This window comes from Rhamphochromis sp. 'chilingali' (assembly GCF_963969265.1).
Source record: "Rhamphochromis sp. 'chilingali' genome assembly, chromosome: 1".
NCBI classification, from domain to species: domain Eukaryota; kingdom Metazoa; phylum Chordata; class Actinopteri; order Cichliformes; family Cichlidae; genus Rhamphochromis; species Rhamphochromis sp. 'chilingali'.
The window spans coordinates 40,196,297-40,268,385 of NC_137929.1; the positions used below are offsets into that span (position 1 = coordinate 40,196,297).

The 72,089-nt window shown below is 39.5% G+C and overlaps 7 protein-coding genes across 7 annotated transcripts; 6 read left to right on the forward strand and 1 right to left on the reverse strand.

Annotated features, from left to right (window-relative positions):
* Positions 1-5,961: 5,961 nt before the first annotated feature.
* Positions 5,962-9,497, forward strand: LOC308408111 (GTPase IMAP family member 8-like; the record flags this gene model as incomplete). The annotated part of the gene is made up of 2 exons (XM_080900207.1): positions 5,962-6,751; positions 8,800-9,497. Exons 1-2 carry the CDS (start codon positions 6,073-6,075, stop codon positions 9,495-9,497), a joined length of 1,377 nt encoding a protein of 458 aa, XP_080756333.1. The 5' UTR covers positions 5,962-6,072.
* Positions 9,498-21,493: 11,996 nt separating this feature from the next.
* Positions 21,494-22,986, forward strand: LOC308408118 (GTPase IMAP family member 7-like; the record flags this gene model as incomplete). The annotated part of the gene is made up of 2 exons (XM_080900223.1): positions 21,494-21,500; positions 22,031-22,986. 2 exons carry the CDS (start codon positions 21,494-21,496, stop codon positions 22,984-22,986), a joined length of 963 nt encoding a protein of 320 aa, XP_080756349.1.
* A 3,268-nt stretch (positions 22,987-26,254) lies between these two features.
* On the forward strand, positions 26,255-28,801 carry LOC308408125 (GTPase IMAP family member 7-like; the record flags this gene model as incomplete). The annotated part of the gene is made up of 2 exons (XM_080900233.1): positions 26,255-26,267; positions 27,723-28,801. The coding sequence occupies 2 exons, from the start codon at positions 26,255-26,257 to the stop codon at positions 28,799-28,801; spliced, it is 1,092 nt and encodes a 363-aa protein (XP_080756359.1).
* A 7,195-nt stretch (positions 28,802-35,996) lies between these two features.
* Positions 35,997-39,129, reverse strand: LOC308393437 (uncharacterized protein). The gene is made up of 4 exons (XM_080877202.1): positions 38,992-39,129; positions 38,139-38,295; positions 37,901-37,977; positions 35,997-37,091 (listed from the first exon to the last, which is right to left on the reverse strand). The coding sequence occupies exons 1-4, from the start codon at positions 39,022-39,024 to the stop codon at positions 36,795-36,797; spliced, it is 564 nt and encodes a 187-aa protein (XP_080733328.1). The 5' UTR covers positions 39,025-39,129; the 3' UTR covers positions 35,997-36,794.
* Positions 39,027-48,250, forward strand: LOC308408132 (GTPase IMAP family member 7-like; the record flags this gene model as incomplete). The annotated part of the gene is made up of 3 exons (XM_080900250.1): positions 39,027-39,102; positions 41,545-41,939; positions 47,696-48,250. 3 exons carry the CDS (start codon positions 39,027-39,029, stop codon positions 48,248-48,250), a joined length of 1,026 nt encoding a protein of 341 aa, XP_080756376.1.
* Positions 48,251-50,005: 1,755 nt separating this feature from the next.
* Positions 50,006-52,560, forward strand: LOC308408136 (GTPase IMAP family member 7-like; the record flags this gene model as incomplete). Its single annotated transcript, XM_080900261.1, has 2 exons — positions 50,006-50,090; positions 51,293-52,560. The coding sequence occupies exons 1-2, from the start codon at positions 50,084-50,086 to the stop codon at positions 52,558-52,560; spliced, it is 1,275 nt and encodes a 424-aa protein (XP_080756387.1). The 5' UTR covers positions 50,006-50,083.
* Positions 52,561-57,685: 5,125 nt separating this feature from the next.
* LOC308408147 (GTPase IMAP family member 7-like) lies at positions 57,686-59,379 on the forward strand (the record flags this gene model as incomplete). The annotated part of the gene is made up of 2 exons (XM_080900270.1): positions 57,686-57,692; positions 58,430-59,379. 2 exons carry the CDS (start codon positions 57,686-57,688, stop codon positions 59,377-59,379), a joined length of 957 nt encoding a protein of 318 aa, XP_080756396.1.
* Between the last annotated feature and the right edge of the window lie 12,710 nt (positions 59,380-72,089).

Genomic DNA, 72,089 nt, shown 5'->3' on the forward strand with positions numbered 1-72,089 from the left:
ACACGATTTACAACCTGAATAGTTGATAAAGCCCAATTCTACTTTTTCTGCATAATCCATCATAGAAAATGTAATCAAATGGAAAGGTCCCTTTTTAAAACGTGTTTTATTAGTTTTAAGCTTTTAACTTTATGCATCAAGCAAAAATTTAATTATATGCAACATTCTCTGACTGGAAGAAATTTGTTTAACATTTAAACCTATTTTCTACACATTCCAGCACATAAAATAAAATATTTTTTGTGTTTACACTCACTCTTTCAAATAGATGCAAGTAAAACACAGCAGAAAATAAATAAAGTCAAAGACTAGCGGTCCTTTTGCTCTATTTTCACCCGTAAAGCAGGAGTGTTGTAGGCGGAGGTTTGCCCTGGTGCAGGTGTGCCGCGGCGGTCAGTGGAAGAATCCGCGAGTTTCTCTGTGAATTTCCGTGGTACGGAAATACGTGGTAGCGCACTCGGTGCTTGCTTGGAAGTTTAGGGGGTTTTTTCGCTGTAAAAAGAAGTTTTCTTCTCACGCACAACAGACGCTAATGTTTTTGTCACTTTTTATGGAATCAAACTCAAAGTAAGGTCAGTACTTCCACGCTTTAAACGCTGCATGCTCATAATCTCTCCGCACTCCATTTATTATCCATTGTTGATCTGCACACAGCTGTTGTCATGAACATCGTACTCGCTTACTCGCTTACTCGCGTACTCGTGGGAAACAAATTTCCCACGTGTGGGACTAATAAAGGTTATCTTATCTTATCTTATCTTACGTCACTGTCATGAGAATTTCTCACAAAAAAATCACGGGTTTTAGTAAAGCGGTAACGCAGCGTTCCTACAGGAAAGTAACGGCAACCTAATTACCGTTTTTGCAATAGTAATCCCTTAGGTAATCGGATTACATCTCTGGTAATCAGTATTTGTTTGTGTGTTTGTTAGCAGTTTAGCATCCAGAGATTTTAAGATCTTGTGTTCTAATTTTGTGTGAAGGTTGATACCAATAACAGCTCACGTTGATTTAATTTAGGTGAAAATCACATCAAAGTCAAACCAAATGTGATAATGAGCAAAGATTTTATGTTACCCACAATTTTTTAATGGTCATCTTTAAACTTCATAAGAATATACTAGGCCTTGGGGGACATGAGTACCTAAGTTGAATAAGCATTTGACCTTGGCTTCATGTTTGAAGATCAAACTCACCTTGGAAAAAAAAAACAAAGTTTTTGCTTTTTCCCTTTCGCAGGAGTTCCAATCTCCAAGTGTTCTTATTTATTATAAGTTATTTGCCTTTTTTTAATCTGCTGCCAGTCACTCATCCAAAATACATCTTTATCTGAGATTTCCTGTTTAAATAAAGATACATGTGTAATATGTTAAACTGCTTCAGAGAAGCTGCCACATTTAAGTCCTCAGAAGTGAATTTCATATATGCTTTATATGTTTTGTATAAATACAACCCAAATGATTAGAACTAAAACCATCATACTTTGGACACTAGATGGCACCACCATCAAGCTCTCTTGTCAAAAATGCACTGCCTACATAAAAGAATCTGTTGCTGGAAGGATTTTTTTTCTGTGAAAGAGACAAAATGCAAATTTATTAAACTGATTGCCTATTTTATCACTTAAAAAGAAAAAAATGATACTAGCTGAATTTAAGTTTCAGATTTAATATGAATTTTATTTTAATTGTCAAACATATCAGCCATATTTCCTTAATGATAATCATTAATCGCCAAATGTTTCTACCATTACAGCAGAAAAATGTGTACATTTTAGTACAACTAGCATCGTTCCATTTGTTTGGTTTGTCCATTCATGCACAGTTTTCTAAGCCAATCTTGTCCATATTGCATCAGTATTATTGAACTTGACCCCTGACACAGAGCAGTGCCATCTCCTGTTTTCTTGTCCAGAGATGCTGTACAGTCCAGTCCAGGCATTGTGAGGTTTTTCCACATACCTGTATGCCAAACAGCTGTATGTACAACACTAAGATGTTTTTCACAAAATAATGTCCTATTTAATTTCACATGTATCAATCTGCTGCCTTACTAGTATTGTTATGGCTGTGTGCTGGCAGGCAGGAAGAGAGGACCCAAAATTAGTGATGGGACGTTCTGTATCGAGGCTTCGGAGCGTGTGTCGAGTAATGGAGGGGGCGTTTCCGCGAAGCGCGTATCGAGGCTTGCTTCATTTATGGGAGGAGCTGAAAATGATGACGTCCGAAGCCTCGCTGCCCGGCTGTACCACGTGACTGGTTCATGAAGTGGTTCGAACTTTGCCGCGAGATATGACAGCGATATAAACCCCTCAGACTTCATTCAAAATGTGGGTGTTTGATGGAGAGTTGCGGTTAGTGAGAGTTTGGAGACAGTTTGGAGGTTTATGAGAGTGAGGAGAGAAAGTCAGGAGAGAATGGAGCCAGCTAAGAAGAGGAGGATGTCCTCCCCTGTGTGGGAACATTTTGATCTTATTCCTCCCAACAAGGTATGTAAATTTCTACAGAAGATGTATTTTCATAATACTGATGGTGCAATACAATTTATGTTGAGCTGTCTTGACTTTTGTACAAGGTGAAGTGTTTGCTGTGTGCCAGGGAGCTGGGATATAACAACAACACCTCATCCATGCTTAGGCACTACAGAGCTTTGCATGAGAATAAGGGGAACACCGATTGTGGAGCAAGACCAGGTGAGCCATCAAATGCAATGATAATATAGCATGCAGTAATGTTACTAAATGATATAACAATATTATACAACTGTTATAAGTTACGTGTGTGATATTTATATTTGTGCTTTATCTTTATTGTCTTTCCTCAGGAGAACAATCTCAAATAGATGAAGACCTGGTTAGCATGGTGATTGAGGACTCCCAGCCATTTAGCATTGTGGAGGACAAAGGATTCAAAAGATTTGTTAAATCATTAAATCCTAGCTATGTTCTCCCCACTAAAAAGGCCATAAAAGCAGTGAAAATTTAGTTTTTACAGAATAAAATGTGAACAGGCAGGACTGAGGCTCAAAGCCTCAGTGTGTAGCTGTCCATACCTCAACGTTACAAAAGCACAACTACTGTCCACACCCCAACCACACCTCACCTCACAGTAAATGATCATTTCCATTTTAAGCATTTCCAAATAATCATTTTCCATACTGCCAGTATAAATATACACAGTATACTGCCATCACTACAATATACATGTTTTACACACTCCTTTTGTTGTTGACATTTACAGGCTGTGTGCAAAATGCCACACTCTTCAAATTCATGCCAGCTATTATTTTTACGTCCAGTAGGTGTCCTGCTAGAGCAAATGAAGCTTCATGAAGCTTCGCGTTGGGGTGAACCAATTGGATGAAAAGCTTCAGTGCTTCATGGGGCTTCATCTGCCCATCACTACCCAAAATGCAGGACTCACAGAGGCAAAGGTAACTCAAAAATACTCAGCTTTACTGCTGAAAAGCAACTGAACAAAAAACTAACTAAACTGAGAGTACACAAGAAAATAAACAGGCAGTCTGCCAAACAGAAAGTGAGGGTGAGCAGACGTTAACGACACAACAGAGAGCAAAGGAAACACAGGGCTTATATACACAGGGGAGTAATCAGGGAATGGGCAACAGGAGGGAGACACAGCTGGGAGAGATTAGGGCTAACGAGACAGGAGGGAAGTAAAATTTAACACACAGACATCAGACATGAACCTTCAAAGTAAAACAGGAAACGAGAAACAATTTACAAAGACGCAGATACAAAATAGAACCAGAACATGAATCACAATACAGAAATATACCAAAATATAAGAAACTGAAAAAGCTGGGTCAAAATGACCCAGAACCGTGACAGGTACTCACTAAAGTGTGTTTAGTGTGTTTTATTTATTCAGCCAAACAGCGTTTTTCTATGCCACAGCCGTTTTCTATCTAACATGCACACTCCGATGAACATATCGGAGAGCAACTTGGCATGTTTCACGTGCCGTCTGCAGCAGCCACAGATTGAAACACCAACTTTCCGATTACCTGCTCTGCTTCCTGAACTACAGCCGCCAATAACTAACCTATGATTAATGTTATTTGTCCACAACTGAAACTCAGCACTGTGACTGCTTCAGTCATTGTACTTGTATAATTGCCAAATAGTTTGACCTTACTCAGAAACAAGTTACTCCACCCTAAAACGTGGTATTAGCATTCGGCTGTCATCTTTTCACTGTGACCCATATTCTATGAATCAGGATTCATAGGTAGCCAGTAAAACATGTCATAACTTTTTTTTTCAATTAAAAAACAAAAACACCACGTCCAAAGGGACAGAATCAGCTTTTTGGTATTTACCTGGATGATTAAGCATGCATCAAGATCATTTTTAATCATTTTTCTGTTGCATATTGATGCCAGGCTTATCTTCTAGTTATCCCTTGTTCTGTGTAAAAATAGGTGTCTGAAATAACCATATTTTAACACTCAGAAATGCTGTAAAATGGATAAACAGTGCTGGTATTGACATGTTCTAGATTGAGATATTATGACAAAGTTTTTAAAAATACAGGATCATAATAACAGTTATCAGCTGGTTTCAAAAAGATTGGATTTGATGCAATGATTGCTTTTTAATAACTGAAGTTCATGCACTGCAATGCATGTGTCAGTAAACCTTTAAGAATTCACTTCTTGGCATACTTCATGCATATTTAACTTTGGAATATAACAAGGTACTCGCCAACATTTTTACAGAAATCAGTAAAAGAACAATTATCATGTTTGTCACGGTCCCCTGCCTCTCTGGCTGGCCCACGCTGGCAACAGGTTTTGTTTGTGCTTCTGTCTGTCTGTCTCCTTCTTCCTCTGTCGCCTGAGCGGAACGGGTTCCTGCCTTTGGCCTACACACCTGTGGAGGATGATGAACACCTGCACCTCATTTGCCTACAACTATTTAGAAGGAAGAAGCGCAGTATTCATCGCTGGATTGTTGTTTGACTCGGGCTAGTGAAAGCCCGGTTAGAAACTATTTGCATTGTTCGTGTGAATTTTGCGTCAGTTGTAGTTTGACTCTTCTGTGCACAGATATCCTGGACCTGTTCCTATTGCCTGTGGAGGCTCGAGAAAGAGCAAGTGGAGAGTGGTAGGCGAAGTAGCAAAGGAGAAGAGAGAAGACAGCGTTTTCTCGTCCCTGTCCCCTTGGATTCCCTGGAAACTCGACCCCTGCACGACTACATCACCTGCTTCACTATTGTACATATGTGCACAATAGTTCTTTCGCACAGTTGGCCAAGTGTAGAAACACACTGTGAGGTAAGCTCATACTTAGTTTGCTGCTGAGAAACAAGTCCAACAGGTACAGAAACAAAACAAAAGGCGTAGTCACAACGTTCACAGGATCTAAGTAATCGTGTGTCTCCGCTGATTTTGCTTTCTTCCAAAAACATGGAAGGTAAGTCACACTTATTACCATGTATTCTGTTTTAATAAATAACAGAAATGTGGGATCACAAAGGAAGAAACTTCTCTCGACCAAACCAAAATGTATTGGCTTAGTCAGTCAAGGTTATCTACTCCACTGAATACCTAAAGTAATTGTATAAATGTTACCTAATATATTGAAGGGTGTAATATTATAGCAGAAAATTACAGAGCATATGCTTTCAGCTACTTTCTACAGCTAAGTACTTACTGATTTGTAAGCCTTGGGACATTTTACTTTTACTTTAAACAAAGAAGACTGGACCATCATTTTTCAGTTAAAGCTTGTATATGTTGTCATAAAGGTTTTATTTCACTGTACTGTAAGTTTTTGATTATTTTGTTTTAGACAGTGTAATAGATAAATGACGGGCAATGAATCATTACTGTTTTATAGACTCAGCAAGAAGGATTGTGGTCCTGGGAAAAACTGGAGATGGAAAGAGTCTTACCAACATCCTGCGTGGAGAGCCTGCATTTAATATAGATCATTACGCCTCATCTGGAACAAGGGAATGCCAGTCAAAGATTATATCTATCAGTGGAAAAACCATATTATTTATTGACACTCCTGGATTTTTTGACACAGACAGATCTGAGCAGGACATGAAGTCTGAAATAGTGAGGTGTATCACAGAAAGTGCTCCTGGTCCTCATGCTTTTCTCATTGTGGTTAAAGTGGAGAAATACACAGAGCATGAAAAGGGTGTGATAGACAAAATAAACCAGTGTTTCTCAGATGAAGCTCTTAGATTTGCCACAGTACTCTTTACTCATGGTGACCAGCTTCCTGAGGGAATGAAGATCGAAGAGTTTGTTAAACAAAACAACGATCTGAGGGATCTGATCAAGAAGTGTGGGGGCCGCTGCCACGTCATTGATAACAAATACTGGAAGAGCAACCAGGGAGATGAATACAGGACCAAGCAATACCAGCTGACAGAATTACTCAAAAAGATTAACACGATTATTAATGCAAACAGAGGAGGCTACTTCACCAATGAGATGCTGCAAGAGGTGAAGAGAGATATACAACAAGAGGAAGCCTGCATCAAACGATCTTTTCCAGATATTACAGAAGAAGAAACTGCAACAAAGGCAAAAAATGCTGTGTTTGATATGCTGTTAAAAGCTACAGGAGTTAAAACTGGAGCTCTACTGGGTTCATTCCTTGGAGGGGAGACAAAATTAGTGAAAGAAGAAATAAGTGTAGGTTCAGCAGCAGGAGCAGCTGAAGTGAAAGGAATACTTCCAGACACAGCAACAACTTGGGGTACCTTTTTTGGTAAATCAAACATTTCATTCAACCTCAAGTGTTTATCAGTGATATATACACACACACACACACACACACACACACACACACACACACACACACACACACACACACACACACACACACAATTAAATGTTTTATTTATCAAAGAAACATGCTTACAAATACATACGGTTAACAAAGTTTCTATAACAAATACACACGGTGTAAGTCAATTAAAAAAAATCATGACAGACTGACAGACTCTTTGTCTGTTAATCGAAAAATATCTCAAAGAGTGATGTTTGGGCCACAGTAACACTGATCACTGCTGGTACAAAGTGATGGTAAAACAGGTGCATAACAGCTGGTTAGAACTTGTGTTTTTCCAGAAATTCTGCAAAGACTGCAAAGCCGGTCAGGTCAAACCTTCCACTGGTGTCTCATTAGCTGATGTTCGATGTTTAGCTCTCTTATTTACTGATATGTTTCATCATTGGTGAAGGGTAGGACCACCTCTATTTTAGCTTTATTGAAATTCAGGGCATTGACATAACTTTTCCTTTTTGAATTATGATACGTTTGCATTATGTTTAGTTGCTTTAGAGAAGCTACCACATTTAATATTTCAGAAGTGAATTTCTGTAAATTTATAAATGCAGCCTGTTGATTAGAACTAAACCATTAAAGTTTGGACCCTAGATGGATGGAATGAATTACTCCACCGTTCCTGTACCTTTACAGTTTAAATTTGTTTTGCTTAGTGATACCTTGATTGCATTTTTAACAATTTTCAGCTCAGTCTATCCTGATTATCTTTATTTTCTTTTATCAGAATATGAGACAAATGTCTACTGAGTCCAGGACGAGCAGTACATTTAGTACAAGAGTCATTTTAAATTTTGCTAAAAATTAAAAGTCACTTTCACCACCTGACAGCATGTAGTATCCTGTCATGCCATTGTGATCAGAAGTTTAGAAACTATAAGTTTAAAAACTCTAAGTTTGGAATTTGACACCATGACGGTAAAAATTATTTCAGTAGTATCCAATCAAATCATGATGCCCTTAAACTGAAGGATTATTAAAAGCCATTATTAAAAGAAAAAAGAAACCTCAGCCTGTTCAGGAAACCTTCTATTCAGTGTGGAGAAAAAAAACAAAAACAAATCAAGCTATTATTGTTATCAAGATTGGGCTGTACAGGTGAACCCAAATGCAGGACAACATGACTTAAATAAAAGCAAGCTTTAATATAACAGTCCAAAATAGAGAGTCCAAATGTATTTTTAAAAAAGTCCAGAAAGAAGACGAAATAAACTAGATATGATATATATATATATATATATATATATATATATATATATATATATATATATATATATATATATATATATATATATAGAGAGAGAGAGAGAGAGAGCGATATAGATAGATAGATAGATAGATAGATAGATAGATAGATAGATAGATAGATAGATAGATAGATAGATAGATAGATAGATAGATAGATAGATAGATAACAGATATTATGAGAAACTAGAAATTAATTAGTCAAAAGATTTAACTCAGGACAGGACATGAGGGAGTTTACACAAACAGTTTGAGGAAACTGGGGAGGAGATAGGAGTATCTAAACAATGAGGGCAGACTGGGGATGAGACACAGGTGAAAACAAAAATGCCAAGTAAAAAAACTAACTCAAGGCTTGCAAAAATATTTCTTTTGTTACACAGAAGCTAACCAAAAGAAAAACACTAAGCAGAGAGGCAAAAATACTCGTGCATGGCAACTCAAATACAGGGAGAAAAATTTCAGGCAACTGTCAGGGAACCATGACTCCTGTAGACATGAAGAAAAACACACGATTTTGCGTGTATGTGTAGCAATGCTGTACTTCTAGTTTTTAGATTAGTTTTTTTTTTTTTTATCTTTATTCATACAGGAAATCCCATTGAGACCCAATGTCTCATTTGCATTGATTCTCCAAATGAGTATGACTTCTGTATGATTGATAAGATAATCCACTTATACAGAGCAAGACAAACAACTGACATTTAACCATTACTGTCTTATAGAGTCAGCAAGAAGGATTGTGGTCCTGGGAAAAACTGGAGCTGGAAAGAGAAGAATTGCCAACACCCTGTGTGGAGAGCCTGTGTTTAAAGTAGATCATAGGGCCAAATTTGAATGTCAGTCAGAGGACATGAATATCAGTGGAAGAACCATATTATTTATTGACACTCCTGGATTTTTTGACACAGACAGGTCTGAGGAGGAGATGAAGTCTGAAATATTGAGGTGTATCACAGAATGTGCTCCTGGTCCTCATGTTTTTCTCATTGTGCTTAAAGTGGAGAAATACACAGAGCATGAAAAGGGTGTGATAGACAAAATTAATCAATATTTCCCAGATGAAGCATTTAGATTTGCCACAGTACTCTTTACTCATGGTGACCAGCTTCCTGAGGGAATGAAGATCGAAGAGTTTGTTAATGAAAGTAAAGCTCTGAGCGATCTGATCAAGAAGTGTGGGGGCCGCTGCCACGTCATTGATAACAAATACTGGAAGAACAACCAGGGAGATGAATACAGGACCAACCAGTATCAGGTGGCAGAATTACTCAAAACCATTGACAAGATTATTGAGGCAAACAAAGGAGGCTGCTTCACCAATGAGATGCTGCAAGAAGTGAAGAGAGATATTCAACAAGAGGAAGGTCGCATCAAACAGTCATCTCCAGACTTAACAGAAGTCAGGTGTCTGATTCTCTAACATTTGATTGGTTGCCGTGCAAAGTAAGGCAAGACAGGTCAACAAAGGCAAAACATAGTATGCTTGATAAAGCGTTTAAAGCTGTGGAAGTTACAACAGGAGCTCTGTGCGCATTTGTTAGTGGGTCAATAAAATTAATGAAAGCAGAATAAGTGTAGGTTTAGCAGTAGGAGCAGTTGCAGAAAAAGGATTAACGATAGATGCAGCAACAGTATCTGGCACAGTTTCTCCTGCATCTGCAGAGCCAGAATTTGAATAAAATCAGGAGTACCACACTTGATGAAGCTGATGCACAGTGAAGAAGCAAAGAAAGCAGACTACAATACTGCAGCACACTTTTTTAAAAATGTAAAAATGGGCTAGATTAAATATAAGATTTATGAGATCCTAGTAGGTTAACAGTCCACAAAAGTACACAATCAGCATATAATTGCTAGTTAATTTGGCACGACTACTGATACTCACCTTTGCAAATTGCCACCACAGATTCACTATTAAAATTATAGAACAGCAATAGTGAAAAGACTTTTTGTATCTATTTGTTCATCATGATTGGACTTAGTGCCCTATTTAAGAGTTTTTGTTTAATATTTATTGTAAATATGTAAATGAAGTAATGTATGCTTAATATATGTAAACATGTGATTCCCTCTCTGAATTTGTCATTAAAAGTCTTTATGTTGCAGTTTAGATTTCAATCTTTACCCATGAATAGGTCCATTACTCCAGCTTGTAAAATCTCTGGGTATGACAATAATAGATCTATAACTTTCAAATAACCCTTGGTTCTGCTTTGCAATGTTGTTTTTTTTGTTTTTTTACAAAAAATGTTGAATAAAAAATAGCAAACTTTTTCACATGCCAACATGTAACCAAAGGTCCTCATTTTATTCATAATTTTCATTTTTTAGCTGGATGGCCTCATGTTAATGATGAGCAGTAATTAACATTTTCAGTTAGTTACATTTTGATTCCTTAATTCAATTGAACCCGTTAAACCTCCTTAGCAATTTCAGCCAAACATGTTTAAGAGACCGTGGCATGTTACACAGTAACTTTCATTTTTACTTAATTTGGCTTCCACTGACTTCACTTCAGCTGAACCTGCTGATGAGGTTTAACAAGTTCAGTCAAAACAACCACAGTCATTTGCAAACCAGAACAGTAAGGGAAACTGCTGAAATGAGTGGATGATTTTAAGTTGTTCTTTTCTTTAAAAAAAGAAAAAACTGATTTGATCTTAAATTAATTTTATTATAAACCATCGTTAATGCTTTAAAGTGTTGCTCATGTTGCCAGATTGCTATCAAAGTTTCATTTATTAAGAAATGGAATGAGCGAGACAAAATGCAAAAACTAAAATGAAATATGAAGACTTTTGTATTCCGTAAATATAACTTTGAATAAATTATATGTAGTTCACAGAACAAGAGAATATATTAAGTCAGCAGTGTAAGGTTTCGGTGTGATGGCTTATATACAGTGGCAGTTTTTCATATGGGCAACATGGGCCATTGCCCAGGGCAGCATCGTGGTGCGGGTGGCATCATGGGCATGGGCATCGGCAAAAAAAGTTGCTTGCACCCATGCTGCCCCGACATCATGCCAGCGCATTTTGGGGATTTTTGCAAGGTGCGCCTGCTGCTTGCTGCTGGCCACACAGGGATAAGAGGAACGGGGTGGCAAGTGATTTTACGCTGCATGGCTGGAGCGGCAATTAATTACCAGCTTGCAAAAAAAAAAAAAATAAAAACAAACCAACAAACACAAAAAACACCAGACATTATGATATAGATTCAAAATTTGCACTGATGTGTTTTCTAAATTCTACTAAAAACATATACGTGAAAATAAGGACGAGGGCCCTCGGTGCGCCTGCTTGCTGCAGTCTCACACACAACCTGTCAAAAGGGGAGGGGGTGTGGGCTGCCTCCAAATACATTTAATTCATTATGTTTTAAATCCAAGCCCATTATGTATTAATTATGTTTTCCTGGGTTGTGCGAAATCCCCCAAAAAACCCTATTCAAACAGAGTCAGTGCTCTAAGGTGTATGTCTGTTAGTTTATGACCAACAATAAAGTACAGTAGTATAGGCCTATTTAACACTACATTCAGTTTACACAAGACAATTTTATTTCTTATATGAATGTTATTTATTTTAACCGTCATGAACAGGATGTTTATGGCTTCTGCTCCGTGGCTGCTGGCTGACCCCCACGTCTGGGGCTGTCTTCAGCTCTTTACAGGAAGGTGGCACAGTTGCCCCTCCGATGGTCCTCCTTGGGCTCTTACACTCTGGGGGCCTCTGGATGCCTGGTGCCTGGATCTCGTCCATGCCTGCTTCATGCCCTGGGCGTTGGGGCTCCCCACACCCTCTAGCAGATCATTACATGGAAAAACCTTTTGAATACAAGTGCGCTCACGCAAACAGGTGTACACACGGATGTTCGCTGACAGAAACTATATCTTTCTTGGCTGCTACCTCAAGGCATATTGTGTGCTGTCAGTCTTACGTGCTGCACAATAACATTCAATATTTAGTATTTATTGTTACTTATACTTATCTAGGTTATTGCTGTGGTGTTGTGTTTATTGAGTTACTCTGCTTTTTCTTATTTTCTTTTTTTTAACAGGTTGTTGGGTTTGTATTTTATTATTGTCATTTGTATTTAGAGACATATAATCATTTATGCTTAGAAATATATGGTTGATTGCATATTGAAAGAAAGTCTTGTCCTAGGAGGTCTGTAACAACTCTAAGTAGCCTGAAGAGGGGAGTGTGTTCACTCCTCTTCAGAGTGTTCTGGCATAGATCACACACCTCCTAGGGTCATGAGAGAGGTCGTATCTTCTCTTGCTGACATATGGTATAGCAAACACACATATATCTGTTTGAGTGTAAGAGCCTTTTGTTTAAGTGAACTGCTGGACTCCCTGGCACCAGTAGGTGCGGGGAGTCTTCACAGGGTCACATCTTGACCCCACCCCACACACACACACATACACACATACATATACCTACATGACACACAGACAATGTATTCTTTGTTTAGATGTATATCTATGTAAGACGTCATATGTTAATGAACTTTCATGCATATTCATGTAACCTCAATAAAGAGCGGTGTTACGAGGGAGCAGGCGAGAGCGACTCGGGTGAGCGACAGGAACACGCTCGTCACAGTTCTCTCCCTCGTGCACGAGTAACACAAAGAACTTTGGTGACTTGCGTCTTGCTTTTGCTGTTGTAGTAGAATTGTCTCGTTCCAGCTGTGGGTCTGTCTAGCATCACAGGTGATCCAGCTGATTTTTTTTAAGGTGTCTTCTCTCACTGTCCCTCTTCCCCTCTGTTTTTTCTTTCCCTCCCTTTTTTCTTTCTTTCGTTCTTTCTTTGTTTCTCGATGTGCTATACCCTGTCATGTCTGCCTTGTCTGTAAGAACTTAAAATAAAATAAAATAAAATAAATAATAATAATAATAACAAAGGTCAATCAAATGGACCAATATGGCAAGGTTGTGATGATCTATTTAGTAAAGTAAATCTGGTAGGCATAGTTCTTGGCCTTCAGAGAAAAATTCTGATTGCTAAATAACCAAACAGGACGGCTAATAAATAACTAAATAAATAAATAATCGACATGGGATTTATGCACGAAGTCTGTCAAGGCAGACTGAATGGACTCAGGCTCAGACTCAAGCTCTTGAGAATAAAAGTTCAAAAGTTTATTTACAATCACCAAAGTGCAAAATATATAAAATGTGCAGGGCAGGGGGTGAAGGGCTCTGAGGGAAAGAAGGGAAGGAAATCCACACACACCATGCTCCTCTTCTGCCACTCATTCTCACTCCACACCACTCAGCCAAACTTGGGAATCCATGAAAGGTTACAGGGACAGGTCCAGGGAATCTATGTACAGAGACAAGTAGTTAGAACAAGCTACAGATTTATGGGGAAAAAAGACAAGGAGACAAGAAATTTTCCGAGGCTACACAAACTCAGGTTGTACAATGATCCAGCGATGAGATGCTCTGAGTCACCAGAAAACCAGGTCAATAAGCGGAAGGCGCGGATAATCAGTCCAGGTGTGTGGGTGAGGAGCAGGAGCCCAGTGCTGAGCTTTGCTCAGGCATACAGGAGAGAAAAAAAAAACAACAACAAATATGTGGCCAAGAGTGAGCCAGTCGGAGAGACACAGGGACCATGACAGATTAATTGTTTAATAATTGTTTATGCATTAATGGCAAAGTATTACATGCACATGTGCCAGTAAACTGTCAAGAGAGAATGAATGCATCAGTTTTATCCCATTTTTCAAACTAAACTTAACTGAAAAACTGTTTTTAACTAGAAAGAGAAACAGAAACATTTTACCACTCCCTTTTTCAAACTCTACATTTTTCTGTTTTTCAAAGTACAGTGGTTTTACTGAGCTGTTCAACACTATGTCAAATTCAATGTGTCATAGTGATCAAATCATTTTTTATACATAGTTCTGACATATATGAGGCTTTTTGGTTTTCAGCCCTATTACCGTTTATAAAATAAACAAAATAGTGGATGATGACCAGCTCTAATATATAATATGTGAACAGTTATACAGCGACATGTTGTGGGTTTACATGGATTTCCAGTAAAATTAATTTTCTGAGTGTACTGCAGCCTGCAGCATGAGGTGTTGCTCATAGTTTTGTGTAGTTACAGTGTAAGTTAACAAGTTCAACCAGTGTTAAATTAAAGCACAGCCAAAGTGCAGCAAGTGAGCAAAAACATGCAGCACAAGGTCCTGGTTACAGCTGTGATTTCTATGAGTGCTTGTGTATAAATACACAAACAATACACATATGCTTTCAATTGTGTAATTTAAGTGATCTAGGGTAGCTCTGTTTTGGAAGTTCAGTTAACGCTAGAAATGTGCTTTTGAGTTTGTACGTGTTTTGTCTCTAGGGGCCACCGCATATATTTATATATAAACATATATAAATAAAACCACTTTTTTTACATTAGTAATTCCCTTTGTGCATAATTTTATATTATTGTTAATAATAAATTAATTAAAGCACAAAACAACCTGAAGAGCCGGTTCGGCACCGAAAGAGCCGGTTCTCTAAAAGGAGCCGGAAATCCCATCACTACTGGGAAGTGCCAGTGAGGCTCTCCTTCGTATCCTCAAGGTGAGAACAGCTGTTAGCAATACCAGCCACTGTAACTTGTTCTCCATTTACTTGTATTATCATTATTAATATTATTATTTTGCTTTTCATGCTTAATAAGATCGGGTCAAAGCTCAATTCAGCAGGGATTAAATTACTCCTTATTCAGGATTTCTTAATTGTTATTCACTACTAAATCTCCATTTGCACTATTTGCCTATTTTGCACCACTATGCCTTCTTACTTGAATATTGTATATTGTATATTGCATAGCTTTTTTTTTGTTATACGTAAAATTGTATTGTACTTATTTAAACTTATTTAAATTTTTACTTTTTAATTATTTTATTTGCATTTTTCTAATCACTAGGGTTTGAGAGTAACGCAATTTCTATTCTGTGTATGTCCTGTACATGTGGCAGAATTGACAAATAAAGTTGACTTGACTTGAAAAAAAAAACCTACTCCAGAGAGGCAGCGCAGAGCAAAAGCACATTGCAGTTAGGATACAAGTAGAAGCAGTAAAATCATATATTTATAAAGGCCTTCAAGAACTAGAATATGTAACAAAGTTAAAAGAAATAGTTTTAAAAATCAAATGAGAAAAAAGCACAAATATACATGATAAAAATGCTGCAAACTAGAGAAAATTCATGCTCAGAATTAATACATTTCCAAAATTTCATATTTATGTAAGTCAGATATTTTATATTTATTTCTTCTATTCCAACAGTAAATCATTTGGAGCATTCTAAACTCTTGATATTGCTTTTTGTGTCTTAAGCTGTTTGGATGCACAGCAACCCTTTCATTTAACATCTTGAAGAATTTGTCCTTTTTTTGTGCTTTTCTAGCCGGGTGAAGATGCTATGCTATACCTGGAGAAGCGGCCTCTCTCCTCCCCAGTGCTGCTTTTTGATGGGACAACCAGCATTGTTGCTGTAGGAAATATACCAGTGACCACTCTCCCCTTGGAGGATTTCTGGGAAGGAATGTTGGTGTTGATGGCATATTACTACACCTTGCACTTAACACACCCGAAATGTGTTGCAACGGTCCTCTCTGTCATACAAACCGAGGTAATCACTGATGCCATCCATGATCAAGATGCCACTAGTGCATATAAGAAAGCAATAGCTGAGTGGAAGTCATTCTTTGAAAAATAGGTGAATACCAAGCAGGATTTTATAAGGTCATTTGCAGTTTGTTTAGTTTTGTAGTACGTTTGTACAATTTGTTCCTAATTTGCCTAGCAATGTCCTGAGAAACGGCTCTACTTATAATGCTTTACAAATGAAAGTTGTTTTTTTTCTTTACTTAATGACACTTTACCTGAGGCATGTAAAGTTTTAAATCAGTAATGCCGTTATTTACAACATTGTGAGACTATGTGACTGTCACAAAAGTTTAAGGCCAAAAATGTAATTTTTTTTCTCTGTTTAGGCCTTTTAAAAGGTTGATTTAGACTTTTAGGGTTTGTGCAGCAGCCCTATATTGTTTACAAAAAGGGTTTTGTTCTCATGAGAGGAATAAATATATATTAGGAGGAGGCCCCGGGGCAGACCCAGGACACGCTGGAGAGATTATATCTCTCGGCTGGCCTGGGAACGCCTTGGTGTTCCTCCGGATAAGCTGGAGGAGGTGGCTGGGGAGAGGGAGGTCTGGGCATCTCTGCTTGGGCTGCTGCCCCCGCGACCCGGCCTCGGATAAAGCGGATGAAGATGGATGGATGGATGGATGGATGGATGGATGGATGGATGGAGATATATATATATATATAAGTTATTTTTTGCTTGGATTTAATATCGATTGGGCTATATTTTAAGATAAGCCAACCTGAATCAAGAAACAAATTAATTATACTTCAATAATACTGAGTAGTTTTTCATAGTATTAGAACTATTTTTCTCATTGCAGTGCATTCATTTGCTGCAAGTAAGAACTTCAAAACATAAAAAAGACTGTAATTTAGCATATTTAACTTAGGAGAAGTTCAATTCATCAACTCTTCCGAAGCTGCTGCTGTCACTTCTGTTCATTCAGAAATCAGCTCAGTCGTTATCGCTACCTTATCTGAAGTACTTAACAAGCTAAGCACCCCCTCTCCATCTTCTGCTCAAAGACAAGGTCACAAGCTTTTCGAGCCGCCAAGCCCTACCTCAAATCTCAAATCCAGCATTCCTGCCATTCCTTCCGAATTGTCTGAGCTCATCCACTCCACACCACGGAGCGACGTTTGCTCTCCGTGCGCTCGTCTTTGTTCTCTTCTCCTTCTCTCTCCCCAAACCGGCCGCGGCAGACGGCCGCCCCTCCCTGAGCCTGGTTCTGCCGGAGGTTTCTTCCTGTTAAAAGGGAGATTTTCCTTCCCATTGTTGCCAAAGTGCTTGCTCATAGGGGGTCATATGATTGTTGGGTTTTCCTCTAGACATCATTGCAGGGTCTCAAGGCATCTGCCACTGTGGCTTGGTGCTGTATAAATAAGTCAAATCAAGAATCAAATTATTCCGTTGACGTCTTCAACCTTCGTATCGCACACTACTGCTTCTAGGGGATGCCTTCTTTGGGGATCTGCCAGGCCCGGGAGCCATCGCCAGTCGCCTTCGAGGCCTTCCCCAATCCGCAGCTCAATTCATGTCCAAGCATTCACCTTTACCTACTAAAACGCTGTCAAACCTAAAATGAGGACGTGGGCCCAGCTAGTGAAGTTCAGCTTGTGCTTGTTTTCATTGTGCATGAGACAGCATGACCCTCTCACCAATCTCAGTCAAATGTAGTGTCTAGTCCACACTTGGACCACAGATATGACTTTTGATTGTGACACTTGGAGGGGGTGTAAAATTGACTTAGTTAATAGAGCTTATATGTGTTTTTCAGCCCTAAATATATGAAATATATTTTTAAATGTGAACAAAAAACTATTTTCCTATTCTATGTACTTACATACTCATATCAAACATACTACATTTATTTTAAAAAAGCAGCTGATTTCAAAGACACTGGATTTCATGCACTGATTGATTGTGTAATCTGCAGTTATGCATTAATGATGAAGCATTACATGTGCATGTACCAGTAAACTGTCAAGAGGGAATGAATGCATCAGTTTCTCCCATTTTTCAAACTTAACTTAATTAAAACTCCCTTCTTTGTTTAAAACTTGTTTCACTAGGATGAGAAACAGAAACATTTTACCAGTCCCTTATTCAAACTCTGAATTGTCCTGTTTTTAAAGCACTGAGAGGATTTACTGAGCAGTTCAACACTATGTCAGAATCAGAATACTTTAATAATCCCTAAAGAAATTATGTCTCAGTTCATTGTGCAGTTACATTCATCAAAGTATCTGCTTCAAACTATTTTTTTTTTCAACAATTGCTTTTATTTATAAACGATTTTGCTATTATATGTGGCTTTTGATTTTCAGTTCTGTTACCAATCATAAAATAAACAAAATAGTGGACTAAGATTAATGTGATAACCAGCTCTGATATATCAAATGTGAACAGTTATACACCATCGTGTTGTGGTTTTGCATGGATTTGCAGCAAAAAATATCTGTGAGTGTACTGCACCCTGCAGCATGAGGTGTTGCTCATTGTTTTGTGTAGTTACAGTGTCAGTTTAAAAGTCCAACCGGTGACAAACGAAAGCACAGCCAAAGTGCAGCAAGAGAGCAGGTGGAAAAACACGCAGCAAGGACATCGTGAGGTCCCGGTGACGAGTGTGATTTCTTTTTGACAACATGGACGGTTAGTCGAGTTTACTTTATATCAAATACAATGAAACGAAACGAATATGAGTCTAAAGGAAATGTTTTGTTTGGACAAACTCTGAATTATTAGCTTCTGATAAACTGAAAAAGCTGAATGAATCATTTCATTGCTACAAATATTAGAGAGGGGCAGACTTGCTATTGGGAAGGCTGGAATGTTTGCAGTTGTCCAAGGGTCTTTTTGTCTGCTGTGAACAGTCAGTGTGATATGATGTAGAAACCATGCATATGTACTCTCTCTTCCTCTGTGCAGTCTCCATGATGCACAAGAGCACATTACAAAGACCCATGCATCTCTGGGCATCCAGCCTCTCTTTCTCTCTCGATGGTAACACACATTATAACTGTATCTGTACTTCTGTGCTCAGGTGCTCTCCTCCTTTCTACACTTTTATTTTAAGTGTAATTACCTTCTTCATTAGGTAGAATTAATCTGCAAAATCAGCAAACGAGTGTTTTAGAGTGGCCAGTCTGGCAAAGATGTGATAGAAAATTAGCAAACCATCAAATTCAAGTCAGCTTAAAGAACTCAGACATGCACTGGAACCTCTGGATCTTAAAGTACTCAAACAACAGCAGAGGCAACAAAACTTAGTGCATCTCTTTAGTTTTTGGTGTTGGTGTCATTTCAACATAATGTGGCTTCTGTAGCAGCAATTTCACGTCCTGTGCAGTGAAGTTCAAAGCTAATATGTCTAAAGAACGGAGAAAACAGAGGGTGACTTTGACTTTGAAAGGCTCTCTTGTAGTGACCTTGGTTTTGAATATGAAAATGAATGTAACTACTGATCAAAGTCAGAAAAGGAAGCACTGAAAACAGGAACATGCTTTACATAACATAATGCAAAACAAGCTAAAAAGAGAACGAGAGGGGAAAAAGAAAAGGATTCATTCATCCAGTTTCTTCCGCTTATCCAAATCAGGGGTGAGGCTGGAGCCTATCCCAGCTGTCATAGGGCAACAGACGGGACAGGTCACCAAACTCTCATAGGGGTAAAAACAAATCAGCTATTTAACTACAAAGACATAATTTATTCATCAAGTTAATGATGCCAGCCGTAATTGAATCTGATTACAGTGTGTACATTTCAGTACATTTCAGTGTGATCTGTAGTGAGCGTAGGGAGCAGGTGAAAGACAGCCTGTTTAAGTGAGAGAAGAGGTGTATAGAATTATAAAATAACTGTGTGTCAATGTGACTGAACTGACTCACGTGCAGACATAGGAAAAAAGTGGAATGAATGTTTATTTAGAAGCACCAAGTGAGCTATATACAAATGTGCGAAAGTCAGGGGTTCCAGTGATCCATGAGATGGAGAGGAGAGGGACACTCCACTTCTGACATCCCACACCACACTCCCAAACACTCATGCTCAGGAATCCAGGGAGGAGAAACAAGGACGTTTCCAGGGAATCTATATACAATAAACAGATGAAGAGTTCAGAACTGGGAAATCATAGGGAAACACGAGGTTAGAGCCGGGGCTACACTAAAGTGAGTCGTACAAAAACCCAGCGAGGAGAAGCTCTTTTTCATTAGCAGTGACCAGGTCGCACAAAGATGGGGACAAAATTAGAGAGGCGTGGCTGAAATGGTTTGGACATGTGCAGAAGGATCACATCATCACATACAGGGTCTTAAATTTACAGGTCCAATCATATCTTAAAGACCACATAGTACATAGTAATGTATCAACTCAGACTGCTCAGATTAGGCTTAAAACTTTCCTTTTTGCTAAAGGATATAGTGAGGGCTGGATCAGGTGACTCTAAATTTTCCCTTAGTTACGCTACAATAGGTCTAGGGATTCCCATGATGCACTGTTTCTTCTACAGTCACCCTTTTCACTTACTGTGTGTTTATACACCTCTCTGCATTTAATCTTTAGTTATTATTAATCTCTGGATCTCTTCCACAGTATGTGGTTTTTCCTGTCTTCCTCTTCTTACCCCCACATGAACAATAACCACATGACTGCCCCCGCCACTCACACATGACCCTACGCTGTGTCACTGAATCATTTCATGTCTGGCACTGATCACCACCTGCACTCATGTATATATCCTTCTACGTAGCACTCTTAATTCTTATTCTCATGTATATATCTCATGTATATCTCATGCACATATCTTTCTTTCTACATAGCACTTTAACTCTTATTGTTTGCACTGAAGCACCGCAGCAAATTCCTAATGTTGTAAACCTCAACATCTGGCAATAAACCCATTCTGATTCTGATTCTGATTCTGATTCTGAAACTGGTCGTGCCAGATGGTTTCTTCCTGTTAAAAGGGAGTTTTTCCTTCCCACTGTTGCCAAAGCAGTTAAGCAAAGGGGGGGTCATGTGATTATTTTCGCTTCTTTCTTTACCTTACAATATAAAGTGCCTTGAGGAAAATGTTGTTTTGATTTGGAGCTTTATAAAAAAAATTGAATTGAATTGAGGGATAATAGACAAAGAATGTTGACCATGGAGTTGTTAGGCAAGAGAAAAGAGGAAGACCATAGATAAGATCTGTGGCTGTACAGTAGTGAAGGAGGACATGCAGAGAGTTGGTATAACAGAGGATGAAGCTAAGGTTAGGGCGAGATGGCATCATATGATCCGCTTAGGTGACCCCTAAAGGGAACAGGTGCTTGAAGAAGATTTCAAATACGTAACACATCCTTTTTCTGTATTTATAATTAGATAATACTTTTAATTATAGTATTCTAGAACAGTAATACCATTTTTCTAAAGTCTTGACCTTCTCTTTTGCTAATCACAAATTTACTACAAGCATATTTAACTTTGCGTTACAACAAGGTGCTGGTCAAGATTTTTACATAAGAAATTAAAGAAAAATTGTGTTTTTTTTATATTACTAAATTTTGATATGCACGATAGTTCTCTCATCCAAGTTTGTAAAAACAAAAAGAAACAAACTATGAGGTCATCATAGCTCATCACTTTAGTTTGCTGCTGAGAAGCAAGTCCAACAGGTGCAGGAACAAAACAAAAGGCGCAGTCACAACGTCCACAGGATCTGAGTAGTCATGTGTCTCTGCGCTGATTTTGCTTTCAAAAACATGGATGGTAAGTTGCAGTTATAATCATGTATTGATAATTAACAAAAACATGGGAAACAGAAAGGAAGAAACTTCTCTCCAACCAGCTGAAAGTGATTGTTTTTTCTCAGTCAAGGTTATCTACTCCACTCAATACCTAAAGTAGTTGTGTAAACATTACCTAATATATTTAAGGCTGTAAATCTGAATATTATAGCAGAATAATACGGAGTATATGCTTGCTAGACGTAATAATTCTAAATTATTTGGTTGGTTTCCACCATCTGAACAGCTAGATCTGAACTGTGCACAACAGTCAAAGAAATGAACATTCTTTCTACTGTACCACGATGCATTTTTAAGCCAATTACTGACTGGTTTGTGAATTTCATGCAGTTTTATTTACATTTAAAAGAAAGCAGACACGTCCATCATTTGCAGCTATAGCTTGTATATGTTGTCATAAATGTTTTATTTGACTTTACTGTTTATTTTTGATGCACTGTTTAGACAGAGCAATAGATAAATAACTGACACTGAATCATTACTGTTTTATAGAGACAGCAAGAAGGATTGTGGTCCTGGGAAAAACTGGAGCTGGAAAGAGCAGTTTTGCCCACACCCTGTGTGGACAGCCTGTGTTTGCAGTAAATCATACTGCCAAATCTGGAACACAGAAATGTCAGGCAAAGTTCATGTCAGTCAGTGGAAGAATGGTACTCTTTATTGACACTCCTGGATTTATTGACACAAACAGGTCTGAAGAGGAGATGAAGTCTGAAATATTGAGGTGTATCACAGAATGTGCTCCTGGTCCTCATGTGTTTCTCATTGTTCTTAAAGTGGAGAAATACACAGAGCAAGAAAAGGCTGTAATAGACAAAATTAATCAATATTTCTCAGATGAAGCACTTAGATTTACTACAATAATCTTTACTCATGGTGACCAGCTTCCTGAGGGAATGAAGATCGAAGAGTTTGTTAATGAAAGTGAAGGTCTGAGTGATCTGATCAAGAAGTGTGGCGGCTGCTGCCACGTCATTGATAACAAATACTGGAAGAACAACCAGGGAGATGAATACAGGAGCAACCAGTATCAGGTGGCAGAATTACTCAAAACCATTGACACGACTATTGAGGCAAACAAAGGAGGCTACTTCACCAATGAGATGCTGCAAGAAGTGAAGAGAGATATTCAACAAGAGGAAGGTCGCATCAAACAGTCATCTCCAGACTTAACAGAAGAGGAAACTGCAACAAAGGCAAAACAATCTGTGTTTAAAAATCTGTTGTCAGAAGCTGCAGGAGTTACAACAGGAGCTCTACTGGGTGCATTCTTTGGTGGAGCGATAAAATTAATGAAAGAAGAAAGAAGTCTAGGTTTAGCAGTAGGAGTAGTATTAGGAACAGCAGCAGGAGTAGCTGCAGCAAAAGGAATGATGGCAGATGCAGCAACAGCATCTGACACATCTGTCACAGTTCAGACTGGGTCTGCAGAGCCAGCAGCTGAGTAGCATCAAGGTTTGAAACAGGTGATAGAGCTTACATACAAACTATAGCACTAAACCACATTTTTTGAATGTATAAAAGGGTTAGAAATTAAATCTCTGATTTTTTCCATCCTCTGTTAAGCTCTCAATAAAGTACCTTTAATATCCACAGATGTACAGGATCAGCGTATATTGCTAGATAACTGGGCACAACTACTCACATTCACCTTTACAAGCTGCCATCAGAGAGTCATTATTAAATTTATAGAATGGGAAGTTTTGGAATCTATTTGTTCATCATTGATTGGATTTCTGTATTTGCACAGCATAAAGTTTCTTAAGAGTTTTTGTTGAATGCTTACTCTTAACATATAAATGAAGTAACGCATGCTTAATATAATGTGTGAATTTTCCCATTATGCTAATACAGTCTTTATGTTCCAGTTTATATTTCAAACTTTACCCATGAACATGTCCATGTTTTGTGACGGTTTCTTTGTTACAAATGTTCACTAATAAAACAGCTAATTCTATCACATGTAACCAAGTGTCTTGAATTTTTCTTGACAGATTTCATTTATTAGCTGAATAGCCTCATGTTAATGATGAGCAGTAAGTAACAGATTCAGTTACTTACATTTCAATTAAATAATTCATCTGTTATTTTCTTTTAAAAAACAGAAATCAGCTTAAGTCAACTTTACTGTAACCTCAGTTTAATACTTTTAAGTGTTGCTCACGTTGCCAGACTACTATCAAAGTTTCACATATTGAAAAATGCAACAACAAATGAGACTAAATAAATCAAAACAAAATGTAGACTGTGGTATTCTAGGAGTATCAATCGAAACTTTGAAAAAAACATATATAGTTCACAAAACAAGAGAATCTATGCAGTCAGTAGCATTAAAGAAACGTGTGAAGGCCTATATAAAAATAATTCATAAATAGTGGTCCCTCGCTATATCGCAGTTCAGCTTGCATCCTGATTGGCTGTAGACCATTGTCAATCAATCTCGTGCCGTGTCTCCTCTACAGTACACAATGTGTTGAGCTTTGATCACTAGCAGTGTGACTCTAAAGTGCTGTATTGTATGTTTGTAAGTTTTCTCCCCAACAAACACAACAATGTCGACAAAACATCACCACCTGCGGGTGGACTTCTTTTTCTACAAGGTTTGAACTTTGAGAGTGTTTAAACAAGAGAGAAAAATGTCCATGCCTGTCTGAGAAAAGTGTATAAAGTGTGTAGTGAGGGGTTTTAAAGCCTTACAATATCTGTAATAATTATAAAACATAAAGTTGGCTACTTTGCGGATTTCACTTATCACGGGTTATTTTTATAACGTAAATCCTGTGATATACAAGGGACCACTGTAAAAGAAATAAATTCCACTTTCCTGAAGAATAGAAATAAAAATATTAAAACATCCCTAAGGGCAATGAAATACAGCTTAACTTTTTCTTTCTTCTTGCATCATGATCTTTTTGTGTCATGTAGTTATTTATTACCTTTATCTCTGCATTGCAGCACTTTGGATTATTATATGTAAATGTACAGGGAGTGCAGAATTATTAGGCAAATGAGTATTTTGTCCACATCATCCTCTTCATGCATGTTGTCTTACTCCAAGCTGTATAGGCTCGAAAGCCTACTACCAATTAAGCATATTAGGTGATGTGCATCTCTGTAATGAGAAGGGGTGTGGTCTAATGACATCAACACCCTATATCAGGTGCGCATAATTATTAGGCAACGTCCTTTCCTTTGGCAAAATGGGTCAAAAGAAGGACTTGACAGGCTCAGAAAAGTCAAAAATAGTGAGATATCTTGCAGAGGGATGCAGCAGCCTCAAAATTGCAAAGCTTCTGAAGCGTGATCATCAAACAATCAAGCGTTTCATTCAAAATAGTCAACAGGGTCGCAAGAAGCGTGTGGAAAAACCAAGGCGCAAAATAACTGCCCATGAACTGAGAAAAGTCAAGCGTGCAGCTGCCAAGATGCCACTTGCCACCAGTTTGGCCATATTTCAGAGCTGCAACATCACTGGAGTGCCCAAAAGCACAAGGTGTGCAATACTCAGAGACATGGCCAAGGTAAGAAAGGCTGAAAGACGACCACCACTGAACAAGACACACAAGCTGAAACGTCAAGACTGGGCCAAGAAATATCTCAAGACTGATTTTTCTAAGGTTTTATGGACTGATGAAATGAGAGTGAGTCTTGATGGGCCAGATGGATGGGCCCGTGGCTGGATTGGTAAAGGGCAGAGAGCTCCAGTCCGACTCAGACGCCAGCAAGGTGGAGGTGGAGTACTGGTTTGGGCTGGTATCATCAAAGATGAGCTTGTGGGGCCTTTTCGGGTTGAGGATGGAGTCAAGCTCAACTCCCAGTCCTACTGCCAGTTTCTGGAAGACACCTTCTTCAAGCAGTGGTACAGGAAGAAGTCTGCATCCTTCAAGAAAAACATGATTTTCATGCAGGACAATGCTCCATCACACGCGTCCAAGTACTCCACAGCGTGGCTGGCAAGAAAGGGTATAAAAGAAGAAAAACTAATGACATGGCCACCTTGTTCACCTGATCTGAACCCCATTGAGAACCTGTGGTCCATCATCAAATGTGAGATTTACAAGGAGGGAAAACAGTACACCTCTTTGAACAGTGTCTGGGAGGCTGTGGTTGCTGCTGCACGCAATGTTGATGGTGAACAGATCAAAACACTGACAGAATCCATGGATGGCAGGCTTTTGAGTGTCCTTGCAAAGAAAGGTGGCTATATTGGTCGCTGATTTGTTTTTGTTTTGTTTTTGAATGTCAGAAATGTATATTTGTGAATGTGGAGATGTTATATTGGTTTCACTGGTAAAAATAAATAATTGAAATGGGTATATATTTGTTTTTTGTTAAGTTGCCTAATAATTATGCACAGTAATAGTCACCTGCACACACAGATATCCCCCTAAAATAGCTAAAACTAAAAACAAACTAAAAACTACTTCCACAAACATTCAGCTTTGATATTAATGAGTTTTTTGGGTTCATTGAGAACATGGTTGTTGTTCAATAATAAAATTATTCCTCAAAAATACAACTTGCCTAATAATTCTGCACTCCCTATACACTGTGCGCAGTGTGTTGTTCGCTTCTTTTGGCTAAAACCCAGATAACAACTTAGACAGGTAGCAGAAGCGAAGCACAAGTCAAGTCACAGTACAAGAACAAAAGCAAACGACTCACTGCAGAGACACATCATGAGCCAGATTGTATTTTTGACACACTTTCCTCAGCATGGAGTGGACAAGTAACTTTTAAATAGACATTACTCCAAAAATATGATTTTTTTGTCATTCAAAATCCTAAGGTGTGACCTGTTTTTTAAATCAGCTGAGTTCATTTCAAGAGCTATTTCCTTATAAAAAAAAATCTTGGTTCTCTAAGCTTTAATCTCATAAAAGCAAGATTTTTGGTTATATAGGGTTGTTTGGTGACACATGGCTTGCAAAGTAGTACTGCATTAAGGTAGTTCATGATTTTCTTTTAATATCTCAAACATGTTTTAAATTTGGTTGTGTCACAAGAAATCCTTCATGTGTAGCTGTGGTTGGCAGAAAGGAAGTGGACCCAAATGCACAACTCAAATACAAAACATAAACTTAAGGCGGCAGCTTTATTGCTGCGGAAAACTGTCCAAACATAAGCTAACAAAAAACAAAGTATAATGGAAACTAAAAACAAAAACACTGAAAAATGACAGCTCAAACACCAGGAAACAAGAAATGAGGAGCTAACGCTTGACCACTTTAACACAGACTCACACACAAGAGGAGGTACAACGCAAGAAAGGGCAACGGAAAACACAGGGTTTAAATATACAAGTCAGTAATGAGGAAATGGGAAACAGGAGCGAAACACAGCTGGGATTCATTAGACATAACGAGACAAGAGAAGGAAAACTAGACAGACTGACACAGGGCATGGGACTGTCAAAGTAAAACGAGAAATAACACGAACATCAAACCGGGTACGCATGACATTATACAAGGAACACAAGTGAGGCATTCAGACAAAACCTAAAGGCTGGGAAATCACAGCGGTCCTAAAGAATAAGTAAGGAACATGAAAACATGACAAAAGACAAAACTATGAAAACCCCACAAAATCCCAGAACACTGAATAAACAAAACTTAAACACGGAGTCACCCGACTCCAGACCATGACAGAAATAAGTATGTTTGTTGGGTATGTAATACATTACAAGTAAAAGGAATCTAGAAACAATTAGGATTTACAATAAATCTATTTCATAAAAACATACAAAATAGATTTATTGCATGAAAATGTTCATGCAAAATTTTACTGAGACTGGGCCATCCTTTATATATAATATGTCCACTATGTCCAAGACACACATTCAGAAGTTGCAGTAACATCAGAGGGAGCTTCTTTATTTCAAACCAAAATTTAAAAATGGGAAAATTGTGGGAAAGCATTAAATAATTCACATGTACATGTATATATACATATTACCCGCCCAGTTTAATAGTTTTTGATGATTAAGGACCGTTGAATGTGCTTAACATGCGTTTTGTTTACTACTGATTTCTTGTGTAATTAGACACGATGGTCCTGCTTGTCTATACTTTGCTGTGATACTGGGTTGATAGATTTTTGATCTGAAATTTGAAAATTGATCAGAGATGAAAATCAGATGTAATGAGTTAATCTGATTTTTTCATCTATTCATTTTTTCTTCCAGTGACAAAGACAAGGAGAATTGTCCTGCTGGGAAAAACTGGAACTGGGAAAAGCAGTCTGGCTAATACCATATTTGGCGAGACCAGATTGAAGATTAATCATTTTAATGACTCAAACGCATGTTTGTCTCAGAGCGAGACCAAGACTGTTGATGGAAGAAGCCTAACTTTAATCGACACTCCTGGTTTCTTTGACCCAAGCAGGTCTGAGAAGTTGGAGCACGAGATGTTGAGCTGTATTACAGAGTGTGCTCCGGGTCCTCATGCTTTTCTCATTGTGCTCAAAGCAGAGAAATTCACAGAGCACGAAAAGGCTGTCATCGCACAATTATGTGAACATTTCTCTGAAGATGTTCTTAAATACGCTGCAGTGGTTTTTACTCATGGTGACCAGCTCCCTGAAGGAACGAAGATCAAGGATTTTGTTAATGAAAGTGAAGCTCTGAGTGATCTAGTGAGGAAGTGTGGGAGTCGGTGCCACGTCATTGACAATAAATACTGGAAGAACAACCAGGAAGATGAATATAGAAGCAACAAGTTCCAGGTGGCAGAGCTGCTCAATAGCATAGAAGATATAGTGACAGAAAACAATGGAGGATACTACACTAATGAAAAGCTCCAAACACTGGAGACAGAAATACAAAAAGAGGAAAATCGGGTTAGAAAGTCATCAGAAAATCTGTCACAGGAAGAGATTAGAAAGCAGGCTAAAGTTAACATCATTAAGAGACACATGGAAAATGCACAAAAATCATGGCTTAAACCTTTTGTGGGTTTGGCTGTCATCACAGGATTATTTGCAACTGTCTCAGCTTTGTTGATCAAATCGAAGTTTGGTAAGGTATTAACAGAAGTGCCAGCTTATGTGGTAGAACAAATACCAGAGAAAATCCCAGTTCCAGTTAATCCAGTCCCTGTCCCTGTTCCATCTGTTCCATCTCTTCCTGTGTCATCTGAATCATTCCCCATTCCAGTCCCAGTATCTTCTGAAGAGGACGTTGTGGGGGGTTTTGAGGCCATTTGGAGTAGACTTCATGTTTTGTATGAGAGAATATTCAATCCCTGGAGTCCATTTGAATAAACACTGACGCACAGACAGAAAATAAAACAGCTTAATCATCATATATTGTCCTTTAAATCTTACATAAAAATAGCATTAATCTGTGTGGCTAAACCATGAGATTAAAATACTTTTATTTTGGCCGATTTTGAATTTTCATGGAAAGTATGAATGTGTTACTTTTTTTGTAATATCCTAAAAATGTTGAGTAAATAAAAGATAGTGGTCATATATTAAAACATGTATAGTAAAAAATAAATGGGTATTACTTGATTATAATCTGAAATTGCTTGATCAGAAGTTCTTCTTAGCTTTGTGATGTTTTAACGCGTTTACATGCAGCAGTACCAGCACTATTTTACCTGTTAAACCTGTATGATGTCTCCTGCAGCTCCAGAGGACCTTTACATAATCATATAAATGTAATGCACATCTATAAAACAGGTGTTTTTTTATTATGTGACTCTCCTTGTGCTTCTTTATGGGTCCATGTGTATATTGTATGATTCATTGATAACAATTCCAATCAAAAAAAAATCGTCTGTGTATAAATGGATGCACAGTTTTTCATGTGAGGTTTTCCCTCAATATGCCAAACAGCTCTATGTATTAAACTAAGTAATATGTTTGTCATGGGATCATTTCCTTATGACGGAGCTTCCCAAAGTGTGGGGCCCGCCCCCCCAGGGGGGCGCAAAGCAATTGCAAGGGGGGCGCGGTGTGAAAAGGGGAAAAAAACAAAAAACAAAAAAAAACGCTTGGACACTGCTAGCACGGGGCGCCCACACAAACGCAGTGCAGGAGATGAAGCATCGCTGAATATGTTTCCAAACCAACTTCATTCTAAGCCAAAGACTAGAAAATATGGTGAAGCAAATCTGCCCTTTCCTATCTCCCCTGCAGAATTGCTTTTCCCTGCGTCGGGAGCACATGCTGGGTTCTTCAAATCACCGACAAACAATATCCCACAGTTTTTTATGTTTTTGAACCCATTTTGCACAGAGAGGCATTTTTTGAAACATGTATTGATATCAATGTTGAATATTATTACACAGGAAAAAAAAACAACTACAGGTAAAATAATTACACCGTGATGACTGTGCCTTTCTAAATGGAGGGACATTTTTCTTGTCAAACAAAGGGGGGCCTAGCAAAAAAAGTTTGGGAACCACTGCCTTATGACAATGACAGCATTTTATTTCAATGTATCAGTTTGCTGCCTCACTTTCACTCACTAAAGCACAGCTGTTGTTGATTGGTGCATAAAAGTAATAAAACATAATTTTATGTAAACTTATTCACTTTCCATTCCATTTTCTTAGACACAGACAGACTTTGTCAATCAAGGTAACACGGTGTAGTGTACATAAGAATGAGACTTGTTCCATTGGCTCCAAGTGTGCAAAAGTATAAGCTGACTGTTAAATTCTCAAATGCTGTCGGGAGCCAATGCAGCCACAGCTGGAAAATCAAAGGAGCCTACTAGGCCAATAACAAGCTCCAAACAGTGAAGAGAAAAAATACAAAAAGAGTAAAAATCATTAAAAAGACATGAGAAAATCTGTCACGGGAAGAGATCAGTCTTCAGATTATTGTCATTGACAATAAATACTGGAAGAATCCATTTAAATAAACAAAGATCCACAGCCAGATAATAAAACAGCTTAGTCATTATATATTGTCCTTTAAAGATAAAAAAAATACTTCCATTAATCTGTGTGAAATGACAGCGTAAACCCTCACACCATTATGCTGCCTATATGTATTCATCATATTTAAAACTTGTGAAGCCACCACTAATATCCTATTAGTGAGTTGCAAATACATTTCATAGTAGTAAATGGGTTGATACACAAAACATTTCTTACACTCAGAACACTTTATACAGCTTACCTCATCCCCAAGCACTTTCTCTCAATGCAAATGCGCTTCTCTATCAACTTGGGGTCAGTGTTGTGTCCTACAATACTTTAGCATGCAGACTACAGCAGCAAGGCATTGAAACTGTCTTTCAGAGCTACCTTCTGAGCTACAGCCACAAATAACTAACTTTTAACTATTGTTATTTGACCACACCTGAGACTCAGCGCTGTGGCTGTTTCACTTTGTATTTGTACATTTGCCAAATAGTTTGATCTTACCCAGAAACAAGTTACTCCACTCGAAATGTGGTATTAACATTCAACTGTCACTGTCTTGTCATTTTGACTGTGTTATGTTTCATATTCTTGAAGCTGTGAGCAGGAGTTCTAATGCTACATGGTGATGGTCTAATAGTACTTTTTTCTTTTATAAGCACTTTTTTAGCATAAAAATCATGAAGTATTATGGATATCATGGAATAATTTAATGTTAATGTTATTTCTGTGACATAGAGTAACAATGACAACCATGTTAACTGGATGTGTTTTGAGTATTCTGGCAATTTACTGGAGAAAACTTTAAAGAATCAGGGCTGGTAAAACATGTAATAACTTTTTTATTTTTTTTTTATTTAAGACCATTCTTTAAAAATTTAAAAATAATAAATGCTGTGAAATGGATAAACAACATATATTTATGTATTTACGTGTTCTAGATGGACTTATCACACCACAGTGATCAAACAATCTCAGGTCAAATAGTAGTTTCTTTAAAACTGTAGCCTGAGGCCAGGATCACAGCGTGTCTCAGGACGCTGTTATCTTTGCTATTTCTTGCTAGACTTTCTGTTCCTCCTTGTGCTTGTTTTGATTATACATGAGACAGCATACTCCAAAAAAAAAAAAAAAACTATTTGAAAACAACATTTCACACTCCCATTCACACCTATGGGCAGGGCAATTTAGCATCATTAATCTAACCCCACTAACTGCATGTACCCAGAGAGACAGAAACACAGGAAAAACAAGGTAAGTGAATAAATAAAATACAATACCATAAACAATCTGGAAATTTTATATTGAAAATCTGAAAATGTACATAGTTGGAGTGGCTGTTAAAGTGTCTAGTTCTGTAGTGAGGCCGCGAATAATCAGACTGGGATGTGTTAGCAATAAGCCCTGTCTCAGTCACTTATGGATGTGTGTGTGTGTGTGTGTGTGTGTGTGTGTGTGTGTGTGTGTGTGGTGGTGGTGGGGGGGGGGTCCTTTGGATTGCCTGGGGATAGAAGCTCCCCTCTCAGTTCTTGCCTGGATGATGCAGAACCTTCTGCCTGATTGCAGAACTTGGAACAGTTTGTTGCCAGGATGGGATGGGTCCTTCACCCACATAGCAAGCAGGTTTGGCCCGGATCTGGTGTCAAGCCGGCACTGCTGGCTGACTTCTGGCATGATAAGATGTATGTCATCCAGATATGGGCCAGGCCTGGCATAGATGGCACTGTGTATGTGATGGCATGCCACATCTTGCTCGATTGTGGTTTGGTTTATGTGGCCCAGCCCCATATAAAGCAGACCTGGCCGGGATCCGTAATCAAGCTGGCACTTCTGACTGACTGGTGTCATGGCAGAGTATATGTCAACTAGATGTGTGACCTTGGTTTTGAATATGAAAATGAATGTAACTATTGATCAAAGTCAGAAAAGGAAGCACTGAAAACAGGAACATGCTTTACATAACATAATGCAAAACAAGCTAAAAAAGAGAGCGAGAGGGGAAAAAGAAAAGGATTCATTTATCCAGTTTCTTCCGCTTATCCAAATCAGGGGTGAGGCTGGAGCCTATCCCAGCTGTCATAGGGCAACAGACTACGTGATCTGTAGTGAGCATAGGGAGCAGGTGAAAGGCAACCTATGTAATGGAGAGAAGAGATGTATATAGTAGAATCAAAAAATAGCTGTGTGAATGATAGGGAGACAGATATAATGGTAAATTTTCAAGGACTAACGCTGGTGATAGACTTAAAGATGATAAGATTTACATTAGCAGTGACCAAGATGGAGACATAGTTAGAGAGGCATGTGCAGAGGAAGGATCACATCATCACATACAAGGTCTTGAACAATAAGGCCCCATCTCATCTTAGAGACCACACAGTACTGTATTAGCAGTACCATTAGAGCACTTCGCTCTCGCTCTGCAGGCCTACTTGTTGTTCCTAGAGTATTTAAAAGTAGAATGGGAGGGAGAGCCTTCAGTTTTCAGGCCCCTCTTCTGTGGAACCAGCTTCCAGTTTGGAATCAGGAGACAGGCACCCTCTCTACTTTTAAGATTAGACTTAAAACTTTCCTTTTTGCTAAAGCATATAGTTAGGGCTGGACCAGGTGACCCTGAATCCTCCCTTAGTTATGCTGCAATAGGTCTAGGCTGCTGGGGGCTTCCCATATTGCACTGTTTCTTTTTCACTTACCCTTTTCACTCACTATGTGTTTATACAACTCTCTGCATTTAATCCTGAGTTAGTATTAATCTCTGTCTCTTTTCCACAATGTGTCCTTGTCCCATCTTCATTCCCTCATCCTCCCCAACTGGAAGGACAAGTCACACCATAGTGATCAAACAACTTTAGGTCATGAAGCCGTCTTTTAAAATTGTAGCCTGAGGCCAGGATGAAAGCATGTCTCACAATCAGTGGTTATCTTGGCTATTTGTTGCTTCACTTCTTGTTCATGCTTGTGCTTGTTATTGTTATGCATGAGACAGCATGACCGTCTCACTAATTTCCCTCAAATGTAGCTTCTAGTTCATATTTAGCCTGCAGATCGAGATTGATTGTGACACTTGGAGTGGGTGTAAAATTGATTTAGTTAATAGAGCTTAAATGTGTTTTGAGCCCTGAAAATGTTATATTTTTTCAGAAAAAATTAATAGTGCTACATTTATTTTAAAAAAGCAGCTGATTTCAAAGACATTGGATTTCATGCATTGATTGATTGTGTAATCTGCAGTTATGCATTAATGAAGCATTACATGTGCATGTGCCAGTAAACTGTCAAGAGGGAATGAATGCATCAGTTTCTCCCATTTTTTAATTAAAACTCCCTTCTTTGTTTAAAACTTGTTTCACTAGGATGAGAAACAGAAACATTTTACCAGTCCCTTATTCAAACTCTGAATTGTCCTGTTTTTAAAGCACTGAGGGGATTTACTGAGCTGTTCAACACTATGTCAGAATCAGAATACTTTAATAATCCCTAAAGAAATTATGTCTCAGTTCATTGTGCAGTCACAGTTATCAAAGTATCTGCTTCAAACAATTTTTTCATATCTTCATATCTTTTATTTATAAATAGTTTTTATAGTATATGTGGCTTTTGATTTTCAGTTCTGTTACTACTTATAAAATAAACAAAACAATTGACGCAGGTTAATGTGATGACCAGCTCTGATACATAAAATGTGAACAGTTATATAACGACATGCTGTGGGTTTGAATCGATTTCCAATCCCACAGCAAAAAATATTTCTGAGCATGAGGTGTTGCTCATTGTTTTGTGTAGTTACAGTGTCAGTTAACAAGTCCAGTTGGTGACAAACGAAAGCACAGCCAAAGTGCAGCAAGAGAGCAGGTGGAAAAACACACAGCAAGGACATCGTGAGGTCCCGGTGACAAGTGTGATTTCTTTTTGAGAACATGGACGGTCAGTCAAGCTTACTTTATATCAAATACAATTAAAGAGTACAAATATGCATTTAAAGGAAATGTTTTATTAGCTTCTGATTAATTGAAAAACCTGAATGAATCAATTCATTGTTACAAAAATCCCTTGAGAGGGGCAGACTTGGTATTGGGGACACCTGGATGTTTTCAGTAGTCTGAGGGTCTTTTTGTCTGCTGTGAACAGTCAGTGTGATGTGATGTAGAAACCACGTATGTGTACTCTCTCTTTCTCTGTTGAGTCTCCATGATGCACAAGAGTGCATGACAAAGACCCATGTAACTTAATGCATGCAGCCTCTCTCAGCAATCTGGTGTTTTGGAATGGGCAGTCTGACAAAGATGTGATAAGAAATTACCAAACCTTCAAATTCCATATCTTTAGTATTTTGTGTTGGCGTCTTTTCAGCATAGTGTGGCTTCTGTAACAGCAATTTCAGTGCCTGTGCAGAGGAGTTCAAAGCTAATATGTCCCAAAAACGGACAAAACAGAGGGTGACTTTGACTTTGGACATTGGAGTTGTGATCCTTCATGGTGATGAAGAAAAATACAGAGCTGGCATGTAAAAGGGCATTTATTCTTCCAGGACCTGAAACTGCGTAAAGCACACTCCGACAGCCAAACCCATCTGTTCTCTGATTGGATTGTTAAATTTGTGATTAACGTGACATTGACCAATCAGCTGAAAGGAAGAAAAATCGGGTCAAAATTTGTATTTGTAAGTCCCATAGCCAGGGAAGCTGAGCGCAGAGTTTTACACGTAGTTCTTTGCTTTGTATCTGTAAGCAGACCTTAACCAAAAAATTTGTAACTCATGTAAATATTTTTTACAAACACAAATCTGTTTTACACACACACACAAATTCTCATCTGTAGATGCACAAACATAACATTTTTACATATTTTGGTTTACACGGTTACAAAACTCGGTTCACAAATAAGCTTTTGATTTACAAATACAAAATATTTATGACCACAGTTTGAGCCCATACTCATTAGTGTTTTTAGTGATGGACCTACACAAATTCAGCTGCATACACTTTGACCATATGTGACACAGACACCCTGCATATCATCTGTTCACACCATCGGTCGCAAAGTACAAACATAAAGTTTTGTCAATCAGGCAAATCCAGTTCAATTCATCCCTTGAACTGATTTAAGTGTTCTGTATACAAGAATGTTACTGGATGTGATTTTAAAATGTTGTCATACAGGTTACAGTCCCTCATCGGAGTCTCTCAGCTGCTGAAACCTGTTTCTACTACAACAATTCTGTTGAAAACAGTTTGTGCTACATTTAACATGCACTCTCAGAAATAGGGGTACCAAAGTGTACCAAAAAGGGTACAAATGCTTGTCGCTGGGGGTGTTCCTTTTTGAAGGACATTTCTGTACCCTTTAGGCTTGGTACATTTTTGTACCTTATGAAGTTGTACAATCATGTACTTTCCTAAGACATAAATGTACCTTGAAACTATAGTACAGAAATGTTCCCTTGAAAAGGGTACAATAGGGTACCCCCCCAGCGACAACCTATTTCGTACCTAAAGAGACAAAAATGTACCCCCAATAGTCCAAAATATTTGGTTATTTAACCATTTATTCTCGATAATAGAATCACATCAAAGCATTTAAACAACCACAGGAATACATCCTTGATTACATTCGTATATTGCCATAGGACATGTCAAGAAAAATACATTCATTTAAAAAAGTAAACAATCATATAAAGACATTAAACACCTGAACACAATGGAAAATGTTCTTGCAATCACATCACACAGAATACCTCAAGGACACAAACAGCCTATCGTCTACTAAATACATGTCTAGAGCTTGAAAGTCTAATTCATTTCCTGGATTGAACAGGATCCAGTCATTGTCAACTGCCACTTGGTAAGCATGGAAATGACATTCATAAGTGCAAGGAAGTAACAGTTTCCCACACAATACCCAACAAGTATCAACATTCAAAATATACTTGATTTTAAGGAATATAGGTATGGCTTCAGTGTGTACATGGCCAACTACAAAAACATCCTCAAGTTCATATTTGACACTGCTGACAGATATAGCAGACACACGCTGAAGCACTTTATCCTGAAAATGCACATCTGTAAAACTTTTGTTCATTTCCAGAGCATTCTGTAAGTCACCTGGCAGAGATGAAAATGGCACACTGACACTTGTGCTGAGTGAATGTTCAAAGTCAACAAGCAACTTATCTGAAGAAAACTCCCAGCACTGTTTCATTTGATGACGATTGTTAAGAGTTGCAGTGATGTTTACAAAGTTTTTGCATTTACTCGCTAGATTTTTGAAATATTGATGCTTGCTTTCATATCTCATACACCACAAAGGGCGAAGAGGACCATACATCAAAATCAGCCTTGGGTAGTGAATAAGGTAGTGACACTTGGGTGGGGGCATATTTAATAGAGTTGGTTAAGTACCCTGGTGACACTTACTGGCAGGGGTTTGTCTCCCTGGTCTCCTATGTTGACAATGCAGTTCTGAAGAAAGACAAGTGTTTTCTTGAAGTATGCAGGGTAGGTCATGTTGAACACGAAGAAGGTGGAGAATGCTGAGATGTAGGCCTCATCCAGCGAGCGGCACGAGCAAACATCCACTCCTTCAACTGTCACAACACAGCGAAACTGTCTTAAGAGGGCAGTTGTCCAACTCTTATCCTTCATTCGAATGGTTGGGTATGGACTCGTGGGAGTATTCTGCAGAAGAGGAAGAAAAACATTAGTATACAGTATGTTTAAGCAATATGTGCCAAGTGGATTTTCAACAGATTCCTCAAATTACCTTCTTTATTTGCTGCAAAACAAAACTGTCTATTCTGATAACCTGTAAACATGGGGCGATCGTGGCTCAAGAGTTGGGAGTTCGCCTTGTAATCGGAAGGTTGCCGGTTCGAGCCCCGGCTTGGACAGTCTTGGTTGTTGTGTCCTTGGGCAAGACACTTCACCCGTTGCCTACTGGTGGTGGTCAGAGGGCCCGGTGGCGCCAGTGTCCGGCAGCCTCGCCTCTGTCAGTGCGCCCCAGGGTGGCTGTGGCTACAATGTAGCTTGCCATCACCAGTGTGTGAATGTGTGAGTGAATGGGTGGATGACTGGATATGTAAAGCGCTTTGGGGTCCTTAGGGACTAGTAAAGCGCTATATAAATACAGGCCATTTACCATTTACATGGCCCCTACTCCAAACAAAAAGCTTCTTGACCAATGACTGTTGTGGTAGTGTTTGATAAGCTGCTAAAGTTTGACATAATATTCAAGGGCAAAAGCAATCACCCCTGACAGTGACAGTACCTGTGAAGAAGAATTTCCCTAAGGGGACAATAAAGGTCTATCTATCTATATAAACACCAGACAAAACCCAAGAGCACAGCAGCACTGTGGATTAACAGCAGTGTTTCCTCTACATTAGCTTAGCTGTGATGCTGAACCGCAGCTGAATTCAGCTCCATGCCAACAAAACACCGAGAATGAAACTTGTGGCCAAAGGCTATGCATTGCATCATGCATTTACCTCTCCAAGGATGATGAAATCTTCTATCTTCTCCTTGAAGATGGATGGCAAGAGAAGTGCCCCCTTGAAGTCAATTCCTAGGTCATATAGATGCAAATGCACTTCATTAGATTTTGATAGCATGCAAATTCCCATTAACATGCTCTTCACATGACACTATGGTACATCAATTATCTTTGGAAGAGAGAGCAAATGAATTGTCACAAAATTTACTATTTGTATGAGGTCAAATTAGCACCTGTAATGTCTTCAGCCAGTGCATTCTCTCTTGCCTCCATGTAGACCTTCTTCAGTGGCAAATCCTTGGTCATTTGAAGAACAGCAGTGAAGTTTTTGCTAAAGCGGCGACAGATGTTGTCTTGGCAGGTATGCATTAAATCAACCTCATCACACAACTGGAAATGAAAAGAGCAGAATAGACAAAAGAATGACATTTTACATTGAGGATTTAAACTTTTGACATGTTTAAAGACACAGACTGGAGATAAATGTAAAGTGCTTTAACCCTTGATCAAAAAATTCTAAAGCTAATAAACAGATTGATTAATCAGTTAGTACAGAAAATAATAATAATCAGATTTAGAGACAAAAAAAATCATTAGCTGTTTCCCCAATCATCTTAACAATTCTTGGGTTGCAGACAGTGTCCCTGCCCAGAGCTTACAGCTCTCATATTCGAAAATCCCAAATCCCACTAAGTAGGTGGAATGGTACAAATGTGTACCTTCCATTGTTTAAAATCCCTTTGAGCGGGAAACAAGTTAGATGCGATAAATTTTGCTTAGAAAACGTTTTTGTTAATAGCTATATTTACATACTAGCATGTTTTGAGAAATTATTGATTTTTTTTTACATTGTTGTACACGGTTACTGACTATTTATTGATAAAACACTGGAATACGGCGGGCAGACAGACGTTGAACATTCCACCAACAGTCTAAATAGTCCACATTTGTACCTTTCTTTGTTTAAAACTTAGCTAACTGCTAGCATTCACCCATGTTAAAGCTAGCTCTTCGGACTTTTGCTAACTCTACTATAAAATTACACGTTGTAATTTTTATAAAAACACAAAATCACACCCGACTTACCTCGAAACCTTTGCGCCTCGTCGTCTGACACATCAATGCCTTCTTCCATCAACTTTTTAAGGAGCTCCTCCATCGATAACCCCCCGAGAGTCATTTTCTGCGTCAACGCTAGTCAGCGCGGAGGCGGAGCACTCATCGCTGCTGGCTTTTCAGCCTTTGGGATTAATGCGCGTTGCGAACTTGATACATGGAAATACAACATTGTGGTATTAATGCGCAGTTGTTTAGAAACCGTTATGCTGTCTTGGCGAACTATATTTGTAACTTACAAAATGTAGTCACCGTAACATAAAAATCTGCTTGACATTTTAACTTCCAAAGAACCTCGGTTTAACTTGATGTTGCAAATTCCATAAAAACCTCCCAATTAATGAACAATTCTAGGATGTAAAAGCGAAAAAGTAAATGGCCAAACATAACAGTAATATGATTTCACGTTTTTGAAGGCTACAACCAAGATTTAAAACATTAAAAATTATAACTGGAACTTAATAAATGGAAATGGACCAGTTTTTTTTAACATCATTTGGTTGTGCCTGCATGTCATTGTGTGGTTTTTTTTAAATATAATTTAACATAACTTACACAAAGGTAGGTTACAGATATTCTTTGCATCATAGGATAATTTACATACAGAGGAGAGGACCAACAGATTTGATTATAACATGTAGCTTTTATGAGCACACTCACATCTCATATGAATTTTACAATTAACCAGGCCCATCCAGATTTTCCCATGCTGACCCATTACCACATTCTGCCACTGTCACTGCAGTACAGGTCAAAATGGTACAGATTTGTACTTTATTTCAAATTGTACCTTTAAAGGGGCATTTCTGGACTTTTAAAGACCAGTCAAAGTCAAAGTCAAAGTCAACTTTATTGTCAATTCTGCCACATGTACAGGACATACAGAGAATAGAAACTTCGTTACTCTCAATCCCTAGATAAAATAGAAAATGAACATTTAAATATAAGAGTGATTAAAAATGCAAGTAAAATATTTTAAAGTAAAAAAAATTAAATAATATAATACAATTTTACATATAACAAGAAAGCTATACAATATACAATATAAGGGTAAATGACATTGAGTATTGTACCAGTATTGTACTTTTAAGGGAACATTTTAAAAAAATGTACCTATAGGTACAAAAATGTTCTTCTCTCGTACCTCTATTTCTGAGAGTGTGCATGACCTATGTTCATTGTTTGTTTTTATTACAATTAAGAAACTGCACCTGTCCTATTAGTAAATTACCCACAGCTATATTATCTCTTATTATGAGACCTTGCTTTAACCTCCTAGGACCTGGCATCCACATATGTGGACATCATATTTTGGGTTGTCTAGACCAAAATACAAAATTTTGCTCTACAAGGGCCTGATGTACACTTACGAGGACATTATACTGGCAATGATCTATCAAAATTTAAAACGAATGTCCTCATATGTGGATCTCAGTTTTCTCAGAAAAAAAAAATCAGGTTAAAAAAAAAATCTAGTAATTCTTTGTTTTTACATTCATCAGGTCCCAATCAGCCCAGATATCAAAGAGAAATTAAAAATGCATGCCATGAAGGAGTTTGGGTCTTAGGGGGTTAAATTCTAAACAATAAAACTCTCCTAGTCACTTTAAAGTCACCCACAACCTTGTTCTGCATTACAACTCTGAACTTCTGCATAACACACCCAATTGCATCCTCAGGCAGGGGCGTAATTTCCAGGGAGGTTAGGGGGGTTATGACCCCCCCCCCCAATAATCAGACCCAACCAATAAAATTATGAATTGTCTTGCATATATAGGCTGTTGATGTTCTTTACTCATTTCTGTTATTACCCGCAAAATAGCTGCATATTTAATCATCTGGGATTTTACCCAGATTTATTTAATCTGGGTAAATAAATCCCCTAATGTTCAGCACAAAGTTACGCCGATGCCCTCAGATCTTCTTCTTCTGTCCACTTCACTACTCGTGCTTCAGTATGTTTTACAGTTGCAGTTGCCCCCAAGTCTGGAACTTTCTTCTAACAGTAATCTTCAATATTGGTCTTGGTCTCTAACTTCAAATCCCATCTTCAAACACGTCTCTTTAAACTATCAACTCTCATTGATGATTTCAAAAAACATTTCTTGTTTTGAAAGGTACCTAAAATAAAATGTAGTATTTTTGGTATTGTTATTATTATTGTGGTAGTGGTAGTAGTAGTCGTGTTAGTATTACTATTAGTAGTAGTTTGATTAATGAACAAACACATACAAAATTAATAAATTTCCCATCATCATCTCATCACTTATTTGTAGTTAACAATTTAAGGCCAGTAGGTTGGGCATAAGTGGTGAATATCATGAACATACTTGCTCAAAATACCCATTTTAACTTTAGGACTGCAAATGTAATAGCAGGAAATTTCATAGAAAATTCATTTACTCCAGGAAACACATAAACAAAACCATAACCAGGTTATGGTTATTCAGCAGCAAACCAACAAGACATTTTGAAATTGACTTCTACATCTCTTCATTTACACAAGTGTTTCTTGTCTTCCAGCACTGACTTCAAAGAGGATTGTTCTACTCGGAAAAACTGGGGCTGGGAAAAGCAGCCTGGCCAACACCATACTGGGAGAGAATGTCTTCAACGTATGCCATTCACCCGTTTCTGAAATAAGTGTGCCCCGTTTAGTAATTAAGTCTGTAAATGGAAATAACATCAGTTTTATTGACACTCGTAGTATTTTTGACACAGGCATGTCTGAGAAATTACTCAGGGATGAGATAGTGAGGTGCATGACAGAGTGCGCTCCCGGACCTCATGCTTTTCTCATCGTCCTCAAAGTGGAGAAATTTACACAGCAGGAGCAAGATGTAATCAAAAAAATATGTCAAGATTTCTCTGAAGATGCTATGAAATACGCTGCCGTTGTCTTCACTCATGGCGACCAGCTCCCAGAGGGAACGAGAATCGAGGAATTCATCAGTCATAACAAAGAGCTCAGCAATCTGGTGGAGAAGTGTGGAGGCAGATGCCATGTTGTTGATAATAAATACTGGAAAGACAACAAAGAAGATGACTACAGGAGCAATCGGTTCCAAGTAGCAGAGATACTCAGGACAATAGACAAGATAAGTGAGGCAAACAATGGAAGCTGCTACACCAATAAGATGCTACAGAAGATAGAAAGTGAACTACAGAAAGAGGAAGAGCTCATTAGACAGTCATCAGCAAACATGTCGGTTGAACAGATTGCCACTGAAGCTAAAAAGGGTGTGATGAACAAGCTGCTGATTATATTTGCAGGTACAGCAACAGGCGTATTGGTTGGAGCCTTTCTTGGTGTGGCAAAGATGGTCACATCAACTTTTTTGAATCTGCAGGAGCAGACAGATGCAACAGTATCACTGGCTGCACAGAAAGGGTTAGAGGGAGGTCGGTTAGGATATGCTGCAGCTGAACAATCAGAAAGTGCATCGGAAGCCATTCAGAAAGCTGCTAAAGCTGTCCTGGAACACACTGTTAAATAATTGTTAGGATCATGACAACGACAGAGTGGACAGCAAAGAGAGCAGAGAAAGGAGTGTTGTTTTCTTATGACTTGTATGATTACTTTATAAGTAGTGATAGTGGCAGTAGAGGAACTGTTGAGATATTTATTCAAGGAAAAATAGTGCTGACCAAACAGCTTTTCCTTGAATAAATGCTAAAAGTGCTACTTTTACTTGTAACAAACTAAGTGTTTGTTACTTGTAGATGTTAGCAAGTAGGGGTGAATGCTTTGATTTAAACTTGATTATGTCACATTATAATTCAAAGAATCACGTACATATTGTATGGAAATGTATATATCCTTTTTCCTTCTTCCTTTTTTTTAGTAGTGCTTACAGAAATAAAAACTATTGATGAAACTTTGTAGTTTCTTACAGTGAACAACATTTATTCTACCTGGGTCTGGTTATATTAGGGATTTGGTATATGATAATGTAAACCTGACAGGACCTGACAGGACCCGCTTGCTGTTTTGCTTTTTATTTTTATGTTTCACATACACACACACACTTGTGGCACTATCCAATGTTTGCTGCCCTGGCTCCGGTGCTCCTCCAGCAGCAGCCGTTTGTCTTTGGCCCCAGCCGCTACTGAAATAGGGACGGCATGATGAGAAGATGTTCAGAAGGGGAGGCTGTGCCATTTTGGAAAATATACAAAATGCTGAAATGTTTGATTTAAAACATAAAACAAAAACCTTGAAAATATTAAAGGTAGCCTGATGAAAACTTTGAATATCTAGATTCATTGCTATTTCCATCTGCGAGTCCACACTGCATATACTGAAGTTGGGTTTTAAAAATGCTCGATGGTGCCATGAGAAATGTTAACATTGGCAACACTAATGTCTAGTTTATGTAGTAAAGTAAATGCATCACAGAAGAAAGGAAGTGCTGCTTTCTACATTTGTTCAAATAAATTACAACTGATTTGCATAAGGTTGATGCATAATCCAAGAAAAAAGGTCCATGAGATGCTTCACATCGTCTAAGCAAGACTTGAACTTCAAATGTTAAAGTTTACTTCCTGTCTATGCCATAATTGTATTTTCATTACCTGAGCTAATATGGACGTTGTAAAAGGACCCTGACTGAAAAAGAAGTACGTCTGGGTAAATTGTGCTGTAACTTCACATATTGTGAAGTTTTATGTCTTTTCTTTGAGAAAAGAAAAACAGAGAAGTCATAAACTCCTTGATATGTTGATATTATGTAAATAAATCCAAAATGTTAACTGAGTCATCTGATTTATTCTGATTTATTTATTGTTATTTTATTTATCAAAGATACATGATTACACATACATACAATTAACACATTTTCTATAAGGCATACAACAGTGATAGATTTTTTTTTTAAATCACGCATAAGTTCAAAACATAAGAATAACATTTTTCTAAAAATCATGTTCTTTGGTGCTTAAAATCACATCACATTTCACATTTTAAAAGCATAATATACAATTTTAGAGCACTTACACACCTCTACTTTGCTTTTCACTCTCAAATACAGTACGTCACAATTATCTAAGATCTGTCATCAAATGTCGACCGCTTCTTGTAAGTCACAGACTTTTATGTGTCGCTGCTTTCCTGAGGTGTGCTGGATCAGATCCAAATGCAGAGTCTTCTTTAGTGGCGGTAAAAAAAAGGCTCTTTGTCAGCTTATCAAAAAATCTCTTACAGAGTGATGTTTGGGCCACAGCAACACTGATCACTGCTGGTACAAGGTGATGATAAACAGGTGCAGAAAAGCTGGTCAGGAGTTGTGTTTTTTTCTCTCTCCAAAATTTGCAAAGCCACCTTGGTTGATTTCTAAACCTCTGTGTGATTCACTCAGAAGGACTTAAAGTTGGCTCACTGGTCAGGTTAAAAACCGTCCCTCACAGTCTCACTGGCCAGTGTTTAATGTTTAGCTCTCTTATTTACTACAAGTGTCATAAGTTTCCTCATTGGTAAATGGTAGGGTCATCTCTATTTTAAATGGCTTCACTGATATTCAGGGTGGAGTCCTTGGTCGGGGCTCAAATGGTCAATTCAGCGTTTTGTCATTTGGTCCAGACTGGTTTCTGTGTGAAGATGCACCTGTCTCTCTCAGAGTCTTGCTCTGGTAAAGCTGCCTCACATGGAGCTGGAGCATGCGTGACTCTCACCCTGATTGTGATTATTTTTTCTTTTTTTTTTTAGATAAAATCAATAAAATGAGTTAAAGACTTCAAACGGGGCCAGCCTCCAGCTCCCCCCAATAATCACTGTCACAAAAGCACCTGTTTAATCACACTAACCTTTTTGTTATCATTTAGCACAAACATGCAGACACACCTAAAAACTGCTGACATTTTTGTCTAAAAAGTAAGGTAAAAGTAAGTAAACTTTGGCCTTGCTCTATAATATAAAAATGCAAAAAGAAAATCACTTACACTGTTCCTCTCGTTTATATAAGGCTCCGAAGACAATTATTTCACCATTACTGCCATTTAACAGGTGCATCAGTCCAGAATCACTCTTATTGCTTTAAGCTAACAGTACTGCTGTATGATTGATAAGATCATCCACTTACCCATCAGAATGAGCAGAAACAGATTCTCCTGCATCTTTGTTCTGCTAGCTAAAACATTTCTAATGTGAAGTCAACAAAAAATTCCTAAAGTAATATATGTGTATGTGTGTGTATCAGTGTAGTACTGTAGAATTTTTACTTGAATATCTGAAAGACTCACTTCATTTTAGCCAAACATTTCTGGATTTTTAGATATTACATTATGACTCTAATTATGATGGCAAATCATTTTATTTGCTAAATCTGACAAAATCACAAAGTGTCATCATAATTGGATTTTAGATTGTATTTCAGGTCAAATACAAATCATGTCAAACTTGACTTACATTTCCCAAATAGTCCCTCTTCTGTGTGATTTTTCTGTTGCAAGTGAAAATGAATTACCCAGCTCAACAAAGGCTCTCTTGTAGCTGCCTTGGTTTTGAATATGAAAATGAATGTAAATATTGATCAAAGTCAGAAAAATATGCAAAAGCAGCTGAAAAGAGAATGAAAGAAAAAAAAAGAAAAGGATTCATCCATCCAGTTTATTCTGCTTATCCAAATCAGGGTTATAGTGAGGCTGGAGCCTGCCCAGCTGTCATAGGACACAGGGACAGTTCACCAAACTCTCATGGGGTAAAAACAAGTCAGCTATTTAACTAAAAAGACATTCATTAAGTTAGGTATAATTATTCATTATCCCAGCGGTAACTGAATCTATTTATAGTGTTCACATTTCATTACATTTCAGTGTGAGTGTAGGGAGCAACTATGTCCAGTAGAATTATAGAATACCTGTGGGAATGAGAGGGAGACAGATGTAATGATGACGTAGCCCTGGTAGAGTTGCAGATGATAACGTTTTCATTAGCAGTGACCAAGTTTGACAAAGATGGAGACAAAATTGGAAAGGCTTGGCTAAATAATCCTAAATAATCAGTTCCCATCTTATCTTAAAGACCATATAGTACCAAATCACCCCATTAGAGCACTTTGCTCTCAGGGTGCTCATACAATACTTAAAACATTCATTTTTGCCAAAGCATATAGTTAGGGCATGAGCAGGTGACCTGAATCCTCCCGTAGATACACTACAATTGTCGGATGGCTGCGTCTGTGTCGCAGCATTTTGAGTTTATTTTGTATTTTTGATATATTGGAATAATGTTATAATAATAATAAAGTTATATAGTTATGCCTGTGCCCTCATTTCCTTTTTCTCCCTGTTAAAAGGGAGTTTTTTTCTTCTCACTGATGCCCAAACACTTGCTCAAAGAGTGAGCGTGTTGGTGTAACAGAGGAGGAAGCTAGGGTTAGGGTGAGATGGAAGCAGATGATCAACTGAGGCGAACCCTAAAGGAAACAGCTGCTTGAAGATTTCAAATACGTAACACACACCTTTTATGTATATATAGTAAAACTTTTCATTATAGTATTCTAGAACAGTATAAAACGTATAAACTCTCTTTTGCTTTTGTCATATTTACTACAGACATATTTAACTTTGGGTTATAACAATATGCTCGCCAAGATTTTTATATAAAAATGAAAAGAAAAATTGTGTTTTTGTTATTAATTTATTTAAATAAATAACATTTAAATATGCACAATAGTTTTCTCATGCTGTTGCCAGGTGTGGGAAAAAAAGAGAAACACACTATGAGGTAAGCTCATCACTTTAGTTTGCTGCTGAGAAACAAGTCCAACAGGTACAGAAACAACCGAACGGCGCAGTCAAAACGTCCACAGGATCTGAGTAATCGTGTGTCTCTGCGCTGATTTCGCTTTCAAAAACATGGACGGTAAGTCGCAGTTATTGTCATGTTTTCTGCATTAATGATTAACAGAAATGTGGGATCACAAAGGAAGAAAGTTGATTGTTTTTCTCAGTCAACATGATCTACTCCACTGAATACCTAAAGTAGTTATGCAAATGTTATATAATATATTCAAGACTGTAATACACTGAGTGTATGCTTGATAGAGTTAATAATTCAAAATGATTTAGTTGTATCCACCATCTGAACAGCTAAGTCTAAACTTTGATCAACAATCAGAGAAATTACATTTTTCTACTCTTCCATATTTACTTGTAAGCCAGTACTGACTGGCTTGTACACATCATGCAGTTTTACCTCCACTTCAATTTACTGTTTATTTCTTGCACTGTTTTTGACAAAGTAATAGATAAATAACTAACACCGAATCATTACTGTTTTATAGAGTCAAAAAGAAGGATTGTGCTCCTGGGAAAAACTGGAGCTGGAAAGAGCAGTATTGCCAACACCCTGTGTAAAGAGCCTGTGTTTAAAGTAAATCATACCCCCAAATCTGGAACAAGTGAATGTCAGTCAGAGTATATGAATATCGGTGGAAGAACCATATTATTTATTGACACTCCTGGATTTTTTGACACAGACAGACCTGGGGAGGACATGAAGTCTGAAATAGTGAAGTGTATCAAAGAATGTGCTCCTGGTCCTCATGTTTTTCTTATTGTGCTTAAAGTGGAGAAATACACAGAGCAAGAAAAGGGTGTGATAGACAAAATGAACCAATATTTCTCAGATGAAGCTTTTAGATTTACTATAATAATCTTTACTCATGGTGACCAGCTTCCTGAGGGAATGAAGATCGAAGAGTTTGTGAATGAAAGTGAAGGTCTGAGTGATCTGATCAAGAAGTGTGGGGGCCGCTGCCACGTCATTGATAACAAATACTGGAAGAACAACCAGGGAGATGAATACAGGAGCAACCAGTATCAGGTGGCAGAATTACTCAAAACCATTGACAAGATTATTGAGGCAAACAAAGGAGGCTACTTCACCAATGAGATGCTGCAAGAAGTGAAAAGAAATATTCAACAAGAAGAAGGTCGCATCAAACAGTCATCTCCAAACATTACAGAAGAGGAAACTGCAACAAAGGCAAAACAATCTGTGTTTAAAAATCTGTTGTCAAAAGCTGCAGAAGTTACAACAGGGGATCTGTTAGGTGCATTCCTGGGTGGGACGATACAATTAGGGAAAGAAGACAGCACTGTAGGTTTAGTAGGAGTAGGAGTAGGAGTAGCATTGGGAATAGCAGCTGCAGCGAAAGTAGCTAAAAACAATGCACCAACATCATCTAGCACAGTTCCTGCTGCATCTGCAGAGCCAGCAGCCAAATAAAACCAGGAGTACCACGTTTGATGGACATGAAACTGGTGCACAGTGATGAAGCAAAAGAAGGAGACTACAACACTAAAGCACACTTTGTTTATTTTTTTAAATGTAAAAACAGGTTATAAATTAAATATCTAAAACATCTGTTAAGCTTTCAAAAAAGTACCTTTACAATCCACAGATGTACAGAATCAGCATATACTGCTAGGAAACTGGGCACAGCTACTCACATTCACCTTTATAAGTTGCCATCATAGAGTCATTGTTAAACTTATAGAATGAGACATTTTGGAATCCTTTTGTTCATCATGATTGGATTTCTGTATTTGCATTGTACAAAATGTCTTACTTAAGAGTTTTTGTTGAATACTTACTGTTAACATATAAATGAAGTAGCTTATGCTTAATGATATGTAAGAATGTGATTTTTTTCCCCTCTTCATATGCTATAAAACCCTTTATGTTGCAGTTTATATTTCAGAATTTACTCATGAATATGTCCATTACTCCAGCTTAAACAAAATCTCTGGGTATTTCAATAACAGATCTATAACTTTCAAATAATTGTTGCTTCTTTTTTTGATGTTTTCTTTGCTACAAGTTTTCACTAATAAAGCAGCTAATTGTTTCACATGTAACCAAGTTTCTTCAACTTCTTGACAATTTTCATTTACTAGCCTCATGTTAATTCAGCTGAACTTGTTAAACCTCCTCAGCAGGTTTAGCCAAACATGTTTAAGAGGCAGTGACATCTTAAACAATGACTTTCATTTTTACTTAATTTGGCTTCCGCTGACTTTACTTCAGTTGAACTGGCTGATGAAGTTTAACAGGATCAGCCAAATCTGCCACAGCCATTTTTAAACCAGAACAGTAATGGAAACTGCTGGGATGAGTGGACAGACCACTGACAGATTTGATCTTCGACAAACTTTATTGTAATGTCAGTTTTAATGTTTTTAAGTGTTGCTCATGTTTCCAGACTGTATAAAAGTTACTGACTGACAAATGCAGCAACAAATGAGACTAAATAAATCAAAAGAAAATGCAGACGTTTGTATTTTGTTAACATAAATCCAAATTTTGAATAAGTTATATAGTTCACAGAACAAAGAATTTATGGAGTTAGTAGTGTAAGGTCAGTGGTTCGATCCCAGGCTGCCTCCTGGCTGCATGCCAAATATCCTTGGGCAAGATACTAACCCCATGTTTGCCTACTGGTGGTGGTCAGAGGGCCCGGTGGCGCCTGTGTCCGGCAGCCTCGCCTCTGTCAGTGCGCCCCAGGGCAGCTGTGGCTACAATGTAGCTTGCCGTCACCAGTGTGTGAATGTGTGTGTGAATGGGTGAATGACTGAATGTAGTGTAAAGCGCTTTGGGGTCCTTAGGGGCTGAGTAAAGCGCTATACAAATGCAGGCCATTTACCATTTACCATTTAAGGTAAGGGTTTAAAGGCCAATATAAGAAGTATTCATATATTCAAGCAGAAATAAATTCCACTTTTCTGAAGAATAGAAATAAAAATATTTTTTAAAAAATCCGTAAGGTCAATGAAATACAGCTTAACTTTTTCTTTCTTCTTGTATCATGTTTTTAGGTCATGTAGTTATTTATTATCTTTATCTCTGTGTTGCAGCACTGTGGATTATTATATGTAAACGTACACTGTGCGCAGTGTTTTGTTCACTTATTCTGGCTAAAACCCAGAGAACAAGTTAGACAGGTAGCAGAAGCGAAGCATAAGGTAAGTCCGCAGTACGAGAACAAAAGCAAACGACTCACTGCAGAGACACGTCGGGAACCAGACTACATTTTTGACAGATTTCTATTTTCTGGAGAGCATGGAGGGTAAGTAACTATTAAATAGTCATTACTCCAACGTATGAGTGTTTGTCACTCTAGTAATCAAAATCCTAAACTGTGACCTATATTTTTAATTAACTGAGTTAATCTCAAGAACTATTTTGCTATGAAAAAATGTTTAACAGTATTGCTGCTCTAAGCTTTATCAATCTTATAAATACAAGCAAGATTTCTGGGTATCAAGGCTTGTTTGCTGACACATGGCTTGCAGTGTAGTACTGCAGTAAGATTTCTTTTAAAATCTCAAACATGCTTTAAATTTACTTTGTACTTGCATCTGTTTGGTTGAAGTCTCTATATGCAGCGTAATCACAAGGACCAATAAATGACACTGATGAATGATTAGCTAAAAGATTTCAGACACTCTTATGCTGTAGATGTCAGTGATATTTTCCTTCAAATCAACCAGAATGATACTAGGTTTGAATCACATTTCTTTGTGTGTAATTTAAAGTAAAAAGCAAGAAACAAACAAACAAACAATACAAATCACCCCTTTTAATTTATTAACTGATAAAAATGTTTGTTGGTAAAGCGAGTTCAGAAAGAGTTGGGATTTATAACGAATTTGTTTTGTTAAAACATATATGTGACATTGTTCATGCAAAATTTTGCCAACACAGGGGCATCCTTTAAGGAGATACAGACACCTATATCCCCCATGTCTGTTTAACACTTTGACTCTCCAAAGCGTGACAAAGACAAGCATGCAGAAGTTGCAGTAACACCAGAGGGAGCTTTTTTATTTGATGCTTGGCATCTTTCTTGGCCTTAAGACAACAATTCTGATGGCTAAAGATCCAAACGGGACACAAAAAACCCCAAAACAAAAAAAAAAAAAAAACATATTTACATGTATATACATATTAAGCTTAATAGTTTGTGACTGTTAAGGACAATTGAATGTACTTATGCAATAATGGTTTTTTGTTCATTACTGACTTCTTAGCTTAATATATCAACGCCCCCTGCTGGTTGCGAAAAATTCTTCATACATCTCCATTTCACGTTTTGGAGAGGCATGGTGTGAAATAGACACGGTGGTCCGGCGTGTCTATTACACGTTTTGCTGTGATACTGGGTTGATAGATTTTTGATCTGAAATTTGAAAATTGATCAGAGATGTCAGGAAGCAGATGAGGTAATGAGTTAATCTGATTTGTTCATCTATTCATTTTTTCTTCCAGTGACAAAGACAAGGAGAATTGTCCTGCTGGGAAAAACTGGAACTGGGAAAAGCAGTCTGGCTAATACCATATTTGGCGAGACCAGATTGAAGATTAATCATTTTAATGACTCAAACGCATGTTTGTCTCAGAGTGAGACCAAGACTGTTGATGGAAGAAGCCTAACTTTAATCGACACTCCTGGTTTCTTTGACCCAAGCAGGTCTGAGAAGTTGGAGCACGAGATGTTGAGCTGTATTACAGAGTGTGCTCCGGGTCCTCATGCTTTTCTCATTGTGCTCAAAGCAGAGAAATTCACAGAGCACGAAAAGGCTGTCATCGCACAATTATGTGAACATTTCTCTGAAGATGTTCTTAAATACGCTGCAGTGGTTTTTACTCATGGTGACCAGCTCCCCGAAGGAACGAAGATCAAGGATTTTGTTAATGAAAGTGAAGCTCTGAGTGATCTGGTGAGGAAGTGTGGGAGTCGGTGCCACGTCATTGACAATAAATACTGGAAGAACAACCAGGAAGATGAATATAGAAGCAACAAGTTCCAGGTGGCAGAGCTGCTCAATAGCATAGAAGATATAGTGACAGAAAACAATGGAGGATACTACACTAATGAAAAGCTCCAAACACTGGAGACAGAAATACAAAAAGAGGAAAATCGGGTTAGAAAGTCATCAGAAAATCTGTCACAGGAAGAGATTAGAAAGCAGGCTAAAGTTAACATCATTAAGAGACACATGGAAAATGCACAAAAATCATGGCTTAAATATTTTGTGGGTTTTGCTGTCATCACAGGATTATTTGCAATTGTCTCAGCTTTGTTGATCAAATCGAAGTTTGGAAAGGGATCTGTTCCACCTGTTCCTGTTCCATCTGTTCCTGTTCCACCTGTTCCTGTTCCATCTGTTCCTGTTCCATCTGTTCCTGTTCCATCTGTTCCTGTTCCATCTGTTCCTGTTCCATCTGTTCCATCTGTTCCATCTGTTCCTGTTCCATCTGTTCCATCTGTTCCTGTTCCATCTGTTCCATCTGTTCCTGTTCCATCTGTTCCTGTTCCATCTGTTCCATCTGTTCCTGTTCCATCTGTTCCTGTTCCATCTGTTCCATCTGTTCCTGTTCCATCTGTTCCATCTGTTCCTGTTCCTTCTGAATCAGTCTCCATTCCAGTCCCAGAACCTTTTGAAAAGGAAGTTGTGGGGGTTTTTGAGGCCATTTGGAATAGACTTCATGCTTTGTATGAGATAATATACAATCCATGGAATCCATTTGAATAAACACAGATCCACAGCCATATAATAAAACGGCCTAATCATTATACATATAAAGCTTACATAAAAATATTGTCATTAATCTGTGTGGGTAAACCATTGTATTAAAATAGTTTAATAATTTGGCCCATTTGGAATCTTTATGGAAAGAATAAAGGTTTTATTCTGTTTTGCAAGTTCCTGAATGTGTTGAGTAAATACAAAGTAGTGGTCATATATTAAAACATGTATAATAAAATATAAACATGTGTTCCTGGCAATTGTAACTTGATTATGAAATTGTTTGATCTTCTCAGGTTTGTGAAGTTTTAAAGCTTTTATATGCAGAGGTACCAGCAGCTTCAGAGGACCTTTACATAATCATTTACATGTTCTGTGCATCAATAAACAACTTTTTAATTATGTGACTCAGGTTTTTTTTTCATGTGTATATTTTATGATTCATTGATAACAATTCCAACCAAACACCCATCCTGTTATCAAAAGGTATTGTCCGTGTATTCGTAAATACACAAGTCTGCCTGTAAAGTTTACCCTTAAACCTCTTTGCCAAACAGCTCTAAGTACAACACCAAGTAATATGTTTGTCTTGGGATTGTTTGCTTATGACAATGACAAAATTTTATTTCACATGTATTAAATTGCTTTTTACTATTACTCATTAAAACACAGCTGTTGTTGATGGGTGCATAAAATCCATCAAAATATAACATATTAAGTACATTTTGCTATTGAGTATTTACTATAAAGTAAAAAATAAGTAATTTAAGATAATACACTAAATTTCTTTCCATTCCATTCTGTTAGACAGACAGACTGTATTGTCGTTTAAATTGAGACCTGCAGTGCACATAAGACTTTTCTTCTATTGGCTCCAATAGTGTGAATGCATGAGCTGGCCATTTTAAACTTGAGGAGAACCCAATCACCTCACTATTAAGTGACCGTGTAAACCGTTGCAGTGGTAAATAGATTGGTACAGGAAACATTTCTTATACTCAGAACATGTTATACAGTTTTCCTCATTCCCACTTACTTTCTTTCAATGCCAGTGTGCTTTTCTATGTAACATTCACAACGGGGTTCAGTATCTCTCCTGACAATACTTCAATATGCAGACTGCAGCAGCCAAACATCGAAGCAACAACTTTCAGATTAGTGGAGGATTAGCAGATCTACCTTCTGAGCTACAGCCACCAATAAATAACTTGTGACTATTGTTATTTGACCACACCTGAAACTCAGCGTTGTGGCTGTTTCATTTTGTATTTGTACAGTTGCCAAATAGTTTGACCTTACCCAGAAACAAGTTACTCCACCCAAAAAACGTGGTATTAACATTCAACTGTCACCTTCCCACTGTGGCCCAGAGTGTCTTGTCATTTTGACTGTGTTATGTTTCATATTCTTGAAGCTGTGAGCAGGAGTTCTAATGCTACATGGTGATCTAATCATACTATTTCTTCTATAACTACGTTTGAGCATCAAAATCATGCAATATATATAAGATTTTCAGTCACAAAACCATATAACTGTCATATCTGTGACACAGAGTAACAATGAAAACCATGTTCCACTGGATGTTTTATGAGTTTTCTGACAATTTATTGGAGAAAACATGAAAATGGTTTTTGTTTTTGAAGAATCAGGATTCATAATAGGTGGCTGGTAAAACATGTAATTTTTTATTTTTTTTATTTTTTAATTTCAGATCATTTTTAAAATGTTTGTCTAAAATAGCCATATTTTAACAGAAATGGTGTGAAATGGATAAACAACATTTGTATCTTTGTGTTTAACTTGTGCTTGTGTTTGTTATGCATGAGACAGCATGTCCCTATTAAATGTAGCTTCTGGCTCATATTCAGACCATATGTGGCTGATTTTGATTGAATTATTTCAAATTCTATGTATTTGTATATGCATATTAAATATTCTACAGTTATTACAAGACATTGGAATTTAATCAATCAATCAATCAAGGCTTTATTCGCCACGTGCAGGTTGCCCTGCAGTGAAATAGGGCGCCCCCCCCCAACCCCCCCAACCCCCCCAAGCTTACATACACAACACAGACATCACATGGGGATACAGGTCGGAGATCGGTAGCGTTACAGAAAAAAGACACTGAAATATACACTACAATGGGAAAGTACAAGAGGAAAAAATGAGACCTCTACTCGTGCTGGTCTCCTGGGAGGACAGCATGAGAACAGGAAACAAAAAAAATTCCTCTGCACAAAAAAAGCACATAAATGTCCACAGCACCACATTATGGAACACGTGACAAGCCACAGGGTCGGGTGGGGGGTGAGGAGTAATCCGAAGCAAACACAGCAGCCATCCTGCCCAGCGCTACCATTCCAGCACGGGCTCAGACCCGCCGTGTTCCCAAGAGGGAACAAGCATCGGAGGCGTTTGGAAAGGAAGGGGGGATGAGTGTGTGCATATCAGTGTATATGTATGTGTGTGCATGTCCAGAGTTCAGCTGAGACAGTGTCCTTCGCCCTGCTAGGCTAAGTAAACAGTCTTCCAGCCAACCCAGGTGGCCTTGCATGGAATGGGAAGAAACGGGCTAAACACAGTCATTATCAGGGTGTTTTTGTTCGGCTCCAGCCTTGAGACCGCAGCTGGCGCCAAGAGGGTTTCCGCATGAAGTGATGGTGCTTTTTACTTTAGTGCGAACAGCTCTAAACACTGAGTCATCGTTTAATAACTGCAGCTATGCATTAATGGAATTACGTGTACCTGTGCCAGTAACCTGTCAAGAGGGAATGAATGCATCACTCTTCCATTTTTCAAACTGAACTTAATTAAAAATACCTTCTTTGTTTGAAACTTGTTTAACTAGCACTGGAAACCGAAACATTTTACCACTCCCTTATTCAAACACTGAATTGTTCTATTTTTAAAAGCACAGAAGCTTTACTGCGCTGTTCAACACTGGGGCATAGTTATAAAAGCATCTGCTTAAAACCTTCTTTTTTTTAAAGTTTTGATATTATATGTGGCTTTTTGGTTTTCAGCCTTATTACCATTTATTAAATAAACACAATATTGGGCAAGGGTTAACATGATGACCTGCTCTAACTGTACTTCTTGTAAAACTGTTCTTTTCATCCTTTTTACCCTCGTCCACTGCTTAACTCAGGTTACTGCTTAGCTTTGTAGCAATGAGCTTGTTTTAAAAACCAACAAGAATGAGACCATGGTTACAGCTCCTTCTTTTAATTACATCCTAAAATCATTCATGCCCTCCTTTTTGTTCAACTGATAAGTCCACCATTTGAAATCTTGGTGTAATATTTTATTCTTCTCTGGGCTTCGACGCACATGTAAAATCTTCGTTTCATTCCTGTTAAATTTATTTAAGGAACATTTCTAAATTCCAAAATATCCTCAGCTGAACTGCAAAAACATATTCATGCATTGGTGTCATTGGGTTTAGATTATTGTAATGCCCTGTTTGCCAGCTTGGACAAATCTCTTTTATGCCTCCAAGCAGTACAAAATGCTGGCCAGACTATTAATATGTTCTGGCAAGCAAACTCACAGAACTACTGTTTTATATTCTACACATTGGCTCTCAGTAGAGTTTAATGATTAATTAACTTCTGATTAATTGAAAAAACTGAATGCTTTGCCATCAGGATCGCCGGGATATTTCTGAAGTGCTCTGAGGCTCATTTTGGTCTGCTGTGAACTGTCAGTATGATGTGATATAGAAACCGCATATGTGTAGTTTCTCTTTCTCTGTGCAGTCTCCATGACGCACACAGCGAATGACAAAGATCCATGTAATTCATGGCATGCAGCCTCTCTTTCTCTTGATGGTAACACACATTATGACTACAATTGTACTTTTGTACAGTTTTTGTGTAGTTATGTGGTTAGAGGTTCTCTCCTCCTTTCTACACTTTATTTTAATTACATATGAATTTAATAAATGCATATATTCTTTAATCTGATGGTAATAAAACTGTTGTGAATTGTTTTGGTCACATGTAAGTCTGAATGTGAGATTTTGACAGCTCTAAGCAGCAGGTACAAATCATCTGCAAAATCAGCAATGTGGTGTTTTGGAGTTGCAAATATGACAAAGATGTGATCAATAAAATGACCAAGCTATCGTATTTGCTTAATGAAATCAGACATGACCTGGAAACCCCAACAACAAACTTTCTTCCATCTCTTTACTTTCTGGTATTGGGGTCTTTTCAACATTTTGTGGCTTCTGTAGCAGCAGTTTCACAGCGTGTGCAGTTAATAACCTCTGCTTTATCTGAATTCAGAAGCAGAAAATTAGAGGTCATCCAGGTCTTTATATCATGAAGACACCTGGATGCCTTCTCTCCTAACAAGACCAGAGGTCCTTTAGAAAGTTTTCAATTATCTATGAAGCCCATGTAGTTTTTTTTTGGACTACATGGGCTTCTGATTTTGCAGATGGAAATTTAAGAACATGCAGCTAAAGATGTCCCTGGCCCTGATCCAGTTTGGGGGGGGCAAACTTAATATAAATTTTAGTGACCTCTGATTGACGTAACATGGTGTCATTACTGCCGACGTAAATTGTAATTTTTTTCTGAATGAAATTATAATTATAAATTAAAAATATATTATAATCCATGTTGCGCATAGCTACTTCATGCTTGTCCACGTCCTGTTCAGTCATGGCCTACACTTCTAGCACGCCGCTGGTCACCTGCCATGCCACACCGTCACCAGTTGCCTGAAATGTTTCAGTCGCAGTCATCCATCTGAACTTGAATGTTGTATTGTGTCCCTTTTGTGTTTTGGGGGGATTGGTTTTGAGCCCTCCTGAAGTCAGCCACAACTGCTGCTCATCAGCCCTTGCCAGCTGCAGCTCATTGTCATCAACAGCAGCAGCCTTCCTACTTAACTGTGTGAAATGTACTAAAACAATAAAAATGTCATGGTCTTTTATATTTAGATGTGTTCTGTTGCTGTCTCACATGCAATTGGACAGTCTTAATAATCCCCACAATGCAATAAGCACTGCCAAGATACAAGTCAAACAGGTGCAGAACAAAACGAAAGGTGCAGTCACAAAGTCTTTGGGTTGTGAGTAATCGTGTGTCTCTGACCTGGTTTTGTTTCTTTCAAAAAGATGGATGGTAAGTTATTATCATTTATTCTGTATTAATAGTCAGCACAGGACACTTAACTCCATCTAAGAATAAAATGTTTGTTTTCATTGTCAAGATTATTTACTGCACTGAATACCTAAACAAAATTTTTAAAGTAAAAAATATTAAGTAAATAGTATAGTATGTAAAAATAGTGTTTAAAAAATATTTTTTACAGCAGCTTTATAAACAGGATAAGTTTGTTGTTTCTATTGCATCTAAATGCTATTTATCCTTTTGTATATATTATTTTATTACATTCTATTGCATATAGTATTTTATTTTATTTTATTCTATTCTGTACAGTTGTGTACAGTATATTGTTCTTATTGTATTCCAGTGTTCTCTAATTTTTGCTATATAACTTTGCACTGTCCACTTTCTGCTGTAACAAACAAATTTCCCACCTATGAGACTAATAAAGGTTATCTTATCTTATCTTAAATCAGCATCTAGCTGAACAACCTAGTTTAAACTGCACAATGGTCTGTGGAATTAAACTCTTTTCTACTTTTACATATTTACTTGTAAGCCAAAGCTGACTGATTTGTAAAGAATATGCAATTTTACTTACACTTAAAAAAAAAGCAGACTGGACATTCATTTTTTTAATTGTAGTGTCATTAAGGTTTAAGTGATATTTTACTACTTCTATACTATTGCTTGCACCTTTTTAGACAGAACAATAGATAAATAACTGACACTGAATCATTACTGTTTTATAGAGTCAGCAAGAAGGATTGTGGTCCTGGGAAAAACTGGAGCTGGAAAGAGCAGTATTGCCAACACCCTGTGTGGAGAGGCTGTGTTTGAAGTAAATCATACCCCGATATCTGGAACAAAGGAATGTCAGGCAAAGTTCATGTCAGTCGGTGGAAGAATGGTACTCTTTATTGACACTCCTGGATTTATTGACACAGACAGGTCTGAGGAGGACATGAAGTCTGAAATAGTGAAGTGTATCACAGAATGTGCTCCTGGTCCTCATGTGTTTCTCATTGTGCTTAAAGTGGAGAAATACACAAAGCAAGAAAAGGCTGTAATAGACAAAATTAATCAATATTTCTCAGATGAAGCGCTTAGATTTACTATAATAATCTTTACTCATGGTGACCAGCTTCCTGAGGAAATGAAGATCGAAGAGTTTGTGAATGAAAGTGAAGCTCTGAGTGATCTGATCAAGAAGTGTGGTGGCTGCTGCCACGTCATTGATAACAAATACTGGAAGAACAACCAGGGAGATGAATACAGGAGCAACCAGTATCAGGTGGCAGAATTACTCAAAACCATTGACAAGATTATTGAGGCAAACAAAGGAGGCTACTTCACCAATGAGATGCTGCAAGAAGTGAAAAGAAATATTCAACAAGAGGAAGGTCGCATCAAACAGTCAACTCCAGACTTAACAGAAGAGGAAACTGCAGCAAAGGCAAAACAATCTGTGTCTAAAAATCTGTTGTCAAAAGCTGCAGGAGTTACAGTAGGAGCTCTACTGGGTGCACTCCTTGGTGGAGCGTTAATGAAAGGAGGAGGAAGTCTAGGTTTAGCAGTAGGAGCAGCATTCGGAACAGCAGCAGGAGTAGCTGCAGCAGAAGGAATGATGGCAGACGCAGCAACAGCATCTGACACATCTGTCACAGTTCCGACTGGGTCTGCAGAGCCAGCAGCTGAGTAGCATCAAGGTTTGAAACAGGTGATAGAGCTGACATACAAACTATAGCACTAAACCACATTTTTTGAATGTATGAAAGGGTTAGAAATTAAATGTCAGATTTTTTCAGTCCTCTGTTAAGCTCTCAATAAAGTACCTTTAAAATCCAGGATCAGCGTATATTGCTAGATAACTGGGCAAAACTACTCACATTCACCTTTACAAGCTGCCATCAGAGCGTCATTATTAAATTTATAGAATGGGAAGTTTTGGAATCTTTTTGTTCATCGTGATTGGATTTCTGTATTTGCACAGCATAAAGTTTCTTACTTAAGAGTTTTTGTTGAAGACTTAGTGTTAACATATAAATGAATATATATATTAATTAATATATATAAATTAATATATGTAAGCATGTGAGTTTTTCCCTGTCCATATGCTATTAAAAGCCTTTATGTTGTAGACTTTCAATTACTCCAGGTAAAAAAAATAAATCTCTGGATATAATATTAATAGATCTATAACTTTCAAATAACTTTTGCCTTTGTTTTGTGATGTTTCCTTTGTTACAAATAATGTTCAATTATAAAACACCTAATTTTTTCACATGTAACCAAGTGTCTTCACTTGACAATATTCATCTTTTGGCTGGATGACTTCATGTTAATGATGAGCAGTAAATAACTTTTACTTTCAGTTACTTTCATTTTGATTAAACAATTCAGCTAAACTTGTTGAACCTCCTCAGCAGGTTCAGCCAAACATGTTTAAGAGGCAGTGCCAACTTAAACAGTAACTTTCATTTTTACTTAAATTGGCTTCCACTGACTTCACTTCAGCTGAACCTGCTGATGAAGTTTAACAAGTTCAATTAGAACTGCCACAGCCATTTTCAAATCAGAACAGTAATGGAAACTGCTGGGATGAGTGGACAGACCACTTTAAGTTGTTCTATTCTTTAAAAAAAAGATTTGATCTTAAATAAACTTTATTATAACATCAGTGTTAATGCTTTTAAGTGTTGCTCATGTTGCCAGACTCCTATCAAAGTTCACTTATTCAAAACAACGAAACAAGTTAGACATTGTCAGGTTATTTTATGAGAGAAGATGATCCAAACTCAAGAAATAACTTTCTCTTTTCTTTATTCAAGCAGTCAAAGGTTCAAGTTAAAAAATGGCTGCCGTGTCTTTTTGCTACCTCTTAGATCAAGATGGACAAAGAGCACCACACCCAGGCAGTAAATGCTTTTTATTATATGTAATAAACAGGACACTAAGGTGATTGGGCAAAAGTTGGAGGGAAGTTCTCCTTATATCACTGAGATCCAGTACTTCGGCTCATGTTTCTCCTGCCATTCTCTGGCCACTTCTTATGTATAGATGCTAGCCTTGTAGTCAAGACCGCCCAAACTGAGACCAAGACAAGACCAAGACCAGAGGACAGACGGATGCTCCACTTGACTGTCGCGTCTCTCACCCTCTCTGTTTTTCACATAATGATATTATCCTATATCCTCGCGTGTGATTGGCCACAATATGGAGGGATTGGAGCATAGCTGAGCCACTGTGTGAGAGCTGAGCAGTGAAAGGAAATTAAGTGAGGGTTGAAATGACTGAAAGATTAATAGGCTCTGTTTTGAGTTTTGTTCAAAAAAGAATGACTTCATATAGGGAAAAAATAAACATCACATATGCAGGACACCTTAAACTAGTTTTTTTTTAATTAAGCAGCAAGGCAGAACAAAGTCGGGGCTGTATCAAGACACAGGGACTAAACCCCAATTCAACCAAACCCAGAACTGATCCGGAATTAAAACAGGACTACAACAGTTCAATATCAGGACTAGGACTTAACCAAGACAGAACCAGAATCAAAACTAGATGATAGTAGCACTAAAACATCCTGACAACAAAATTGTAAAACCATATCCCAGATTGCAATTCCAGTTTCCAACAATGGCTAGTACTTCAGCTACTTAGTTTTAATATTACTCTTATTTCTCTTTCTGGGTCGCAAAATAAACTTTTAACATATTTTCAGGCGAGAATGTAGCTGTGTAAACTTCAAATAACTTAAATATGTTGTTTTGCCTTTTTCAGTGTTCTATTTGTTCGTGAGTAAATTGGTTTGGCTGAGATTAAAGTTTTTATCTTAGATTAGATTAGATTAGATTAAATAAAACTTTATTAATCCCTCAGGAGGGTTCCTCCGGGGTTTTCACACAGCTGAATAAACGTCAAACAGAAAACTGATTAAACAGAAGTGTGAGATGGTCGAGAATCTACACCAGCGTCCAGTTATATTTTAGACAGCAAGGAACAGACGGCAGAGGTGACATAATTCTGAAGGCTAGACCGTCCAATTTCACAGTCGCTCATTTCCGGTCTACCTGGCTTTCGGACGACCCGGCCCACTTAGGTCGCGAAGGTGGACGCAGCCTCTGAATTTGGACACCCCCGGCCTGTTTCCGGCCGGACAATAATAACAGTGACATTTAACTTATTTTATCAAGTAAACACTGTAAAATTCAAATGTTTTGTATGTATATATATACCCGCCCCCCAATAGCCCTTTTGAATGTCTCCCTAATTCTGAGGTCTCAAGGTTGGCAAGTATGTGCCAGGCTTTGGCCCACATCAGTCTAAAATTGTATGTAACCATGAATAACGTGTTGCCATGTCCACCAGGAGAGACTGGACAGTATAGATGTAAAACAAATATGCCAGCAGTTTATCTCAGTTAACGAGAGGAGCAGGCATGTGTTTGGCTCCTTCACATAGTGGACATTGAGTTGTTGTGTGGGGCACCTGTAGTCCATGTCTGTTGCTGTAACAGTAGTTCATGTTTAGAATAAAAAATCCCAGCTCACTGATTTGACAAGGGCAATAGTGCCTAAAATGCTGCTGAGAGATCTTTTACTTTGTGGTAATCTGTGGTAAAGAGAAACTTGTAAATAACTCATGAAAGAATAAAGTTACGTTGAAACCAAGCACACAATTGTTTTTCTTGTGACATTACCAATGAGTTTGATGTGTCACATGGTCCTCTTCCTATTGAAAAAACAAAAGTTGTATCCAAGATGGCCGACTTCTAAATGGCCACCATGGTCACCAGCCATCTTGAGGAGTTTGCCCCCTCACATATACTAATGTGCCACAAACAGGACTTTAATATCACCAACATATATATATATATATATATATATATATATATATATACATAAAAAAAAACACCCAGCACGCCCCTGCGGGCGGTTTATCCTTCAAGCTCGGGTCCTCTACCAGAGGCCTGGGAGCTTGAGGGTCCTGCGCAGTATCTTAGCTGTTCCCAGGACTGCGCTCTTCTGGACAGAGATCTCCGATGTTGTTCCCGGGATCTGCTGGAGCCACTCGCCTAGCTTGGGAGTCACCGCACCTAGTGCTCCGATTACCACGGGGACCACCGTTACCTTCACCCTCCACATCCTCTCGAGCTCTTCTCTGAGCCCTTGGTATTTCTCCAGCTTCTCGTGTTCCTTCTTCCTGATATTGCTGTCATTCGGAACCGCTACATCGATCACTACGGCCGTCTTCTTCTGTTTATCTACCACCACTATGTCCGGTTGGTTAGCCACCACCATTTTGTCCGTCTGTATCTGGAAGTCCCACAGGATCTTAGCTCGGTCATTCTCCACCACCCTTGGGGGCATCTCCCATTTTGACCTCGGGACTTCCAGGTTATACTCGGCACAGATGTTCCTGTACACTATGCCGGCCACTTGGTTATGGCGTTCCATGTATGCCTTGCCTGCTAGCATCTTGCACCCTGCTGTTATGTGCTGGATTGTCTCTGGGGCATCTTTACACAGCCTGCACCTGGGGTCTTGCCTGGTGTGATAGACCCCAGCCTCTATGGATCTTGTGCTCAGAGCTTGTTCTTGTGCTGCCATGATTAGTGCCTCTGTGCTGTCTTTCAGTCCAGCTTTGTCCAGCCACTGGTAGGATTTCTGGATATCAGCCACCCCCTCTATCTGCCGGTGGTACATACCGTGCAGGGGCCTGTCCTTCCATGATGGTTCCTCATCTCCCTCCTCTTTCTTGGGTTTCTGCTGCCTGAGGTATTCACTGAGCACTCGGTCAGTTGGGGCCATCTTCCCAATGTATTCTTGGATGTTCGTTGTCTCATCCTGGACTGTGGTGCTGACACTCACCAGTCCCCGGCCCCCTTCCTTCCGCTTAGCGTACAGCCTCAGGGTGCTGGACTTGGGGTGAAACCCTCCATGCATGGTAAGGAGCTTTCTTGTCTTTATGTCAGTGGCTTCTATCTCCTCCTTTGGCCAGCCTATTACCCCAGCAGGGTACCTGATCACGGGCAGGGCATAGGTGTTGATGGCCCGGATCTTGTTCTTACCATTCAGCTGACTCCTCAGGACTTGCCTGACCCTCTGCAGGTACTTGGTGGTTGCAGCTTTTCTAGCGGCCTCTTCATGGTTCCCATTCGCCTGCGGGATCCCCAGGTACTTGTAACTGTCCTCTATGTCTGCAATGTTGCCTTCTGGTAGTTCAATCCCCTCAGTTCTGACTACCTTCCCTCTCTTTGTTACCATCCGACTACACTTCTCCAGTCCGAACGACATTCCAATGTCATTGCTGTATAGCCTGGTAGTGTGGATCAGTGAATCGATGTCTCGTTCACTCTTGGCATACAGCTTGATGTCATCCATGTACAGGAGGTGGCTGACAACTGCTCCGTTCCGTAGTCGGTATCCGTAGCCAGTCTTGTTAATGATCTCACTGAGGGGGTTCAGGCCTATGCAGAACAGCAGTGGGGACAGAGCATCTCCTTGGTAGATCCCGCACTTGATGGTGACTTGTGCTATGGGCTTGGAGTTGGCCTCTAGTGTTGTACGCCACATCCCCATTGAGTTCCTGATGAAGGCTCTTAGGGTCCCATTGATCTTGTACAATTCTAGGCATTCCAGTATCCAGCTGTGGGGCATTGAGTCATAGGCCTTCTTGTAATCAATCCAGGCAGTGCACAGGTTGGTCAGTCTGGTCTTGCAGTCTCGGCTGACTGTTCTGTCTACCAGTAGCTGGTGTTTTGCGCCTCTGGTATTCTTGCCAATTCCTTTCTGTGTCCCGCTCATGTATTGACCCATGTGCCTGTTCATCTTAGCCGATATGATGCCTGACAGGAGCTTCCATGTAGTACTGAGGCAGGTTATTGGTCGGTAGTTGGAGGGGACCGGTCCCTTCTTGGGGTCCTTGGGGATCAGGACCGTCCGACCTTCGGTTAGCCATTCCGGGTGTCTCTCGTTAACTAGCAGCTGGTTCATTTGTGCTGCTAGACGCTCGTGGAGTGCAGTCAGCTTCTTTAGCCAGTAGGCGTGAACCATGTCGGGCCCTGGTGCTGTCCAACTCTTCATACTGGAGACCCTTTCTTGGATATCTGCCACTGTGATGGTTACTGGATCCTGTTCGGGGAGGTTGCTGTGGTCTGCCCTCAGATCCACTAGCCACTGAGCATTGCCGTTATGGGTTGCGTCCTTCTCCCATATGCTCTTCCAGTATTGCTCCGTCTCCAGCCTTGGTGGTGCTGTTCTCTTATTGTTCCCTTGCCACTGAGAGTACACCTTTGCTGGTTCTGTGGAGAACAGCTGGTTTATTCTCCTGCCTTCTATCTCTCTGGTGTACCTTCTCAAGCGGCTGGCCAAGGCTGTGAGTCTTTGCTTGGCAGTTTCTAAGGCCTCAGGTATGGACAGCTTGCTGTATTTCTTATGCACCTTCTTTGTCGCACCTTTCTGCAACTCCGTTAGTTGGCTAACCTCCCTCCGTGCTACTTTGATCTTGCCCTCTAGCCTCCTTCTCCATGGAGGGTACTGCCCCTTGTGGCTGTTCAACTTGTAGCCAAGCATCTCACTGATCACTGCTGCCGTATTGTAGATCAGCTTGTTAGTGTCGGTAATCGTGGTTGTAGGTATCGTCCGTAGTGCTGCATTAACATCATCTAGCAGACCTTCTGAGGGTACTTCACGTAATCTTGGTAACCGGCTACGGGGGATCCAGGTTTCAAGCTTGGCCATGATCCTATCTTTCAGGTCAGTTCCTCTCGCACTTAACGATCCTTCTCCTATCGCACTTGGGGCTATGTACCCAATCTCGGGTGGGGGTGATGATATCGCCCCCCTGACCTGGCGTCCTGACTCCTCCTTGCCGTAGCATTTGTGTTGTACCTCGTCAATCTCTAGCTGTGAGAGCAGTCCCTTCTTTCGAATGTTGGAACACTGAGCTACTAGTTGTACTGTCTGCGGTAGGCTTGCTTAGCATAGGGGGTCTAGCCTTAGGACCCTTACTGGATACAGACGCCCCAGGCAGGAATCGAACTTGCGATCCTCTGTTCCAAAGGCGTGTAGTCTAACCACTACGCTATCCAGCTGCTACATATATATATATATATATATACATATATATATATATATATAAGATAAGAGATAAGATAAGATAACTCTTTATTGTCATTGCACAGTCATACATAGTACAGTAGTACAATGAAATTGGAGAAACTGTCCTACGTCGGCACTACATATAACACAACACGACACGATATGACACATCACAACGTAACAAACAACACAACACAGTATATTAACTTAGTATAAAAAAGAAGAATAAGTGTATGTGTATTGCACACTGTTATTATTGCACATTAATTATTATTGCACCTTGTTATAAATATAAATATTATTGTTATCGTTTTAAACATTGTTACCTCCCCCTAAAAAGTCCAGGGAGGTATCCAGTCAGGTCAGCTATTTACATTGATCAGGGCTATTGCCCTGTTGTAAAAGCTGTCCTTGAGTCTATTTGTTCGGGACCTCAGCAGCCTGAACCTCCTGCCAGACGGCAGCAGCTTAAACACCCGGTGTCCTGGGTGTGTGCAGTCCCGTAGGATGCTGCGTGCCCTCTTGAGACAGCGAGTGCTGTACAGGTCCTTCAGGGAGGGAAGAGGATGTCCAATGATTTTTTGGGCCATGTTGATGACCCTCTGGAGTGCCTTTCTGTGTGCTGTGGTGCAGCTGGAGAACCACACACCGATGCAATATGTCAGCACACTTTCAATGGAGCAGCGGTAGAAGACGGTCAGCAGCTCCTTCTTCAGGTCCATTTTTCTGAGGATTCTCAGAAAGTGGAGACGCTGTTGGGCCTTCTTTAAGACCGCAGAGGTGTTAGAGCTCCATTGGAGGTCTGTGTCTATGTGCACACCCAGAAACTTGAAACTGGAGACCCTTTCCACGCACTCCCCGTTGATGCTGACAGGCTGCAGCTCGGACTTCCTCCTTCTGAAGTCAACTACCAGTTCTTTTGTTTTGGTGGTATTGAGGTCCAGGTTGTTGTCTGCACACCAATCTGACAGCCTCTGAACTTCAGCTCTGTATGCAGTCTCATCTCTCCCTGAGATGAGCCCCACCACAGTGGTATCATCTGCAAACTTGATGACTGTGTTGTCTGGGTGGGAACTAACACAGTCATGTGTGTACAGAGTGTACAGTAGGGGACTGAGTACACAGCCTTGTGGAGAGCCGGTGTTGAGGCTGAGGGCTGAGGAAAGATGAGGCCCCACTCTAACTCTCTGTACACGGTCTGAGAGGAAGTCTCTGATCCAGCGGCAGGTGGTGGAAGGAAGTCCAATTTCCAGCAGTTTATCTATTAGTCTGTCCGGGAGTATCGTATTGAAAGCAGAGCTAAAGTCAACAAAGAGCAGCCTGGCGTAACGGCCCTGCACTTCCAGGTGAGAGATGGTGGTGTGGAGCGTTGTAGCAATGGCATCTTCAGTTGATCTGTTAGCTCTGTATGCAAACTGGAGCGGGTCGAGTGTGGGTGGCAGGCAGGACATGATGTGACGTCGGACCAGTTTCTCAAAGCACTTCATTATAACAGGTGTTAGAGCAACTGGTCGGTAGTGGTATATATATATATATATATCGTAGTGGTTAGACTACACGCCTTTGGAACAGAGGATCGCAAGTTCGATTCCTGCCTGGGGCGTCTGTATCCAGTAAGGGTCCTAAGGCTAGACCCCCTATGCTAAGCAAGCCTACCGCAGACATGAGCGAGACAGATAAATATGAAGGCATGCCGGCTCGGACGTCGCCCGGATCAACAAGGTCCGCGTCAGGTGTTGAGGAACCAGGGCACCCTGACAAAAAGTGGGCTACTGGAACAAGAAGGCATCGGTGGGCAAGAGACAAAAACAGGGCGTTGTTGGAATGCTACTACGCAAGTAACCTTGGCGGAAGGGGCTACATGAATAGGATGAGGGACCTATGGATTCTTCGATACCCAACATCCACAATGACGGCGAAACAACTAGTAGCTCAGTGTTCCAACATTCGAAAGAAGGGACTGCTCTCACAGCTAGAGATTGACGAGGTACAACACAAATGCTACGGCAAGGAGGAGTCAGGACGCCAGGTCAGGGGGGAGATATCATCACCCGAGATTGGGTACATAGCCCCAAGTGCGATAGGAGAAGGATCGTTGAGTGCGAGAGGAACTGACCTGAAAAATAGGATCATGGCCAAGCTTGAAACCTGGATCCCCCGTAGCCGGTTACCAAGATTACGTGAAGTACCCTCAGAAGGTCTGCTAGATGATGTTAATGCAGCACTACGGGCAATACCTACAGCCACGATTACCGACACTAACAAGCTCATCTACAATACGGCAACAGTGATCAGTGAGATGCTTGGCTACAAGTTGAACAGCCACAAGGGGCAGTACCCTCCATGGAGAAGGAGGCTAGAGGGCAAGATCAAAGTAGCACGGAGGGAGGTTAGCCAACTAACGGAGTTGCAGAAAGGTGCGACAAATAAGGTGCCTAAGAAATACAGCAAGCTGTCCATACCTGAGGCCTTGGAAACTGCCAAGCAAAGACTCACAGCCTTGGCCAGCCGCTTGAGGAGGTACACCAGAGAGATAGAAGGCAGGAGAATAAACCAGCTGTTCTCCACAGAACCAGCAAAGGTGTACTCTCAGTGGCAAGGGAACAATAAGAGAACAGCACCACCAAGGCTGGAGACGGAGCAATACTGGAAGAGCATATGGGAGAAGGATGCAACCCATAACGGCAATGCTCAGTGGCTAGAGGATCTGAGGGCAGACCACAGCGACCTCCCTGAACAGGGTCCAGTAACCATCACAGTGGCAGATATCCAAGAAAGGGTCTCCAGTATGAAGAGTTGGACAGCACCAGGGCCCGACATGGTTCACGCCTACTGGCTGAAGAAGCTGACTGCACTCCACGAGCGTCTGGCAGCACAAATGAACCAGCTGCTAGTTAACGAGAGACACCCGGAATGGCTAACTGAAGGCCGGACGGTCCTGATCCCCAAGGACCCCAAGAAGGGACCGGTCCCCTCCAACTACCGACCAATAACCTGCCTCAGTACTACATGGAAGCTCCTGTCAGGCATCATATCGGCTAAGATGAACAGGCACATGGGTCAATACATGAGCGGGACACAGAAAGGAATTGGCAAGAATACCAGAGGTGCAAAACACCAGCTACTGGTAGACAGAACAATCAGCCGAGACTGCAAGACCAGACTGACCAACCTGTGCACTGCCTGGATTGATTACAAGAAGGCCTATGACTCAATGCCCCACAGCTGGATACTGGAATGCCTAGAATTGTACAAGATCAATGGGACCCTAAGAGCCTTCATCAGGAACTCAATGGGGATGTGGCGTACAACACTAGAGGCCAACTCCAAGCCCATAGCACAAGTCACCATCAAGTGCGGGATCTACCAAGGAGATGCTCTGTCCCCACTGCTGTTCTGCATAGGCCTGAACCCCCTCAGTGAGATCATTAACAAGACTGGCTACGGATACCGACTACGGAACGGAGCAGTTGTCAGCCACCTCCTGTACATGGATGACATCAAGCTGTATGCCAAGAGTGAACGAGACATCGATTCACTGATCCACACTACCAGGCTATACAGCAATGACATTGGAATGTCGTTCGGACTGGAGAAGTGTAGTCGGATGGTAACAAAGAGAGGGAAGGTAGTCAGAACTGAGGGGATTGAACTACCAGAAGGCAACATTGCAGACATAGAGGACAGTTACAAGTACCTGGGGATCCCGCAGGCGAATGGGAACCATGAAGAGGCCGCTAGAAAAGCTGCAACCACCAAGTACCTGCAGAGGGTCAGGCAAGTCCTGAGGAGTCAGCTGAATGGTAAGAACAAGATCCGGGCCATCAACACGTACGCCCTGCCCGTGATCAGGTACCCTGCTGGGGTAATAGGCTGGCCAAAGGAGGAGATAGAAGCCACTGACATAAAGACAAGAAAGCTCCTTACCATGCATGGAGGGTTTCACCCCAAATCCAGCACCCTGAGGCTGTACGCTAAGCGGAAGGAAGGGGGCCGGGGACTGGTGAGTGTCAGCACCACAGTCCAGGATGAGACAACGAACATCCAAGAATACATTGGGAAGATGGCCCCAACTGACCGAGTGCTCAGTGAATACCTCAGGCAGCAGAAACCCAAGAAAGAGGAGGGAGACGAGGAACCATCATGGAAGGACAGGCCCCTGCACGGTATGTACCACCGGCAGATAGAGGAGGTGGCTGATATCCAGAAATCCTACCAGTGGCTGGACAAAGCTGGACTGAAAGACAGCACAGAAGCACTAATCATGGCAGCACAAGAACAAGCTCTGAGCACAAGATCCATAGAGGCTGGGGTCTATCACACCAGGCAAGACCCCAGGTGCAGGCTGTGTAAAGATGCCCCAGAGACAATCCAGCACATAACAGCAGGGTGCAAGATGCTAGCAGGCAAGGCATACATGGAACGCCATAACCAAGTGGCCGGCATAGTGTACAGGAACATCTGTGCCGAGTATAACCTGGAAGTCCCGAGGTCAAAATGGGAGATGCCCCCAAGGGTGGTGGAGAATGATCGAGCTAAGATCCTGTGGGACTTCCAGATACAGACGGACAAAATGGTGGTGGCTAACCAACCGGACATAGTGGTGGTAGACAAACAGAAGAAGACGGCCGTAGTGATCGATGTAGCGGTTCCGAATGACAGCAATATCAGGAAGAAGGAACACGAGAAGCTGGAGAAATACCAAGGGCTCAGAGAAGAGCTCGAGAGGATGTGGAGGGTGAAGGTAACGGTGGTCCCCGTGGTAATCGGAGCACTAGGTGCGGTGACTCCCAAGCTAGGCGAGTGGCTCCAGCAGATCCCGGGAACAACATCGGAGATCTCTGTCCAGAAGAGCGCAGTCCTGGGAACAGCTAAGATACTGCGCAGGACCCTCAAGCTCCCAGGCCTCTGGTAGAGGACCCGAGCTTGAAGGATAAACCGCCCGCAGGGGCGTGCTGGGTGTTTTTTTTATATATTAGGGGTGCAACGATATTCGTATCGATATTGAACCGTTCGATACAGTGCTTTCGGTTCGGTACGCATATGTATCGAATAATACAACATTTGTAATTTATTTTATCAACTTTCCTTCTGACGATGCTGTCTGTGTTGAGCGCTCAGTGAATCTGCGTTCGACTACTCCGCCTAGGCTGCACTGTCGAGCGCAGATCCACTGAGTGCTCAACACAGACAGCATAGTCAGAAGGAAGAGCGCAGGGCAAGCTAGCAAGACAGAAGTTAAGCTCTCCAGATCTGGCGTTTGGAATTATTTTGGTTTTCATGTGACGTATGACCCTGAAGGTAAGCGAGTCATGGACTAAAGTAAAACAGTATGTTGGATGTGCCGTGCAATGCTCAATTACATGGGTGGGAGCTAGTGTGTTAGCGCAGTTAGCTCGTTAACGTGTTGGCCGTCTAGCCCCATGCACGGGGCGATCGGCGGTAGCTCGTTAACGGAGATTTGCCGTGTTGTGGCGTTAAGGTCATTTCAACGAGATTAACCTGAAATCACTAGTGGGAACACAACGAATATGACTGCACATTTACGCCGACATCATCCTAGTGCAAAGACAAAAACAACAAGCATGCTACTAACTTTAGCCGAGTCATTTAGACAGCTGTTAGCAAATGATTCTCCTTATGCTGCTGAGAATATAGCCCAGAAGAAGCGGATAGTAGAGCTTTTATTTTGGAAAGAGACATTTCTCTGTAATAAACTCTCTTTTCCAAAGATGAGTGATTCCTCAATCAGATACAGGGCTTGCAATATCGCTAGCCTGACGTCCTGGGGCTAGCGATTTTTTTCAGTCGGGCTACCAAAATCTATCTCTTCCCTGCCCGTCGGGCTATTGTAGGAAGAAAAATATATGTCAATGCTTTTGCATTCTTTCAGAAATGTAGCTGGGTAATTATGTCATTGGCATCGGTGAGCCACTGTCAATATGTGACATATTGAAATCGCGTTTGAATTTGCGCTTGTTTTTTTGCTTTCACTTTGCAATCGCGCGAACTGTGTATAGAGAGCGACAGCACTGATCTGTGAGTGATGAAAATTTGTGCACCAATTCCTCTGACATCGTCTTATTAATCGTTAGCTTACTATGCAAACATGACAAGTGAAATCTCCCGCAGCAAGCTTAAACATGTGAGAGGTTGATCGCGCAGAGAATCGCTGAGCTTATGTGAGTGCATGTGTAAAAGCAGCAGGATATATATTTCATTTCTTCTGAGCCAAATAAGACAGGTCAGGGTGAAGAAGTGACAGCCAAAGAAAAGCTTACCACAAAACGGAGAAGTTATGACAAATCAG

Excerpts from the sequence above, each read along its gene's own strand:
- LOC308393437 (XM_080877202.1), bottom strand. The coding sequence starts at position 39,024 with ATGTGTCAGACGACGAGGCGCAAAGGTTTCGAG. Across the intron at positions 38,296-38,991 it reads CGAGGCGCAAAGGTTTCGAG|TTGTGTGATGAGGTTGATTT; the intron begins GTAAGTCGGGTG and ends TTTCATTTCCAG. Across the intron at positions 37,092-37,900 it reads ATTTCATCATCCTTGGAGAG|AATACTCCCACGAGTCCATA; the intron begins GTAAATGCATGA and ends CCTCTTCTGCAG.